Genomic DNA, 51,992 nt, shown 5'->3' on the forward strand with positions numbered 1-51,992 from the left:
AACCAGCCACCTGCCAACTTCTGTATATAAATGACATTACTTCCATTGTTCCCCCATGCTCTGATTAAGGCCACTATGTTGAAACGTTAGCAATTGTTTGTTGATTTTGCCATAATAAATAGATTACACTGAGATGAGTCAACCTTGTCCTGAATATCTCTGTGAGTCTACCTTTTTTTAAATATTTTTCCTCTTTGGGTTTTCAACATTTTATGTTTGAATGCACAGTGAAAGAAGAAAATCAAGTCTTAATGTAAGTGTGCTACATACACAACTGTGGTAATTTGCCTTTAGGCTGATGCAACAACTGTATTGTCCAAATAAAAACTCATTTGAAAATGATAAACTGTATAAGAACATTCATCAGCATTTGATGACAATACACAAACAATACATATACTGTGCAGAGTTTATTTCATCTTAGTGTTTTTCCTGTTTTCTGCAAATATACAGGTGATCTGAAGAGCTGTCCAAAGAGTACACTTTTTATTAACAATATACAAAACAACAATAATTTAATATTAACAATAATGGAGTGTTTAGACTGTTGCATTGTTAATGTATTGACCTTTGACAGGAATTTTATCAATTATTGATTTAGACCAATCATTTTACACAGGTCCTCCAACTTGAAGTAAATGAAAGCACAAACTTTCATAAAGTGTTTTCCCTTTACACTGAACATAAAGCTGTTTCTAGCCCAGAATGCATTGCAGTGATGGTGGGTGTGAACAAAAGTACAACACGGGTTAATTTTAAACCTACAAAAGTCAGTGCATGTCTGCCTTGGAAGATGGAGTGTGTAGTTACTTTTTAACTTTGCAGGGACCTTTGCTCAATTTTATGATATATATACAAGTCTGAATCAGGGCTGTGGATATCTCTTCTGTATTGTTCTGTGTTTAGTCTTTATCTAAGCATATATTTATGCATGTATCCATCTTACAGCTTTTGATGTTCCAGTTGACAGCAAATCAAGAATTGAGTTTAGAAGGCCTCAGTTATCACATCGTCTTTTGACTGTGCAGCTTTTCTGAAATTAAAAAAATAAAAACAGTTAATAGAGAGACTTTCATACAATATATCACCTCTGTCAGACTTTTTACATCCTACTGAATGATTTAATGGATTTTATAAATGCAAAAGAAAACACACCTTTTCTGTTTTCTGCTGCTGAGTACGATTGTTAATACAATTACAAACAGTGCGACAGCTCCAATGACTGAACCAGCCACAATTCCAGCAACATTACCTGAGAAATGACAAAGATGTTTTTAACCAGACGAACCTTACAGAAAACTATAAGTAGTTTTAGTTTACTGCATAGATTCAGACAGAAAGAGAGAATATGCAACAAATGTCCCCAACCAGAATCAAAGGGTTTGATTCAATTTCACAACACACCCAGAATGTTCTCACATTGAAATCTGTCTGATTAAAGGGAATAAGTCTTACTGATTTAAGATAAGCTACTCTGTTTAAAGTTCTCCTAAAGGTATTCATATTTGTATTTTAATTCAGATGTACTTTCTATTCAAATTCAGTGGCACATATTTTTTGTGTTGCTACTACTGAACTTTTGAACAGCTCATTCTAAGGTAACGAAAACACAATGATTCTTATTTTCAGGTGATTATACACTAATGAAAACATAACTAAGAATATTATATTCCATTTCTGCCAATAGATCATCCTAAATGTTACACACTGGACATTTAAACCACTGACAGTATATATAATGGACAGAGCACCTGAGTGTCTTAACTTGCATTCTATGTAATAGCCAGCAGGGGCAGCTCCATTGGCTACAATAACACTGATACCATGCAGTCTTAAAGAGAAATGACCCGACTTCTCACTTGATTTATCAGCTCAGCAAATGGTTTCCTTATGAGTTTATGATCTTAAGTAGTTTCAAATCTTCTTCCATACAACATCATGTTTATTTTGTAAATTATCGTCCCATTTAGAGTAAAATAGACAGTAAAGCAGGGTATGCTTTAGAGCGTGGCTTCCTTGTCATTGACAAGTCAGGCTTGTTTCCTGCTACTGACGAGTCAAAACCGCGCAGCCAATGAGAGCAGCTTAACCTGTATGTCACCTCTGCTGCTTATAGGTTTAAGAAAGGCCTGTGTTTTGGCTAAGGAAGAAGTCCCTCATATTAACTAGACAACCCATAGAGGTGTCCCACTGTAAACGTCTTTGTATTTCAAATGTGATATATGCATTTGTATTAGAGTTAATGGTCTTATAAGGATTTCTCACTTACACAAATATTTAGGTAAAAAGATCATGAGAGTGATTTGATTTTTTTCATTTCAACATTGAACTGATTTGATGGATCAAATGAGGCACACAAAGTCACACACACACACACACACACACACACACACACACACACACACACACATCAAATATACACACTGCTGACTGTTAAGATCAAAATAATTATATAATAATAATAAAGAGTGATTTATTCATTTATTCGTACTGGGAATCATGCAGTTGGTTTCTTCTCCAGACCACTGGCCGTTGCCCTGGCAGACGCGCTCTGCTGATCCTTTGAGAGTGTAGCCATCATCGCAGGAAAACTGCACCTTAGCTCCTTGTAAATATGTGGTCCCCTTTTTCATCCCATTTGTTGGTGGTGAAAGCCAACCACAGGATATCACTGCACAGTATAACAGTGACTTACGCTGTGAAACCAAGTAAATGTACAGTACACAATACTCACTGTAAATGTTCTTAGACAATTTCATTGACTTACCTGGCTTTAGATCCTGCACAAGAGAAATGTGACTCTGGAAAGACATTCTGGTAGCATTTCCCATTTTTGGACTACGACCTACCAGGATATCATACCTACAGGACAGAGTTACTGATCATAAAACAAGCTGCTGTAGTTAAAAAAATGTATCACAGCAATGGAAATTCCTTGCATTTACATAAAGTTAAAAACGGTACCATCAGTATTATCATTAGTAAGTTTTTCTTTTCATACCTACAAAACTGGGAGCCCTCTCCAGAGCATATCTCAGATGCCTGACTGGCTAATGGATCATCTGGACTCTCAGGGACAGAAAACACTGGAACAAAATGAAGGTCGTGTCTGGGGCCATAGTAATACTCTTCCAAAAGATATTCTGAATCATATGTGAACAAGGCAGACTCGTTGTAGACAGCCCCTGTAACACAAAAAGAAAGACACACAACTTAAAACCACAAAAGTGAAAAAGTGAAAGTGAAAAGTGAAAACTGAGCAACATTATATGCAGATATTTCACTAAATGAGAGTTCTGTATTTTCCCACCATGAAAGGGTAACATAAAGGGGACATGACCTAAAACAGGAAGCAGTATGACAAAGAAATGGGGTGGCGAAAAGACCTTAAACTTTGGTGACCTGTGTTTAATTCTTGACTAATATCCAAGAAGTGTGAGTAAGTAATACATTCATGAGTGCAGTCTTCCCTTTCAAACCTGACCAAAGTCCTGATCTTTCTCTCATAGTTGCTTAATTTTAAGTCTTGAGTAAATTTCTTATATTTGCCTAAATTCAATCATTAGCTCCAGTATGTTGGTTCTCATTATGTTGGTGATATTTAATGTTTTCGTCAAATAATCCAAGTCTTGGTGAAAGAACATAATCTTAATGTAATTCATATCCACAACTGTAGTCTATGTCCCAAAATGTCTGTGTAACTACATTTTATGATGAGTCACATCAGCACATAATCTATGTTGTGAACCATTTCTTACAGCTCGCCCCAAAACTGAATAGCTCCTCTGGATTGCTGTGGTTCTGCACAAGTTGACCATTGCTGAGAGCGAGGTCATCCATGGCGTCACCGTTCATCTTTCCCAGCAGCCCAAGAGTGGAGTCTTTGAACTCTTCTGGCAGGAGCACCGTGGTCGTCATGGTACCCTCTCTCAGTCGCACTTCCACCCCGGCTCCAGTTGGGAACATCACGGTCACATTTGTAGAGGTAGGAGAAAATACAAACACACCTAGAAGAGAGATTTAGTTTTAATAAAGGCAGTTCTTGTAGTTTTAACAAGATGATATCAAGACCTTACTTTGAAGACCCTGAAAACAGATTTTCTCAATCAGCTTTTTAATGTTCGGTATATTCCATGGTAGGGCCCATAGAAAGTATTAATGGAACGGGGTAGGGTCATAAAGTACCTATTTGGTGGGTAGCTACACTCTGCTACATTACATACACAAAGAGAAAATCCCATACTTACGGTCAAATAATATGAACAAATACTTTTTCTAAAAAAATTTTTATAAAATTTCATCAAGGGTAGTAAAATCAATCACTTCATCATAAGCAAAAAAGGTGAATCAGGGTCTCACCATGCAGGTCCATCCAGCTCTGTTCAGTAAAGGAGAGAGTTTTTTGATTCTGCAGCACTTCAAGGCCATTGTGACCGCTGACCTGCCGCACCTCAATAACATCAGAGTATGCTTCTTTCATAGCTACAGACGTCAGTTTCGTTGCTTTTATCGCCGTCCCTAAGTGTGAGAGAATCAGATCAGTGACATAGAAAAAGGACATGTTTCTTAGTTCTAGCATTTACTGTTGATTATTGACTGACAGGACATTTAAAAGCTCAGTGCCTTCAGTTGCTCACCATTCACAGGCTCTGTTCTGCCTTGGATTGTCAGCTGCTTCTTCGCTGAGGTCACCAGAGTGTATTCCCCTTTGCCATTGAAGGAGTAGCTGACACCATCAAATGTTATGAAGTGGGGATCTCCAAACACCAAAGCTGGCATTACAGACACAAAAATTAAGACTTGACAGTACAACTATAATCTTATAAATAAAAACGTAAACTGTAATACCGTGGTTGACTCACCTGAGCTGGGTGACTGATAACGCCTGCAGTCACTGGAGGGCCGGTGTTTGAAGTAGTATTGGCAGTTGTCAGACCACAGGCAGCAGTAGTAGAAGCTGAGGACGTCATACACCCAGTGGGACTGTCCAGGTATCCGAGGGGGTTTGTTGAATGGAGGTGAGCCCCAGTCGTGTGCTCGGTCTGGAGTGCTACCCCCAATCGAGTCTGCGGTCAGGACCTGAGCACCGGTGCTGTCATAGCAACACTGTTGCCCGGCTGCATACTTAGGACTGTTGATAAAGGTTTTTTTAATATTAAATTCATTGCAGTATTGCTAGTTTAACGTCAACGTTTTAATTAGCAGTGTAACTTTAATATTCCATGACCAAGTAATGGATCACAACTATTTTTCCCACTTACTTTCAGGATGTTTTGATATATTTTAAGTATGAATGTACAGTAATGGTCAGGTCTTTTTTATCTCAACAAGAGCTCAGTCAGGACACAGAGTGAGTTTTACTACTTTAGGCGCCATAATTCCAGTTGAGCATTCTGGGTAGTGCAGAATTTATGTGTTTTATTCCATGGTTAATGGATAAAAGTGTTTGTATAAATATAATTTAAATGTAATGCAACACACAAGCAAGGAGGATAAGGATATAATCCCAATCCCGAGTGTACACAGCCTGTATGCATGCTGTATCTAGAACGGGACAATAAAACAGGTCTGCTGCTTTGGATGCAGATCTGGCCCAGAGTCAGTTGTTATCTGGAGAGGGTATTTACTGTCAGGGTGACGTAGTGTGGGTCAGGTGCAGGCATGTCATTGGGTTTATAGATAAGAGTATAGATTAAAAAAACAGGAAGCCTAAAGACAAAGTGTAGTATGAGAATGAATATATTCTGTACCTTTTACCAATTTTTTATTTGTATTTTAAGTATTTGGCAAAAATGTTTCCAATTGTCAAAAATCTATGAGGTTTAACACAAGGTGCTTTAACAAAACATAAATTAAATGGTTTGTTTGACAGATTTAGAAATGCTGCATATGTAAACCACCAATACTACCTAGTATTTAAAGTTACAAAATAAAGTTGTTGTTGTATACAGCCATACCCTGCTAAATATGTTACCAATATATTGCTTATGATGTAAGTGCAGTCAACCGTGAGGACAGGATAACAAGGACTCACCTGGCTTGTATTGCCCTTACACAGTGAACACTCCCAGGGTGGTAGGTGCACACGCTCCCTTTCTCTATATCACAGCCATAGTCAGTCTGAGGAGAAATACAACGTCTGTGACCAAGCAGCCAAATTCCCCGTGTTCATTTATAAACTGCAGTTCAGTTGCACCAGCTCTTGCAATGTAACTAGAGTGTTTATTAAGTGGAGATTTAGACATCACTGAATTAAACCACACAAAATAATTCTTCTTTCTAACATCTGACACGATTAGAGGGCAGTTAATGGTCAACATACAGTTGGCCTATCTAACCTGAGACTTGATGAAAATGCTTAATAATGTTCTAAACTGGGATTTTAAATCACATTTCACAAAAAAAAACACAATACAGCTACCTTAACTTACCAATTACCAAAAAGCATCAGTTAGGTTAGCCTAATTGAAGATGTTATCACTGTTAAATGCATGAATGCTACTAACTCTAAAACACATGTATGTCTGTGTACCTGTGTGAATACATAAATTAAACAAACACCTCTAAAATCTTTTGGCAGTTATGTTACAGCTCAGCTTCTTCTTACTAAGAACTTAAGTACAACTTTTAACACAAACAGCTGGTGAAACCCAGTTCAGACGCATTATATATATATATATATTTGCTTGTCCACAGTTTTAAGTTAGTAAATGCTTCACACTGAATCCTCATCATACACATCAAGTCACTAGCTGGACACACAGAGTTTTAACATTGTGTTAGTCACTCACTTGCTATTTAAAGACAGTAATGGCTAACCCTAACTGTAAATTTGTAAGCTAAACATCAATAAGATTGATGCACAAAAGTGTTTGAATGTGTGTGCCTGCCAATAATACAATAAAGGGTGACCTCTCCTTGACTTTGAACTCATAAGCAGTGAGCATTAGTAAAAGGTTACAGGCACTGATAACCATCATAAACCCATCAAATTGTTACTTTTATCCAGCACATAAAATAAAATCCCAATACTCTGTTTAGGTCTTTATCCAGTTAATCAGTTAATAAAGACTTACTGCATTAATAAATAATTATGGTCCGTTTGCCTATCTTCAAGTAATTTGTGAACTCATGGTACAAGGTGTGTACCACTGTATACAGACGTATAAGCAATACAGACACACCTCTTCTCCAGATATAAGTAAATTCCAGCAATTTACTTATATCTTATATCTTATATCTTATAGCTCAGCTTTTGTTTGGTGCAGGCTGGCAAAGTGAGTGCTGCCAAATCTAAATCTGCTTCTCTTCACACTTACATGAAACCTCCCTGTGTCTGCTCTCGCTTGAGCCAAAGTGCAAGGACAGTCTATGATCTCACTGAGGAAGTTGGGCAGCTGATTTTCCAGCTGGTCCCATGCTAAACATTTGTCCAGGGCCCAAACCGTTGAGTTCTGCCTGAACTTCTCCTCCAAATGCCAGGCAAGAGCGTGATCCTCAGTCCACGCTGCTTGTACATTCCTAAATGAAACACATGACAAATGCAGCTGTTGACTTTGTACATACATAATGATTTTTAGAGGATATAGATCTCTGTGAAACCATAATTGAATAGCAAGACTGTTTTTTTTTTTTTTTTTTTGTATTTCAGTTATCTGTATTATAGCAGGTGTTCACACATACCACATGCCATCGGGGTAGGTGCTGGGGCTGACACGTACAGAGCCAAGCTCCCAACTAGAGAAGCTGTTCTTTGCTGGTTCGGGCAAAAAGCTAAAGGAACCATTGTTGGGCTGATCCTTTGCAAGTGAATACAGATATAGCCACTCACCCTGCCAGCTGTCTGTATACGCTTCACCTACAGAGAAACATTTTACAGAGTTCAGTGTTTTCACTCAATTAATAGTCATGTGACCTTCAAAGTGTGTGTGCGGTGTATACAGGTGTACTCACCTGTCTCCCTGTATCCCCAGAGCTCTATATTGACCCTCTCTGCTCTGACCAAAGAGGTATTCCATGTCATCTCAAGAGTGCCTCCAACGTTGGGTGTGCCATAGTACTGCCATTTTGTTGAGTTGACCAGAGTTGCCTTAAACTGAGCATCTAACTTGCCAGTGTGCACTGTAGCAACACATTTGAATCAAATAAAGCATCATGTTAATGTCATGTTTAAGGAAGAGACCTGAGGTCATCAAAAGAATATGTAGACAATTACTGTACCTGAGAGCCAGGATCCAACTCTTCTGAATGTAGTGCCATTATCTGAGGAGATGTCCAAAGGAACCCATCCTGTTTCATACAACAGTGGGGAGATACAATGGCCTCTACTGTTTTCATCCACATACCCCAGAGTGTTGGTATTATTGTTGAACCTGCCATTTTAAAAGAATGATCAGCAAGTTATACTTGAGCGTGAAACTTGATTCTCCCAGTGCTTTCAACTGTATCCTCTGCACAGAGGTGTAAAATAAAGTCTTACCTGCATATAATCTTGGAAGTCTTATTAAAATTTGCATCAAGGACCATAAAATCTGTCCCACCCAAAATGGAGCCGGAATATGGAAAGATTTCCACACAGTACTCTTTATAGTCTGTACAGCAGTTCTTCAGAGAAGTGCACGTTGAGTGACATGAACATGTGTCTAATTTTTCCCCACAGTTTCCTTCACATGTCTGTCCTGTCCAAAATAAGGAGAAAGACGTCTTTAGTATAGAGTCTGGAGGGAGCCATCAGTTTAATTTGAAACAACATTTAAAAGCAATGTATGTATCATGGAATTTAATTAGTGTTTAATGATATATTTTAACTTACCATTTTAATTTTACAAAAATTAATTAGATTTCATTATTCTGTCTTTAAACTATGAAGAGATTTTTTTTATATTTTAAAATGGATTTGCAAAATATTATAGACTTTTACATTTTACTTTTTGTTCTGTCTTTATGTTATGTTCCACTTCACAAATCAAGTTATCTCTGGCTTTAACACAATTTTAGAGACAACACTGAAAATTAAATAGGGCCCAGCAGTTCTTGTAGCTCAGCTGTTGACTTCTGTCCCCCACAAACACACAAATGCTACTGCTGCTTTAAAAGAAATGTGCCCAAATACTAAATACTTTAATCTAAAACTTAGAATGAGCTGCTTAGTTAACTTTTTAATCCTGCTTTTGAACTTTTCCCATCACTGAAATGAACAAACAAAAAAATGACTTTAACAATTAAAAAGTTTGTGGGTGCTTACCTAATGTCCTGCAGATACATGAAACCAGAAGGACAAATATTACTGCTGCGTATCTCTTCATCATGAACCGCTAGCCAAGGTTTCTGCTACTCTCTTGACAGCTTCTACAATTGTGTCCCAGGTAGATATACTCAGCATTTTTCTAAACCTTGGCCCTGCAATCACAGGCATTTACAAACACCAGCTTAATCATCAACCAGAGGTCATTGTAAATCCAGCTGCATTTATCCACCTTTGATCATCTCTCACTTCAATGCAAATTAGTTTGTAAGATTTATTATCTGCTTAATAGATTTTAAATCGTATGCCACACCTGTGGAAATTCATTTTGGCTGTTACGTTATCATTATCATGTTTAGATAAAGGTGCAGTTTATCAAGACACAATTAGTTAGATAAAAGCTAAATAAAACATGCTTTCATGCGTATAATATTGGTCTTAGATAATATCAGTCATATGAAATACTATCAAATAATAGCAGTACAATCATATAAAATACATTACATACTGTGTATTTAATTTATTATTAGTATTCTGTATCACAGCGTGCCTTTAGACTTTACAATTTGAGCTAATTGGCGAAATAGCAAGCTAGCTAAGCAGACATGTACATTAGCATATTAAAATCCTAACAATTTTTGAGCCTGTTGATATGCTGTAGCATTTCCATGGCAACAAGGCAAAATGCTGACAACATACAACTGATGAAAGCTGTACTTGTTTTGCTTCATAAACACTTTTAACATTTTCTTTAGTTCTTGTGTTGTTGTATTTGTGTTGTCCAGCAGAGTGGACTGCTTCCTCTCGCTGCCTTCACTGAGGCAACACTGAGACTATTTCATATTTTGCAGTCTGAATTAATAATTAAGAAAACAAGTTCCACTTTTACACATCATGTGCTTATTTGTTTTCTGGCCACCAAATTGGCATTAGGATGTGACTTCAAAGTTGAGGGTAGACTGAAATTTAATTCTTTACTAATCCTATGACTTTTAAGTCAAAGCACAAAGAACTTGTTGATTTCTTTCACAGGTTTCATTATGCAACCTAAAAACAATCTCTGAGGAGGGGAGCTGTAAGGCCAGCTGCAGGCCAGTAGGGGGAGCAGCTACCTCAGGAATCATCTTCCTGCCACAGTACGCATTTAAAATGTGCTGGAGTATTTTGCTCTGTACTGAATTCATTTTCACAAATAAATACAGCTGCATAAGTGTCCATTGTGGTTTAAAATGTTTTAATGTAACAGTACAACATGAGTGAGGTATTATAAACATTCATGGCTGCACACATATGTAATATTTGTATCTACTGTTATCATGTAGACAGGATTTCAAATGTGTTAAATACAAAATAAAGATTACAAGTGCTTCTATTGTTATTATGGATGGTTTATCTCCATGATTTAGATGGTTTGAACTCTAGATATTAGGAACAAGCAGACCCACTGATAGCTGGGTTCTGTTTTGAGCTTGTCGTCTGCTTTCTACTAAACTAAAATATTGGCAGTACTTGTGTAATATTTGCATAATACATAATTGAATGACATTATCATAAAGATGCAAAAAGTAAAAATCAGCTGACATAGAACACAATTGGCAACAACCATGGAGCAGTATTACTGAACAAACATGGCTGTTACAGCAACATCATCCCAAATCATCTGGCAACATCATCTGGACTTGGTTCTTGTAGATTCCTGAAGAAAACAGTGGAGAGTTTGCTCAGTTGTCTGTACATATAGTAATTTTACATTGTCTTAACATGAACCTTTGATGATTTTCACACTCACCACCATCAAATGGCCATTCTTTGCCCTGTAGACCATGGACTCCTGGCCACTTTTGAAGTCCACAAACCCCTCTCTGCCGGGCTGGATGTCAAATCGCACACTGTAAGCAACAATGACCATTACATATTGAATTAGGCCCATTCGTCCTTTTAACCATTTAGATTTCTATCTGTTAAAATAATAATAATCATCCATAAATTCCAGATTCTGTACCTGCCCTGAACCACTTTGATGTAGTTCTGCTTGTTGGCAATAACACTCAACTTAGTCAGGGCCTCAAACAGGTAGTCACACTGCAGAACCAGATCCCCCTGAAAGAAAAAATGTCATCCTCCAATTGTTAGTGATTTCACAAACCATAATCCTTGAATCAACCGATTCATTAATTAATGTGTTTGATCTGATCTGGGGTCTGCTGTGAGGGGTGCTCATGAAAGTCATGGACCCCATTTTTGAGTTAATAATTATTTACCTATAAAGATCTATGTACAAATTCCTCATCAAGCTATCCTGGCTACAAAAACACTGTTTGCTAGTAAAGGCAACAGTCCAGACTGATGTTGATTTTCGCTGCAGTGTAGAGTCATTACAGATTTCACAGATTAATTGAGCGACAGGGTTCTCTGGTGGTCTACAGGCGCTGAACATGATCCACAAAATCCCTGCTTTGCATCCAGCCAAGCATGTTGTTCCCCAGCTCTCTCTCCTCTCATTTCCTGTCATCTCTCTACTGTTGGCTGTCCAATGTGGTTTTACTGCCTTTGCAGACTCAAGTAATTGTGTAGAGAATCATGCGACACATAACCTACGGACTGTGTTATCAGGATTTCATCTGTTTGTAAAGTAAGGTAGACATTTTGAGATTTAAAAATACAGTGTTTTCGACATCTATTAAACCCGTGTAATGATCTACCTTTTGCTTGATGTCATCACATGTAACATGAAGGATCAGGAAGTTGTCACTCAGGTTGCTGACCGACACACCTATCAAAAAAAAAGAGTCACCTTTAAAAAAAATCTCACGTGTGTGTGTGTGTGTGTGTAACAGCTTCAAGTTTCAAGCATGTAGCTCTCCCTACAGATAATGATGCTTATTTAGTCTAATTGTCTCACTGGTTACCTTTCAGAGAGATGTAATCTATCCGCTGCTTGATCTTGGCCTCCTCCACAAGGTAGGCAGCTTCCTGAGTGAAGATGAGCTGCCGGAGACGAGGCCTAAATCCGTTCCTGTCATACTTCACCACTGGCACGCTGTACTGTGGGAGGGACACACACAAGGTCACCATGGGTTTAAAAGATAGGACAAGGATGCAAATTAAATTCCAATGTTAGTTTACCTTGATGTGCTCATGCTGAATCATCTGAAGCACTTTGATGTTTATATCTTCTGCACCTTAATGAAATAACAGAAACTGCTGAGAATCCATGAGAGAGGATTTCACACACAAATCAAAGACAATAATATGATACAGTCTCGATAACTTAATTATAACTTGATTATCAATGTGCAAAATAGTCCATTAACATGCTCACAAAGTATCTCAGTATGCATAATCAGATTTTGTTATGCAATTTGCTAACTGCAGCATGCATACATCTAATCTAACGTCTAATCTTCAGCCTCCACAGGCTTATAACTGTTCTGTTTTATCATGTTGCACGATATGATATGATGTACTCATGCATACAAAATCACAAAGGTAAGTAAATATTATATTCCTATAAGTAAACTCAAAGAAAAAAAATAACTCTCTTACCTATCCTGGTGTCCACAAACGGTCTGCACACACTGAAGGGGTAGTTTTCTTTCTTTCCTTTGAACATGGAGCTCGTCTGTGCTTTTAACACAAGCTGGGAACGAGGAAACAGGAAATGAATAAACAGTAAGAAAGAAGAAAGTAAGTTACTTTATTTCCTTATTTAAATTTGTCTGGGACTCAATTGTTGCCCACAAACTTATTTCCAAAATTAAGTCATTTTAAATGCAGAAGTTGTGGTTCCTACACTCAAGAAGGTGGATTGTACCTGTGCTTTCCTCTGTGGAGTGATTCCTTGTACGTACTTCCCTACCATGTGGCGAATGTAGAGCTTCTTCAAGAGCTGGGAAGCCTAGAAAATATCCAATTTTACATTAGTTGTTTGATTAGATACCTTTACAGGGTGCAACGGTTACAAACCTGTGCCCTCATGCAGACTTACGACTATAAACAGCTGGTGTCAAAAACATATCACCCACCTCCTTCATAATAGGTGGAGGGGTGAGCCAGGAGTCTTTCTCCAGGACTGTTTTGGGAAGGTTTTCCCTCAGCCGTGTGAGGTAGTTCTGCCTCACATACGCCAGGTACTCACTGTTGTCATTGCAGGCTGGCTGATTTCTGGTTATGAAACCTTTAATGAACCTAGAATAAATCAATAGAAAGGTCACAACATAGACTGTCATTCTCATCTCATTAAACCAAACAGATATCCATTGTGTTAACTTACTTCTTGATGACCTTGACAGCCCATGCCCTCTTTTCACGCTCCTTTCTGGCCATTATACCTCTCCAGCAGTTCTCAATCTTAGTGGCTATTGAGATGAGACAAGGTAACAAAAAGTATTATCTTAAATACTTAACATATTGGCCATTCGGCTACATTTAGGTAAGGAAAAACTTGTGTTTGTGAACAAATCTATGGGCATTTTAACACTCACCAGCATCTCTCTGTTTCTGGTAGTCTCCTTTCACTCTGTAGCCTTTGTACTTGGCCTGAATCCTTGTTGCTGCAACAATGACAGTTACAGTTTCACCCTCAGGATGGTTACTATGCTCAATGTAATATTACAACTTTAGAGAACAGTATCTCACCTAGCTTATGTTTGCAGACCTGAAAGGCGTCTTCTGTTGCAAACAGCGTTCTAGGGTGTCGGATGAAAATTTTTGACCTTGAGGGAAGAACATAAACAATAACAAGTACATACATATCTCATCATAGACTGTCTGGCACACATCCATTAACATCTGCCTACCTGCCCATCTTGTACTCATCAGGTTTGTAGCCCAAATGTTTGATCAAGCAGCGTACACCTTCTGCTGCTGTACCTTTCCAGTTGGGCCAGGTGTCTGGACAGAGAGGTTTATACCTGAGCACAGAAGAAGACCCCACAGTCACACACAGCTTTGTAGCTGATACCAACAATACCATGCCAAATGTCTTCTTAAAAAAAGAGTAACTTCATGTGAATTTGGATGATGAGCCGTGAAAGTGTGCTCAGCTACCTCTGGAGAAAGATGTCGTATTTGCGCCGGTAAGCAAACCCGGCACGCCTGACCCTCAGGTGCTCCATGAGCCCCAGGTACTTCACCTGATGTCTCACCAGCACATCATCAAAGCGTCCTGTAGGGGACACCAAAGGTCATCTCGCAAGTTCAGGGGTCATAACCTTGCGGTCTAACTTACATATGCTGGTTAAACATTGAGAAAAAGCCTGGCTAGGGCTCTAAGATCTTTTCAGAAGTGGAGGATTTTTGGGACACACAGCCTCACCTGGCTGCTTGGCTTCATTGGGTTTAATGCAGCGAACGTACCAGGGCTCTTTGGACATTAAGATCTCAGTCAAGCCCACCAGGCTGCTCTTGAACTGAGTCACAACCTGAGGAGTCACATGAAAAAAGTGATGATAGGTTGTTTGTAGTAGTTTTGTAAATCATGAATTCAATTGGGTCAGAGTGCCATCGTCTAAATTGTTTCGTACAGTTTCAGGCCTCCTCTTGCTGTCTGGTTCAGTCGAAGGAAAACAGTGTTTGATAATAGCATTCTTGGACTGTCGCATGACCTGACGGGGAATAGGAAAACTGTATAAGCAAAAGCTTTACTTTTATATTAATTACAGGTCTATTTTGGTATATTTGGTATTAAAGATTAAAACTCATACAGTAGATTCTAGTACTGTATTTGTGTAATACAATTAATCACATAAATTTGCATTCATTTTCAAGGAATCACTGACCAACCTGATATTGGTATCACGTGGTTATATTACAGAAGTGAAATTAAATTACCTCTTTCCCATTTCGATACAAGAGATCATTGTTTTTGTCCAAGAATCCTGAAAGTATGAAGAACAAAGAGAAACTTTATGTATATTTTTGGCAACAACACATTTCTCCTCTTACCAATGAAAAGCTGAATTCATAAGCAATAAAAATTCACTATACTTAATGCCTCACTTAATCTGGTATGAAAGGTAGTATATGGTAGCACTTTGTTGTTACATGCTAGCTTACCAATGTCAAGCTAGACTAACCTTACTGGAGCATGCAGGTGGTTTCTCATGTGCCTCCTTTATCCAGGTATGTGGGTTCTCGCATTACTTCTTTACTTCTTTGGTTATAAGTATTTGTTTTGTGTTCTTACAACACACACATTTTCTATTTAATATATTAAGCTTATTTATTGTCAAAATGAGTCAACCTTGAACTGTAACAAGACTATTAAAAAGGAATGTCTTTTATTTTATGCATATAGTAGGAACTGTGAATATAATGCATGTAATGCTACAGAGAAATATATGTAGAGCTGTGCATGTAATGTTATTAGTTTGTAACGTTAATGTGAAGCTGCTGTATTGATTATATTTAATCCAGAGGTGTCCTCGTCTCCTTCAAATGCATTCACACACAACACTAGTTTGCCTATAACCTGTTGCATTAGCTATGTGCTATATGTTGGCTAACTTTAAATATTGCTGACAGTCAGTGTTGTGATAGACCAAGACATGTACAGTAATGCAGTATTTCATCTCTTACCAACAACACAGTATGTAACCTCCCCAGCATAGTGCAAGAGGCGGAAGTCTCCTCTTTCCAGTGTTTTCCTCGTCTTTTGGTCTGCAAGTTTATGTCTGCAGGAAGGGGAAAGTTTTAGTATTTTATTTTGATGTTTATGGTTATGCCATGTGCTGGATTGGCTGCTGGGTCATGTCGCTTAACCATGTGCACTTTCTGAAAAGCGTATGTGTTGATCTTACGTGACAAAATGAGGGTGACCACCGATCGTTTCCTCCATCTTCTCCAGTAGGGTGAGATCTGTGGCCTCTCCTGGACGTAAACATTCCTCGTCCTATAGACGAGGAAAAGCATCATCATTTTAGTTTTTGGGGCATTTTTTTGTCTTTCTGTAGGGCCATAACTCAGTCATATCTTTACCAATAAAGAGATGATTCCTCTGTGTTTCTCCTCCACAAGATCACAGATGATCTTGTTGTTGAAATATGGCACTGGTTCCCACTGGGCATAAGAAAACAAGCGAGGGATTTAAAGGCAGTTTTTATCATATGTGAGTTTATTTTTGCACATTAGTATCAGTGTGAGCCACAAATGACAAGAAAATATAAGGATGGTAGCTGTTACTTCAATCCCTTCCATCTCGTACTCCTCCTGCTCTGACTTCAGGGTCAGCTGGATGAAAAGCTGCTGCAGCTTCTCGTTGCAGTAGTTGATGCAAAACTGCTCGAAGCTAAAATAAATCATAGGCACTGTCAGCATCAGATTCTTCACGTCACATGTTTGCTGTAGAAAAATCAGCTCAGCTGTGGAAGATCTCACCTGTTCACGTTGAAAACCTCGAAACCATAGATGTCCAAGAGACCAATTACTGTTTTCCTGGAGGAATCCTACAGATAATTTAGACAGATATGATTTCTGGTTTCTAACTGAAATTAAAGCTCATATGCTATTTTAAACCAATAAAATTACAATGGAAATATAATCAGCCCAAAGAAACGTTTTACAGATGTGCTGTTTTTCAGAATTGGGTGCTTTCAGTCTCACAACCAATCAAATGGCTGCCTCAGGCTTGGTAAAATCTTGTTACCCCAATTTTCTCCCCATTTCTGTGATCTTAATGAGACAGGTCTGGCTAGGCATGATTAGAAAGAGAGTAGCTTTTGTGTCTCACCTTGTTTGCTAGAGATTCATTGATCTTGTTGACTAGCCAGTTGAAAGTGCGGCCGTATATGGCTTTGGCAAGGGCATCTCTGGCATATACTGCATGGTCCACAGAGAAGGGACTGAACACCTTTAACATCAAAATTATGAGGATCATTTAAAATAAAACAAGTAAAAAGAAATGTATACTTTGAAACAAAAGAAGTCAAGTCACCTCCTCTGCTTTGGCTTCAATCTTCCTATGGGTTAGGCCTTGTTGTAGCACCTGAGCAGGAATCCCCAGCAGCTGCACAGCAAAGGCAAAGAAAAAGAAAAAAAAAAACATATAAAACCAAATAGTCTCCTCTCCATAAGAAAGTTGCATGGAAACAGATAAAGGGTTTAAACTGTGGTTTGTTTGGGGCTCACCTTTGACACCCAATGCATCTCCTGGTTGTTGTTGAGAGAGGCGTATCCTCGAACATCTGCTACAAACTTGATGTTTCCCAGATGGAGCACACTAGCAATTATTCCAAACAGGTGCTGCATTACATCCAGAGAGAAATACTTCATGAATCACCAGCAAATCAGTCATAGATTCAAATAAAGTTTTGTCCAGTTTTGATGTATAAAGATTTACCGTACTACCTCACCTCAATATCACTCTCATTGAACTCTATCACGGAGAGGGCTTTCTGCACCATCCTCCAGTCACTTTTATCATTGATAGAGCTAACTTTGGCACAACCACCCTGGAGGAGACAGAAATAAAAACAAATTTTTTGTTGCAGTAGGTAAATTAACACTTTCTGTTTTTCTTTCCACTGACCTGCACCAAGTAACTGTAGTGCTGGCAGTTTCTCTCCAGGCCGAGCCAGCGGAGCAGATCTTCCTCTCCTCCCTCCACCAGCTGATAGAAGATGTGGAAGTTTCTCTCTCCATGGTTCTGGTGGACCACACGGGACTTCTCCAGCAGGTAACTCAGGATATGACCACCAACTGCACCACCCTGATGGAGAAAGGTAATCCTTAACCCCTAGTCAGTGCTTAGTGTGAACATTGAGGTCATTACATTGCTGTGTTATATTATCTTGATTATCTGCACTGTAATGTAAAGAAGATATTTCAGTCCACCTGGTGGTCGAACTGGATGTCCATGTATTTCCCAAAGCGGCTTGAGTTGTCATTCTTCAGGGTTTTGGCATTTCCGAAAGCCTGGAAGGTATGAATTTATACACAGTGTGCAAATATACTATATATGTATAAAACAGTTTATCTAAATGTGGTCTTAGCCAGCAGAAGCCCTGACACAGATATCCATGTCACTGACCTCAAGCACTGGATTGGAAAGAAGCAGCCTGTCCCGGACATTGTTCAGGAGTTTGGTACTTGGACAGCTGACAGCGTAGAATTGCAGGATTTTCTTGGAGGCCTCAGTCTTGCCGGCCCCGCTCTCCCCTGAGATCAGGATGAAGTGGTTGTTGAACTCAGACTGCATGGTTCGGAAGACGTTGTCTGCCAGCGCGTAACTGAAAGAACAGTAATAGTGAAGTCAAAGTCAGCCCCCTTTAAAGTTCAGACTTTTTTGGCCATCATAAAACTAGAGTCTATGTTTTTATGACTTTGTCAGATAGCTAGCTGTCGAGACATTTAGCTTAAAACAAAAAATGTCAACCTCATAGGGGCACTAGAGGAAAAATCAGGATTATGAAAGTCAGAGGGATTCCTCCTCTGTGGATTACGAATGTCTGTACAAAGGTTCATGACAATCCATCCATGAAAGTCCAAAGTGGTGGACCAACTGACATTACCATCCCTGGAGCCATGCCGCTAGCATTACTAAAAAAATAAAGGTTTATCTTATTTAAGAACTTATTTATCTGGCATAGAAAAGCCCCACCTATAATACCCACTGCATGCAGTGCAAATAAATACAGAATAAAAAATATCTTACATGTGAGGTGGCAGCTCAAAAAAGTTTACACCCATGTAGGTATCCATTTGCTTCTTACTGTAGATATCTAACTCTTTGTATGGGTTGACCGACACCAAGAGAGTCCCAATGTAAGTCTGCAAAGAAAGACAGGGAAAGGAAGTCATGTTCTGCAACTCTTGCACATTTGGGATTGGGATTGTTTTTTCCAAACATTACATGACAATAAAAGAAGGCTTCCAGCACTGTGGTGTCCATGTATCACTCTGCTGATAAGTAATTTTGTACCTCTCATCAAAAGCAATAAGTTTGGCTAATCGCTTGTCATGACCTTATGAACAGAGGTGACCTTTAGATTGCTCACTCTGCAAATGAAAAGAACAGGAGGTGCTGTTTCAGCAACTCAAGGTGCCAGATTCAGCACAAGGCAACATAGCATTAGGATCTTGATGGGTTGAAGGTCGAGGGCGTGACGTTTAATTAGAGTAAGAGAAAGCCATGTAATCTAACATTACACCACACAGGAAGACTCACGTAAATGAGATTCTCATGGAAGCGTTTCCTCAGGTTGTCCAGGAAGGCACTCTCACTTGTGTAGGCGTCCAGTAGAACAAAATCCTGGATGCCCACGCGATCCCGGGCTGTCAGGGAGGCTTCCATGTTCCTCAGGATCTGGTTACACCGCTCATCCAGGCTCTGTGCCCAAACAAGAATACATCAGGACAAGGAAACAACAGAGCTAAGTAACATGACAAAACTGTACAAAATTCACATATATTATGTTATTTTTGGCATAATTCTCATCCCTTCTGTCAAGACGAGGCCCATATGTCCCATCCTTTTCCTTTGTGTCCTGTTTTCCTCAAAAGTTATCTGTTTTTGTTGAGGTTGTCACCACTCAAGAGCACATACACACACATGTTCACAATCATGGACAACCTAGAATATATCGTTCCCAGTAGGTGACTCATTTCCTGCCTATTTGTCCCTATATCTGTGACTCCTAGTCAGAGCCCTAAATGGCCTTGGCTGTATCCTCTATGCTCATGACAAATCTTAATTCAGCCTCCACTATCTAATCTGCTTCTGTGTTCTCTAAAGAGCCATCAGTCTTGTTTATGTCAAGGACTGAATAAACACAATACATTGCACAAGCTTCACTTGAAGTTTTATAATTTCCAAGTTTCTCAGTCTAACAGAAGATTAAATTATAACTGAATCCAGATTTTAATTAAGAACTAAAATCCCGAAGTAATTACATTCATTATAATATTTATAACTACAGGATATCATCTTGCACTTAAAAATACACAGCTGAAGAAGTGCCAGGTAAAATAATCAGCAAACGTGATGCACTTTAATTACGGTGCTATGAAAGAGCCACCCAGCATTATGCTTCAGTAGTTTGGCTCTCATCACTGCCGATTTGACCTGTCACCAAGTCGGAGTAACTGACACTCACAGATCAATCTCCAGTAAAACAAGCTGCTGCTCTACTGACCCAGCAGAAATCTACAGAAAAATGTCCTACTAAATCCTGTCCTGAAAACATCATGTAATCATTAAAACGTTTTTCAGGAAAAAGAGCCAAAAAGTTACCTACCCGGCAGGTTGCTGATGTATGTGCGTGTGTGCCTCTGTACCTTTTCTGAACTGAACATCTGGTTTTATTGAAGGAAAGGGGCAGCAGTGTGACAGGAAACACTGATGGATTACAGTCTCTACTTCCTTCAATAGGAAACCATCAATAATGTAATGAGTGTGCAACAAAGGAAGCAAATCTCATTCTAAATATGTATTTGTGTGGTTGTGTGTGTGTGTGTTTGTAGATAGATAAGTTACTGTAGAGCTTTACCACATAAAACGTACTTTCATTTGTATGAACCTTTTCATTAATTCACAATTTCAAATCTAAATCAGAGAGAGTTGGATGGTGGAAGGCTGCAACATGTCAGGTCATTCACCAAAAACAAGAACTTGTTGATCTTGCTAATCAAATAAAAAAAAACCTCAACTAAAGCTCATTGATCATACAGTCCTTAACAAAATATTACAGTTAGGCTTCATAACTATACAAATATTAATTTAGTTTTTTTATATTTATACATTTATATATTTTGTTCATCATATTATATTTAAGTGTTTGACGGACAAAAAAGCTGATTAAAAAATTAGATTGTATATACAGTACGTAATGTATTAAAGGACACACTCACTTTTATCATAAATTTACATAACAAAAGAGAAAAGTCCAACAACTGGTAGCAGTACCATAATATGAGATATTGAAAGTCTTTGAAAATATACGTCTAAATACCTAAAATCTACTTTAAAAAAACTTAAAGATAAGAGCAGTAATAATAAAATTAAAAACCAAATGCTAATCTCATCACAGAGGTGATCTCTCACACACTGTTCAGATTTCTTGATTGGACGATAATCTCCTCATTTGGCTGTAACTAACGCCTGAAAAAAGCCTTCTGACCTGCCTGCTGCTATTTAATGAACTGGGTTCTGTTGTCCAATTTCTACATGACTTGCATCATAGAGAAAAGCAGCAAGGTGGTCTGTCTCAGACACTCTGCTTTGTTGTTGGCACTCTGTGGACGTCTGTGAGCAGGCAGTTGGCTGGGCACCGAGCGCATAGATTTTCTGACAGTCAAAGGAAATGTTACCTCTACATGGCTGATAGTAGAACAATACTATGCTGTAAAAGGATGGACAATTTGTCTAAGTTGGCAACATTGTCATTTGATTGGACAGGATGTTTAATATTTTAAGGCAAAGATAAGAACATATATGAACAGTCACATGTAAAATGTAACACACAAACATCCAACATGAACAACTACCATAAAACATCAAATTTTGATGTCAGCCTAAAGCGGAACAGGAAAGCCTATCTGACCCAGAGACCATCACCTGAGAGGGCGCTCCATTGTCCCTGACTATCCAGTATGGTGCAGGATCCTGTTACGCAGCCACAAAGTGGCAGTTAGGCTCCTGAAAGAGATAGCGCTCCTCGTGGGCTATTGACTGACACCACACATCACCCAGGGCAACACACATTTAGGGGGCTCCAGGTGTCTAGAGAAACCTGACCATGACTGGCCTCCATCACATCAGCCAAGTACAGTACCTCCTCTGTTGCTACTGTTTCACACAAGCATATATAGCAACAACATGTTCAGCTGGATCACTGAATGGTAAAGAAGCAACTATAAGTGCGAAACTTCTGGGCAGTTTAAGATAGCATTCATTTCCATTTTTTGTCAACTTGGGGTCAATGAAACAAGCTGAATACCTAACATTCACATAGTATCACTTTAGAAAGGTGTTGTTTTTTTAATACCAACTAGCAAACAGTTTGGATTTGTGTTTCTTTCCACCTGGTAAATACCATCTCCCAATATTCATTATCCTTTTTGGTCTAATTTGGTCTCCACCAACTCCTGAGGGAAATATCTGTCTCTTGCTAAATGCTCCACTACGTTCACAAGCTATTCGCTAACTTTGTCAGTGTACTGCTTGATGCAAGGCAGGTAGTGGACATTGGGCTCCTGAGAGCAGCTAGAAAATGCAGTTGATCTGTGCGTTGAGAGAGAGAGAAGTTGCAGGCAGAACAAAACTGAGTTATAATTTTCTGTGGATTCGTTACTATGAGCGACCTCTTTTGCATTACACAGTCATCTGATTCATTGAGAATATAAAAATATTGATTAGTGCAGCTTTAAATCATTACTTCATGAGAAGAATTGTACCAGTGGTAGTCATTCTGTATCAGAAAAGACCCTCAGGCCGACGGCAATGCGCACCTATACCCCCTTGTCTGGATCAAATGAAGAATTGTGCATCAGGGTACTTTGAAAGATGCTGCAATCACTTAAAAATATCCACACACCCTACCTGCTTTACTTCCAAAACCATGTGCGTCATGGTTGAATCAGGCTTGCGCGATGAACCTGATAAATCCAAATTACTTTGAACTTCAGTCCTCAGGTGTACAACTAAGACAGATGGTAGTTTTAGTAGCCGATGATTTCTCCCATAGTTGAGCCTCTTTAGGTCAGCACATATATTTCACCAAGAATCTACTTTCACCACTGTCTCCTCTACTACTCAGGTTTACATCGGTCCTTGATTCAAATACTGGCTCGGAGCAGGCCCGGTACCACGACTTGGGACAGAGAGGCTGAGGAGGAGGAGGAGGAAGAGAAGGAGGAGTGTGGCACTGCTGCTTCCTGCTGGGCTGGTGTCCCTGCATTGTAGGTAATGAGGCAGTAATGAGCTACCTGGCTCTGGGAGCACTGGGCTGGTTAAACATTCATGGAGCCCAGGCAGCAAACGTTCATTCAGCGCTTTGCTGAGTGTTGAACAGGTACACTATGTGTTTAAGGAAGAGTGTGTGCATATATGTGTGTGTGTGTGCAGGTATGTAATACAAGGATGTAGTAACTCTATCCTCCCGAAGACCTGTCCTCACCCTCCTCCCCACAAAATTACAGCACAGGTATTCGATTACTGATCTTTGATTAGGCAGATGCATTTCAAACTAATTACTGACTGCTCATTAGAGCCACAACTTTCAGACAAGTTTGGGATTAAACCACTGATTCTGTGACACCAGCCATCAAAATCACACACATTTTTAATAATTTCAGAACTAGAAAATGTGCTGCTATAATTGCTATACATTCTGGTGGTGCCATCTTCTACATAGAGAAGCTTTTAAATGAAACCTTGAATATAAAATTGTATTCAAGTGATTATGCTGTAACATGGAACTGATTTTACCCAGTTATAGTCAGTTTTACTTTGACAAATCAATATGTTTTCATCAATAACTGCCATAAAATCTTATTCTTTTAAAAGATTTTATGGCATTTTCTGCCTTTATTTAAAAAACTAGAGCTAACAGGAAATGTAGGGAGAGACAAGATATGAACATAGAGCCAAAATTTCTAATGCTTTATGTTATTTTTTAAATGGACATGATAATAAAACAATATTGCACACTGGTGCTTTTATCTTTGTCTTGTGGTTCAGTTGTGACAGGCATGCGGGCGGCGTAACATTGCTCTCTAATTCCGTCTGTTTAAATTTTAACATTGTGCTTCCTGTAAGCATCAACAAAGGCATCTTACGTTACTGCCTGAAGATCGGCCAAAACACACGCTGACATAAGAGAGCATGTCGGAAAATACCTAATTAACATAATGCAATCCATTATGCAAATACTGGGGGATTTCTAGGATCTACTCAATCTTTAAAGAGGACCACTGCACTCCTGATAAACTCCCAATAAAACACACACACCACATGACCAACGGAGTTGTGGTGGCCACACCTATTGACAGTTAGGGCTCAGGCTCAATAATATTCTTTGATGCAAACACCTCGGGCCCTCGCAAACAATCCAATCCTAAATTTAAAACAACTTAAAACAACAATTTTAGCTTTTAATTAGATACCTACTTTTTGAAAAGTTTTATAGGATCGCAAGTATCCTAACTCAAAACTAAATCTAAACAAACAAACACTAAACAGTTAGCTAATAAGTGATGCCCATTGCCTATTATTTGACGTTTTTTTAATGTTGGTGGCGGTATTGATATCTGAGCTATGATACTGATACAAAAAAGGAAAACCATTCTATTGTTTACTATTAATAAATACAAAATAAATGCAGCATAAGAATAATAAAAACATAATTTAAAATCATATAATTCTTTAAAAAAATAAATAAAGTTTCAAGAAGATTAAGAATTTGTGCATTAACTCTCAATTTGCTGTATTTTTGATGCCCGGCACTAATGATAACACAAAAAACTGGTCCATAGAGTATCTCCTTTACTTTTGCATTAATTTTATGCATAGCCTCCCTCCTGCACTGATGGTTTACAGTGATAGTGTACCTGAGTAATTAAATAAGCTTAATATTGTAATCTTCTGACCACACGCTGTACAGTAACGACTCACACACACACACTTAAAAATCTCAACATCTAAAAAAAGAGGTAAATAATATGACTTACTACAGACTTGTTTCTGAAGAATGAAGGGCAAGTTGGATCACAACACATCTTTGATCCACCACTTATCCAAATGAATATTCACAAACCCAATTAGTCCTAAACAACTTCACTTTCAAACTAATCCTTTATTCATGTGAACAAATAGATTGCTGTCGCCGGGGCAGGACTTTGAAGGCCAGAACGAGCTGTGAGGCTATTAGTTTCAGAAATGCAGCATTCAGTGAACAAATGGTACAATAATTAAAGTCCAGCATCACAAAACCAGCTGTTTCAGTGATTTGGATTTTTTTATAGAATATCTTTAAGCAGGGTAGGTCATCCACATGTCAAAATAAAAAATAATAGTTAATAGGACTACAATATTTTAGCATTCAGCTTTTAAATATGTAGATGTCAGTTCTTACCTTTGAGTCCATGTTGCAGCTCTTTGTGCTCTGCTGAGGTTCTGTATTGCTCTGTATGAGTCTGACCGAGCAGCTGATGTGGGGACAGGGGGATATGTAGTATATTCTACCTGTATTTATGACCGTCCCATAATGCAGCAGCCTCAGCATGTCCTCAATGTCCTACTTTTCTCCAGCTTTTATTTTCAGGTTGGCCTTATTCACTCGCAAGGGTGCAGAAGACTGAGAGCCTCCAACAGTCACAGACAAACCTCTTATTTGAGAAGATGTCTTTCTGTGGTTGTAAATACTAATAAAAATATTTAACTGTTCAAGTTTAATAAATGGGATTTTTTTGTGGTATGTGCTATAGTCAACTTGGTCTCCAGAGTATCACACTGCTGGTAATTAGTTTTGAATAGACCATTTCTCCTATAATACATCTATACTTTCACTTATAATGGAGTTGTACCAATCCAACAATGTCAAAGACATTGTTGGATTGGTACTTTAACCAAGGTTAAGGATCTTCAATCTCTGTGTCTCGGGGACTGTACTAGTGTTTCTGAATGCAACTAATTTACTAGAAATCTCACTTTACTGATGAACACTTTCCTAAACATAGCATAGTAAGTATATTTTCTATGTTTTCCACTGTTCTCATTTCATTTAAGTTTGATGTAAACAGAAACTTGTTTGAGATACAGAAGATAATCCAGAGCAGCAGCAGCAGCAGCAGCCCTGAACTGCCTACTGAAGTCAAAGCCTCATAAAGTCTGAGTCTGGTGTTCTCGTGCTACAGGAGGTAATACTGCTGTTTTGACAGAATACCAGGTCTTAAATCAATTCCTTCCTCTCATTAGGCTTCTGAGAAGAGATAAAATAGTCTTTGTAAAGCGTAATTACCACTGTGATTGTTACGTGTTTGAACTCAAGAAGTGCTACCTTTGACAACAGCAGGCTTTACAAGAGAGAGCCCTCTGATTACTTGACCAACTATCACCTACAATACCAGAGGAATGAGAGCACAACCTGCTGTCAGCCGCAGGATATAACAGCTAGTTAGCTACTGAACCATAGTCCGGTAGTTGTAAGCTGCACCTCATGTCACCCTCAGCTTGGTGAATCAAATCAAATCCAAATATCTGCTCACTTTACTCCCTCTATCAACATTATTCTTCACTAATGTATAATCTTTCCGTGGTCACAGTATGGGCTCTGAGACACACACCCTCTGTGTGTTTGCTTTACGTTTTGGTGATCAATTAATTAGGCTTAAGCTTTAGCTTCCTGTTGTACTTATTGTAAGTCCCACTAGATAAGAACATAAGCCAGAGCCTTGATTAAGGGGATGAGGAGAGATTAATACAGTTTGATTTATCTCTACTGGTTGGATTTGGTGGTTTTGTAATTTAATTACCAACAATAACAATAAAGAAAATATTCAAAAACTTGCTAGGTGGTTTGTTGTTTACTGTTCGTACTTTTGACCGAGATTTCATCTTGTTTTTAATTTTTAAACCAAATCATACAGCTAAAATATATAAAATGTTGATTCACAATTTTCAATCTTATCGTTCCTACTTATTATCCTGATGAATGTTTAAATAAATATGGCTAACCTATAAACCCTCTGTCCAGTCACTCCTGAAGTAACACTGTGTTGTTTCCTTGTGTAACCCCTCCCCTTTGTTCTACTGAGGGATTGTTCTCTGATTGGGTGTCACATTGAAACCAGAAGTGCACCAGCAGGTTTGACCAAAGAACCGGTGTATTGTGTGTGGAAAGTCACAGCAATCTCAACACAAAAACACTGGCATGGACAACTGGAGGCAACCAACAAAGATTTCCTACAAGCGGTGGAGAAATCCTGAACTGAGGTAAAGCTACTAAATTATTTTATTATTTGATTTGATTATTGTACTTCCTTATATGTGTGGGAGCACACTGTCAGCGCTGCCCTGCCCTGTTGTTTACATACCAGTGTGGCCACAGTGGTGTGTCCATACTGATATATTTGTATTTAAAATTTAACCTTTTGTGCTTCATAATAAAGTTCTCCTTTTGGTGTGCTTACATTCAGGGATGAGGGAAATTTTATGGGTCAGAGCGATGAAGACCAGGGCACAGACAATGAGATCTGCACTATTGCCTCAGCAGGAGTCGACTCAGGGGGACTACAGACTGCATCCACATCTGGATTTAACAAAACTGAAGGTTTGTAGAGCACGATTAGTTGTAGTCTATACACATTTTGATCTTGTATGTCTCTGCTTGTTTTTGTAAGGAAAATGTAGGAGAGAGTAGGTCAGCTGATCCACCAACTAAGTACTGCATTCATTCTTCTAAAAAAAGTTCTTATTATGCAGCAGAATGGCCCCAGTCAGGGTTTCATTATTAAATAATTGGATTATTATTGTTGGTGCATTAACATGTGAGCAGTACTTTAATGTTGTAGTTGGTCAGGGTGGAGATCATTTGAACTGCTTTATATACTATTTGGTAGTAAAATAGAAGTATAAAGTAACATAAAATGGAATAGTGTGTGTCTTTTTATTCTTTGAAAACTTTAAAAATCAATAAAATATATTTACATTTACACATTTCTTTACAGGGGACAGTGAACTTACAGTGAATGCTTTGTCCCTTTTTACAGAAACCTTTACAGTAGACGACGCACTGGAGGCCATCGGCTTTGGAAAGTTCCAGTGGAAGATCTGTCTCCTCACCGGACTCTCATGGGTAAGGATCCTAAAACATACAGAAAGGTCTTCATTCTGATTTCTAGACACTATATGTGTCTCATGTAGCGCTCTGCCTCTCTGAGAGCAGATAGGAGACGCCATGGAGATGATGATCCTCAGTATCTTGGGCCCCCAGCTGCACTGTGAGTGGAGGCTGCCCAGCTATAAGTTGGCCATCTTAACATCGGTAAGGTCTTCTCAGAACTGTATTATTCTACAGCTTGTTGATTTTGAAATGTGTCAAAGTGTTTACTCTTTTTTTGCCTCAGGTGGTGTTTGTCGGGATGGGGATTAGCTCACCTGTATGGGGGAATATGTCCGACAAGTACGGCAGAAGAGTAGTGAGTCTCATATGTGGGTTTTTCATATATGATTTAGGGATGTTTGTACATATATTTGTACATTATTTGATGTTTAACTCGTGTTTTCTGTACATGTCTGTGTGGTAAACAGGGTCTGACGATTTGTATGTGCTGGACTCTGTACTACGGCCTGTTGAGTGCCTTTGCTCCGGTGTACGGCTGGCTCTTGGTCCTGCGGGGCCTTGTAGGTTTTGGCATTGGAGGAGCTCCTCAGTCGTAAGTTCAGTGTTTCCTCTGCATGCACCGAGATGAAGTTTGAACTGAGTCGACCGACACATTTTAGCCATGAAGTGATTTGCAGCATACGTTCGCTCTCTTTTAAGGGTGACACTTTACTCAGAAGTCCTCCCAGTGAAAGCAAGAGGCACCTGCATCATGCTGATTGCGGTACTGTGGTGCTTTTTTAATTAATCATGACTTTAACTGTGTTCCAGTGTTGAATCTTTGATCTGATTAATTCTACTGTTTATTGATTGCCTCCTGTTTGTTGGCATCAGGCTTTCTGGGCATTTGGTGCTGTGTTCGAGGTCTTGCTGGCATTGTGGGTAATGCCCACTCTCGGCTGGAGGTGGCTTATCGGCCTGTCCACTATACCAATGGCAATCTTTGTTTGCTTCTGCTTTGTAAGTATGTTGGTTATTGATAGAGAGCCATTAAATGAAAACCAGCTGGGGTCAAACTCTCAACTGAACTGTCTGTGTTCCACAGTGGCTGCCTGAAAGTCCTCGCTTTGATGTGCTGACGGGAAAAACAGACAAAGCTTTGATAACTTTAACACGTATCGCCAAAGAGAATGGCAAGGCCATGCCTCAAGGGAAGTTGACCATCTATCAGAAGGTGAGGGTACAGATTGATGGGTCACAAAAAGGAGATGTGTGTCAAATATTAATGAATGCGCCTTCTATTTTTGTTGTCTAAATTTCACAGAATGAACGCGGGCGCATCAAAGATCTCTTCGTTCCTCAGTATAGGAGAACAACTCTTCTTTTGTGGTTTATATGGTAAGCTTGAGTAACACATTTTCTACTTTGTCCTTTCTATCAACTTTCCTTAATTAGATATTTTGATCTAAGGTAATTATTTAATCAAGGCTGGATTAGCAACCGGGCAAAGATGGCAACTGCTTGGGAAACCTCCAGGTTCACTGTGTGTCAGTTGGTTTGTGGTCATTTGGCTAAGTGCAAATCTGTTTTGGGAGTATGCAATTAAATATAACATGCACTGAACTGATATGAGCCATGTGTCAAAATATAGCCTACTTTTTGTTTTGATTTTAGTGGATATTGGGCTTAAATTGTTTATATTCTTCTTCTATCCGTCAGGTCAAATTACCTTACCGTAAATTCAATGTAGCAAACATTGGGCCAGATACTATTATGGAAGAAGCAGCTGTTATTTAGGGCACCAGGAAAAGTAATGCTGAGATTGGCTTGTGTATCTATTTCATGCTTTACTTTAAACTACTTGTCCACAACTTACCTTGTTGAACATTGTATTGTTATTTTATTCAAAGGTTTGCATATGCCTTCTCGTATTACGGGATAGTCCTGTTGACAACTGAGCTGTTCCAAGCTGGAGATTCATGTGAGGGTAAGTAACAGCTACTTCGTGTGGATCAGGTTTTAACATTTGTCATATTGTTTCTTAAATTTAAACACCAAAACCAAACTGTCCTTCCTTATAGCGACCCAAGGGGCCAAGATTGAGCCAAGCTGTAGTCTGGAATGCAAATATTTGACATCAGCTGACTACAGAGACCTTTTATGGACAACCTTGGCTGAATTCCCAGGTAAAATTGCTCCTTTTAGCTCCTATTAGCATTTTCTCATAGTTGTGGTGTGTAATTGAAGCTGTAAGGTGAAGACCTTCATGATGCTGGTGCCAAGAACAGTGTTAATCCCATATTTAGGCCGTTCTTCTTTTCGTTGTCCAGCCTGTCTATATTTATAAAGTTACCAAGGAACCATAAGCTCAGGTTAAACTTCACATCTCTAATGCCATGATATTTGGTGCACATATAAAGCTAGATTTTTTTTATTTAAAAGGTATATTTACATACTTTTACATACACATTTACATAATTTTTTTTATTTAAAAGGTGTATTTACATACTTTATTTACAACAGGTTTGAAGTCGTTTAGGCTTGTTGATATAAGCTCACCTTTGTCACCACCCAGGTCTGCAGTAGTAGAGTGAGATACAGCAATGTGTTGTTTAAGGGAGTGGCTTAGGCTGTATAAGTGTAATTTATTCTCACTGTGTCTTTTCAGCTCTTGGCTGCAGCATTTTAAATGATTGCTGTTTGCTCTTCATGTTGGTTTCAGGTCTTTTTGTTATCCTTCTGGCAGTTGATCATATTGGCAGGAAGAAGAGCATGGCACTGTGTTTCTTCATGTTTTCTTTGTGCATCCTGCCCTTATATGCTTGTATTGGGAGGTAAGTTTGTCTCTGTGTCTTATGTTTTATTTATTTTTGTCACATTGGAACAGCAGCAATACATTAAAAAATCAGGGCTGATCTGTGTCTTTCTTTCTTTCTGTTCATACAGGATTGCTCTTACAATCTTCATCTTTATTGCTAGAGCCTTCATCTCGGGAGGATACCAAGTTGCTTTTGTTTACACACCAGAGGTAGGTCTACATGCCATTTTAAGATTAACCATACTTGTTTTTGGATCATTGGAACTGGACAAAATGCTCTCTCCTCTCTCCCATTAGGTGTTCCCTACAGAAAACAGAGCCTTAGCAATGGGGACTTGCAGTGCGATGGCCAGGGTGGGTGCCCTGATTACACCCTTTGTGGCACAGGTATGCAGTGACAGCTCTGTTGGTACTTTACAAAGAAACTCTTTCAAAATGAGTCTGATGTGAGACCCCTTCACATTAGGCTCTATGTTTCCTCACCCGGCTCCTCGGTTTTTGTGTTTTGGTTCTAGGTGTTGCTCAGGACATCAGTGTATTTGACTTTGTCACTGTATTGTGGCTGTTGTCTGCTGGCCGGCGTTGCATCCTTGATCCTGCCCATTGAGACGATGGGCAGGGGTCTGCAGGAGTCCAATCTTGACCAGGAGGCCGGAGGGCAGATGAGCAGCAGAACCAGCCATTCAAATAGTACAACACACGCAGGGTAGATCAGCCAGGAGGGGGAATGAAAAAAACTGGAAAATAAAGGATATTTTGTCGACTCCCAGGCTGCTGTAGACGCCACTGTTGCCTGGTTTAGCTGTGGCTTGAATCCTCTGAGCGATGATGGGTGAAGAACAACAGGGGACAATCTCATTACAGGCAGGGAGTGATAATTAAGGGAAGGCCTACTTCCCATGTCTAATGAGAGCGGAAGCACTCTTGTGCTTGGACCAGTTTGTTTACCTCTCTTCCATCTAGGCCATAGAAGCAACACAGGTCCTCTCCGAAAATGATGATCCACTACATATTTTACAAGAGACTGACGTTTATTTTTGATAAATTCTGAATAAAAAATGTTTTTTGTATTTATTTATATTTGAAGCCATGTGCCTTTTGCGAATTAAAGTTATTTAATGTGCTTTAAACTCTGCTTTGTTTTGTCAGTGAATCTCAGTATTATAAGTATTGATTGATAATAATCATTAATTGATGCCTTCCTCAACATCATGTCAACCTCGCTGCGTTTCATAACACGAGCAAATTATATTATTCCATCAACATTTGTATTTGGGAGTTCCTAGTCTGGCCAGTCACCTTGACAACATTGGCCCAATGACAGCGCGCACGCGAACTAGGCCAGCCAATCACAGGCATCCGGCAAAGCTGCATGTCATTTCTGCCCCACTCGCAACCTGCACCGTGTTTTGTTTGTCTGTCTGCGCACCAGTGATGAAATCTCGGGCTCTGCTGCTGGCTCGGTACAAACGGAGGAAATCTGTCATGACTTCCCGCTCATGAGGACTCCGGTAAGCGCAGAGGACGCACGGAGCAGGACCGAAAGGGAGCAGCGCCGGGGCTCTGGAGTCAGGTGCTGCTGGATGAGAGTCTGACTAGGCATTTTCTCCCCGGTGACAGAGACAGTATCTCAGCGGCGCATCTTCCCACATCCTCCTCCCCTCCCTTCTCTCCTCCTCTGCTGCCCTCCAAGGCTGCAGCCCACCGACCATGGCCCTGGTGACTCTGCAGCGCTCTCCCACCCCCAGTGCAGCATCCTCGGCCAGCACGACCAACAGCAGTGCGGGGGAGGTAGGTGGAAAAGCCGGGGTTCGGTCTTTGTGTACGCGGGAATGAGGAAACGCCGTGAATGCGCCTGCAGGAGCCCGTATCAATACAGGCTGTTTAATGTCTCTGCAGGAAGGACTAACCTTCATACCTCTCATTGGTGTGTGTGTGTGTGTGTGTGTGTGTGTGTGTGTGTGTGTGTGTGTGTTATAAACTTGATATATTGTTGCATTGTTACCAGCAGAGAGTTGTTTGTGGCTGCTGTGGCAGCGGATTTGTAAACAAAATCCTGCAGAGGGGGAGGGGGAGGCTGCTGGGTTTAGCTGTCAGAACAAAGTGCTCATTTTGCTGCTGCACAAACATTTGCTGCGTTGCACTCAGGTTGTTCTTCCTCCTTGTTATTGGGCTTTTTTATTTTGCAGTAATGCAGCCTCAAAGTTGGGGGGGGGGGCTTTAAAGGGGAATCGCATCAATTTTTAGATTTATGCTCAGTGTGTGTGCCCCAGGACAGTTCAGTGAGGTGTTCACGAACTTGCAGGAATCTGAGGGGGGAAAAAAACATTGATTGTGAGATGTTGTCACTAAGCTCCTTGACAGGATTTAAACCCCATTTGTATGCAAGACCTCACTCTTAAAATCTTATCAGTCTGTGTTCAGTATTTTACATTAAAAGAGTTATTTTCTAGCTTTAGAAAACTGCAGCCAGGTTCAACTCCTGACAATGAGAAGAAACATTGGCTTTGGAGTTTGAGGCTGTGATTGCAGTCAGCATTTAAATACAGCGCAGGGCCAGATTTGACATCCCAGTGAAATCATAACATCAGGGTTAGTGCTCCAGTTTCTAGGTTTAGGAAAGTAGATTACATGCTCTGAAGTAGGCTGAATAAAATAAAAAAAAACATAAGTAGTGCCATTTTTCCTCTGATGAGATGTTTTTAATGTCACTTCCTGCATCACAGCTCACTATTCTGCAAGAGTCAGCCAGCAGGAGGGGAAAAGCGTATGGGTGTGATGACTGGATGTGTTTTTGCTGAACTTAAGTGTCCGAACAATTCAACTGTCAGCTAGGACACTCATAGCAGATGAGATCGTAACACTGACCAGGGAGGACCAGCAGTTGGCGCTGACACCCTTTAGTCCAATTGCATGGTCCTCAATACCCATTGGCACTACTGTACACGTCTTAAAGATTCAACTAAGCATAGACATTTCGAGGTCCAGTTAGTCCCTGAATGTATCAGACTTACAAATGCAGACACAAATGTTTTTGCCATAGTGATGATGCATCGTGCCTGTAATGAACATCGGCCTCCAGATGATCCAAACAACAGTTCAATGTGCACGGTGCAGTCGCCTCTGTTCACTAATCCAGTCTCAGCTCTGGGCTGCAACTACAGATATTAGGTTCATTAAGATGTGTGTTGTTATTATTATTATTATTATTATTATTATTATTATTATTATTATTATTTCCTCAACATTTATTTTAACACTAAAGGAACATCTATTCTCTGCCTTGTTTCTGTCTTTCAGGATTTTGGAAGTGACGATGACCGGAAAAATAATCAGAGGTAAGCTCTTTTGTATTTTAAAAAAGTATGTGTATTTGATGTTTTGTATTTCTGACTGTGAGATGTGTTTTTATCCTGTTTTTGTCCCAGCCTTCTGTTTCTGGTATGAGCCGACCGACTCTGTTGTAGCGAGAAGGAGAAATACCAGCAGTCAGCAATGTCTCAAGCTGTTTGAGCCTCTGAAACAGTTGATTGTCTAAGTGAACTGTTTAGGTTGTAGCAGTTAAAGCAGATTCATATTTACATATTAATCTGGTGTTTAATTATGTATAAAACTCTTTTGAGAGTGTTTTTTAAAATGTTATGCAAAATAAGATTTTTTTGGATGGGGAAACTGGAAGTAAAGTTGACTTGAGAAGGACGGCATCATGAAATACAGTTAGTTTTAATTTTCACTTCTACATTAGAATTGATTATATTTATTATTTGATCGTGTCTCTGCCAAATGCTTGTTGCACAACTGATTCTATAATGGATGGAATGTCTCGCAAGGACAGTATACAGTGAATTAGACTGTCAAAGCAGCATACTTCCTTGATTATCAAAAACAATTTTGGCTCGTGCTGCTCGTCTTGTCCACCGTCCTGACCATTTGGTGATGTGAGTAAATCTGGCTCTCTTACAGGACCGGTTAGGCAGTTTATTTTCTCTAATGTCCCGTAGTTTCTCACTGTTGTCAAGGAGAACAAGCGTTTAAATGTTTCCTCTACTCAGTTATATAACAGAGAGTACATAAACTGTTGTTCCTGCTCGGTCACAAAGCTTTTCTTTAATTAACCAGACGTCACAAAAAGTCATGATTTGTGTCAGCAAAGCTTTGGCACAGACTCTGTCTTTGTGCTCCCTGTGTGTGTGTGTGTGTGTGTATGTGTGGGGGGGGTCATTCACAGTTGAAACAGTAATGTCATGCCTTGTCTGGAGTGTCTGAATGAGTAACATGTTTCTGTGGCTCAGTAATTCATCATCAGCGTGGAGTCTTAATTTAGGATTCTGCATGTCAGACTTGAGATTGACGCCAAGTAACATTTCCACCGCCTCCCAGCGCTTGCATGAATGATGGTATTGTGGCAGAGCATTGCATAGGGAGAGCTGATTGCCGCTGTGTAGAGGAGATAGGGAGCAGAAAGTGAGAGGACAGTGCAGCACGGGCGAGGAGACTTCAGGGCTGGGATGGAAAAAAAAAAAGCTGCTGGAGGAAAAGAGGAAGGACTCAGCCAGACCGGGACCACAACGAGAAAAGTGAAACACGCTGCTCGGAGAGGCTGCAGTCCCCTGACCGTGGACAGGAATATGCAGGTGTAGAAGATGGATGGAAAGATGATAATGAGAGGAGAGAGAAACTGGAGTTTTTCTGAGGAGACTGGTAGAATAGTTAACTTCTCGCAGGATGCATCTGGTTGTGAAACCTTCACATAAAGCCATGTTCACCGTGCTGCCTCACTTTGTGGAGGAAGCTGCTGTGACTCGGAGGGAGATCTGTCGCATGTAAGTTCTCAAAGAGGCACAGACAAAAAGTTAATCATAGACTGATGAGAGACAGTTTTTAGAGCATGAAATCTTAAATTTTTTTGGACAGTCAGACACATTTTAAGGCTTTAATTCTGGGAGCTTCGATCTACATCAATCACTCTTTAAGCTTTAAGAGTAATGATTTATTATTTATTTCAATCATCACTGTTCTCATAAGAAAAGTACTGATTGAGCTTTGTCAAGACTTTGTATAGCGTAAATTCGTTTAAGGAGAGTTAATATTTCACCTCAAGCATCGTCTCCAAATCATAGGTCTTCTACTTAAATGTGAAAAGGAATAATACCACGTAGCAGTGGAGCTGAAACAAAAGGCCTTGTGATCGTCCCACTCAGTCATACCAGGCTTTGTGTGTGTGTGTGTGTGTGTGTGTGTGTGTGTGTGTGTGTGTGTGTGTGTGTGTGTGTGTGTGTGTGTGTGTGTGTGTGTGTGTGTGTGTGTGTGTGTGTGTCGGTTGAGTGGGGGAATGAGAGTGCGGTTAAACAAAGCTGCACTCTGTTCTGTGTGAGAAAAGACGCTAAAGCTCTCCTCCTGCCCGCTGCAGCCTTCGCAACAAAGTCATGACCCAGAAGTGCTGCGTCCAACGCGGGTCGGACAGGAGAGGAAGTTTTAAAGCCCGAGCACATATGGATAGTCGCGGTGTAACGCTCGATTCACCACAGGTCAGCCAACCCAATCAAGAAGAGTCTGTAAATCATGCTGTAAAAACACAGGGCTGTAAAAGTCACTGCATCAGGACTCTGCTGACTTTCAGTCTCTGATGAGCCTCCTGTCCTGCTCAATGAACCAATGAGGACTTAATAAGTATGCAGCTTACACCTGGCTACTGTACCTACAGTATCAGCCATTTCGTGTCCCTGTCTCAATTCTGTTCTCTAACACGTGATTTTAAATAGCAAGATTTCAACTCAAGTTTGATGTTCAAGGTTAATTTATTTATCATTTTTGCAGCACAGTGTTGTAAAATGAAATTCAGGTTGTAGGCTTTATACTACTCACAAAAACCAAACAAAAACTGTTTTACAGTGGAGTGTGGAGGATGGATTGAGGAGTCTCACAGCCTGATGAAAGAAGCTGCTACTGTAGTCTGGTGGTACAGTGGCAAATACTTCTGTATCTCTTGCCAGATAGCAGCAGGGTGAACAAGCTGTGGCTGGTATGGGTATTGACTTTTAGTACCTTTTGGGCTCTGCGCATGCACCTCACTGATATCACTGATGCTGGGTAGATGGGAATCGGTCTTCTTCTGAGCAGTTTTAAAGGTCCAGTGTGTAACATTTAGGAGGATTTATTAGCAGTGGAATATAATATTCATAGGTATTTTTTCATTAGCGTATAATAAGAATTGTTGTGCTCTTGTTACCCTAGAATGGGATGTTTTTATCTACAGAGGGAGCTGGTCCCCTCCCATGGAGGCCACCATGTTGAACCACCATGTTCCTACAGTAGCCCAGAACGGACAAACCCAACATGAGTTTCACGACCACCGTAGTTTCCTCTACAGGCTTGGTTGGGCCAGGGGGTTTCAATTGGTTGCAATCTGCCACTTCACCACTAGATGCCACTAAATCCTACACACTGGTCGTTTAATTAGTCGCTGCCTCCTGTCCTGGGCCAGTTTGTGATGTTTCCAATCAGGATGCTCTCTATTGCTGCTCTGTGAAGGTTAACAAGAACTTGGCACAGGTTATTTACTTTCTTAAGTTAGTTTCTAAACTTTCTTAACCAGGGTGGAGAAGTGTGATGACCATGACAGGTTCTCTGTGATTCCCAGAAACTGTTCACCTGCTCCACTTCAGCTCCACTGATGTAGAGACGGACGTGTGTCAGTGGTTTTGCTGTTTTTCTTTGTCTTATGTGATAGTAAATTGAACATGTTTGGCATTTTTCACTAGTTTCAGACAATATATAAACCCAACAATAAGTCAATTAATCAAGAAATATTTATAAGGTCACATACCAGTAATGATTCAGTTGTTGCTCTGTTCAACACTTATAACGCCAAAGGATGTGTTAAACAAGTATCCACTTCACATTCAGTGAAAAGGCATAGGCATAGTACAACAAGATGAACTCTTTAAGAGGGAAAAGGGGCTTAAGTAATCCGACAATATCCACCTAACCCACCCAAAACCTCCTGTGTGTGCTTTACTCATACTGTTAGGACAACACTATTTCGTTTGAAATAGTGGCGTCTGTGTAGCATTTTGACTTGAATTGATCAGGCCAAAATGATCAAGTGTCCAGCCTTGTTTGAGCTTGTGTCTTTCATCTTCCCAGCAAAAATAAGATGGGTTGTAAAGATACGGAAGAGGTCGGCTGTGTTAGGCACATATGGATGAGTGAAATAATGTGTGAGAGCTGTTTAAGGCATATAAATATGGTAAAACTAAACGGTTGTGACCAGGAATATGAGTTCGAGACAAAACATTCTCCTTTTTGCACTTGTGTTTTATTCTAAGGTTCGAATGAAGAATAAGGCAGAATGAACTGGTGTAGAGCAGAGTGCAGTTACAGTACTACACTGCACTGTAAAAAGACTTCTTTGGTGGCATTTGTTAACCCTGAATTTTTTTTCCACTTCTTTTCAGCCTCAGTGAGAGCTTCTTCATGGTCAAAGGAGCCGCCCTCTTCCTCCAGCAGGGTGGCAACGCACAAGGACCAAAGACCCCGACCCACCACAAACATGCAGGTAGGAACACACACTCACACACACAGACATAAGAAGCTTTGTTTCTTGTTCCTTTTTTCCCCATATTCTCTGCACAAATAAGCCCCAGACAAAAGGAAGTATTGTATTTGCTGAGGTGGCTTTTCTCTCTGTGGGTTTGTCTGTGTTTATTCTAAACTGTGTTGGGAACTGTTACCTAGCTGGGTCTGACCTGAATCAACCTGCAGCTGAACATGAGGGATGCTCACAAATAATTTCAAACAAGATCAAGTCCTAAACCTAAAGACTGTATCTTTGGTTTAGCTATTTGAGTACTGGGCACTTGATGAGCGGATGATAACCTTTGTAAGTTTAAACAAAGATGTCCGTAGAAAACAGAAGTACGACAATCGTTTACTCAGACAAAAATAGGGAGAGGCAAATATCAATGAAAGCTCTGGTACATTTACTCAAGTACAAATTTGAGGTACTTGTATTTTACTTCTTAAATACTTCTACTCAAATACATTTCAGGGGGCAAATCTTGTTCCTTTTATTTCACTGCATTTATCTGACAGCCTTAGCTTCTTTACAAATTAAAACTACTGCATTCAAACCCTATCAAGAGCTTATAAAATATGATTTATGTTATAAATTAAATCACCAAACTGTACAGTTTAAGTAAATTAAACAGTCAGTTGACAGAAAATTAATTAGCAACTAGTTTCAGTCATTTTTCGTGAGAAATATTTCATGGTTTCGGCTTCACAGATGTGAGGATTTGCTGTTGTTCCTATTTAATTATTTTCATAATTTAATTTATTTTAAATAAATTTGAATTTTGTACTATTGGTTGGAGGAAAAAAAGTTGCAGTTTAAAATGAGCTCCACCTAAAGCAACTAAAACAGTAAAATTCTGCTTTTACATTAATGCATTAGTAATAATAATCTACTGATATAATACAGTAACAGTCACAGGGGACATTTTTCTGCATTGGGTACTTTTACTTTTAGTACTTTAAGAACATTTTCATTGTTGTACTCGTAACAGAGTATTTTTCTTTTAAGTAAAGGATCTGCCCACCATTGGCTCCAACAGATTTAGTGTTATTGCACAATCATCGTGGTGCTGCTGCTGATGTTCGTCTGCACATCAAAGTGGCGTTAAAATGTGGCCTAATCTAAAAATAAAAATGTTCTGTAAGTCTTTTGATGTCCATCAATGGGTTTCTTTTATAGACGGCTGCTGTTTACAAGTTTCTAATCTGACGTCCATGTTGAGTCTGGAGTCATTTGAGGAGAAATGTGGGACCAGACAGAAGTCAGTTTGCACGTGACTCATGTGTTACTTGCTAACATTTTAGCTTAGCACAGCTGGCAGGCTGGAGGGTTTAGATTTGTCTTCATTGAGAGAAATCTGCAAAGATATTTCCTCCCAGTGGAAAAGAGCAATGAATGAACAATAGAAGAAGCTGAATGATCAGTTTGTAGTTGACCTTTAATTTTTTTGTAAGGAATTCCAGAAAGATTCTTTGTATTGAAGCCTGTCGGTGATTCAAGTGTGCATTATTTTCTCTGTATTGTTAAGTCTGAATTTGGAAGCAATATTATCAGCCTATTAAAGGCAGTTTTAGTTACTTACTGCAATGGCCATTAAAGGACCAGTGTGTAGGATTTAGTGGTATCTAGCGGTAAAGTTGCAGACTGCAACTAACACCACTCGTGTCTGTATTTGACAACCTGGGGATGAGATCAGGCTGTAAAGTGTGTAGGAGAAACAATGGGGACTGTGTTCCCTCTGTAGATAAAAACTTCTCATTCTAAGCTAACGAAAACACAAAGACTCCTATATTCAGGTGATTATTAATTTGTATTATTTATTATTGATAATTAATGAAAACATAACTGTGAATATTATATATTTATGGATCCTCCTAAATGTTACACACTGGACCGTTTAAAGCTTTGGTAGCAAGAAGATTTTCTCTATCTGATCTTTGTGAGCTGAACAAAATGTCGACGTCCAGTTTAGACATCCAGACTTTGTTGATGAAGTCTCAATGCGTGTTTGACTTTCAGGTGATTTACCTCAACACCTGCAGGTCATGTTTAAGATCCTCCGGTCTGAAGATCGCATTAAGCTGGTCAGTATAATTCTTATAATAATGCTTATACATCCTTTTATTTATTTATTTATTTTTATATATATATATATATATATATATATATATATATATATATATATATATATATATTGGATAGTAGGTTTTTATGTATTGCTTCTGTTGGTGTTAAGGCCTTAATTTCATTCAATATATAAAACATTACAGCACAAGTGTTGATTCTCTCTCTCATTTTCAAAGTGCTGTTTACTGAGAGTCTGTTTGAGCTCTGGTTTGTAGGTTATCATGCAGTCACATATGTTTTTGTACAATAATTGCATGACATCACCAGGAAATACTGGTTATTTTTCTCCTAAATGCATGTATCTTGCTTCATGTTGTACAGGCAGTACGGTTAGAGAGCGGATGGTCAGAACGGGTGCGCTATATGATCGTTATCTACACCAATGGCCATCAAGATACAGAGGAAAATATTGTCCTAGGAATGGACTTCACAGACAAGGACTGGTAATTAATTTCTCTGTGGTCTTACATTTAGTACAGTTTAATCTGATTATTATATTTGTTAAAATGTTATTCCTAAATGTTTGTGATCCACAGTAAAGATTGCTCTATTGGGATGGTGCTACCACTGTGGAGTGATACCAACATACATTTAGATGGAGATGGGTAAGTTTCAGTTTGTCCTTTAAGAAAAAATCCTACTTATATCAGCTGGCTGAATATAAGACACACATGTACATGTAAGAAAGCTTTCTAGGGTATACTTCCTGCTCAGATTCAGGCAGGCCTCCAGCTGTGTGTTTTGGTTGTTCTCTGCCTTTTGGGTTTTACTGCCCACCAGTGGCAGAGACGTGAATTACAAGCATTTTTGCTCTGTGTGTGAGAGCCATTCTTGCTGACCTGTTAACATTGTCTCTGTCTCTGTATGCTGGAGGAATGTTCCACTGGTCGGTGTCCCGAATAGTCCCATGAACGAGCTGTGTCCAGTCTGTGTTTACATCCCTCCGATCACTCTTCATCTCCATCCAGACTCAAACTGACCTTCCTTCTCCTCCTCTTACTCACCAGAGGCTTCAGTGTGAACACAGCAGGACGGTCGCATGTCTTCAAGCCTGTATCTGTGCAGGCCATGTGGTGAGTGAAGTCTTCGTGTTTATCTGGGATTACTGTGTGTGTGTGTGTGTGTGTGTGTGTGTGTGTGTGTGTGTGTGTGTGTGTGTGTGTGTGTTGTTTGTGGACAGGGAGGAAAATGCATTATCCATGCTAGATAAATTCTCTGAGACTTAGTCTTAGGTAGAGCAACTAGTCCATTTGAGGCGTTGTACCTGTAAATCTAGTGTAAACACTTTTCTTAACAAACATACAAACAAAATACCACCAATTATTTGTCATTCCAATCATATCCACATAAAAAAAATACACACAGCACAATGAGATCTCATATTATTGTTTGGAACTATCTGTCACATGTGAATAAGAGGGTTAGAAACGAACCAGGGAAATCTGTAACTGAATTAAACTGTTGCATCTCACAAATCTACTAAATTAAAATGTATTTAAAATACTCAAAATGTTCATTTTCTTGGTTACACAAACTATAGAACATTTGGTTATAATTTTCCACTATGATCATCATTGTAATGACGTTCCTAGTCTGTTTGGGCCTCTCTTCACTACTGTCACCACTTCTGATAGTCTTGCTCTATCCACACACCACCTGCTGGTCACTTATCAGAATTACCAATAAACAAGTCTATCTTTTTTTTCTTAAGTAGGTTTCTTAGTGGCCCTGCTCCTTTCAGCATGCATCCATCTTTTCGATAGGGATGGGAATGGAGAACTGGTCCCAAATTGTCTGATCCATCAGAATTCCTTTTATCAATGCCAGCATGTTTTTTTTTTTTTTTGACAGTTGTGCATTGCAAAACATTGATGTCAAGCTCATGTGTCTGCACTGCTGGAAGCATTTCACTAAGAAACTCAAACTTGTTCTCTCTTTCTACACTGTGTTCGGACTCAGATAATAAAACAGTTGTGTTGACGCTGAAAACTTTTTTCCCACACTGAAATTAGGAATCAGTATGGGAATGGACAAAGACTGAAGAGCAGAATCGATAACGGTATTGCTATCAATAAAATCCCTACTTTTCGATGGTAAAGCCTTCACTCTGTGCCTCTGCAGGTCTGCCCTGCAGGTCCTCCACAAGGCATGCGAGGTTTCACGCCGGTTCAACTACTTCCCAGGGGGCATTGCTCTCACGTGGATGGCCTTCTATGAGAGCTGCATCACCTCAGAGCAGAGCTGCATCAATGAGTGGAACACTATGACCAACCTGGAGACCACCCGGCCTGACTCACCCACCATGTTTGTCGACAGGTGAGACAGTTTTAGTTATGAGGTTAAGTTTAGCATGTAGGAAAATCCAGGCTGCAGTGTTTTGAGGCATTCACAATACACTGATGTTATTATCCTGTGTGCCCAAAGAGGGTTTCAAACAATGTCAGCCTCACGTGGCCAAATAGACCAATTGCTGCTGAGTTCCAACATTCCTGGTGTGTGTACGTCCTCAGTCATGGAAGAGTTTTCAATGTTTTGGACACCAGCTGTTCTCCTTTTGTCGCTGTCCTTTGTTTTCAGCTGTGGAAATGTGTTACAGTGTTATGCTAATTTTGCTTCAGACAGCAGCACTGATGTATTGACTCATTATGTGCAGGCCAACAGAACGAGAGAGAACAGAGTGTCTCATTAGAGCCAAGTTACGCAACATCATGACGTTTCAAGACCTGGAGAACATCACCTCGAAAGAGGTATGTGCCAAATCAACACCTCAACCAAAATCCGATTTTCAGGGTTTATTATTTATGTGCACTTAGAATCCTGTAAGACTATTTTGTTCTTTGGTTTTTTATGTAGATATCTTGACTACAGTGTTTGTAAAAGAGTGGTTTTTGAGGTAGTTTGGCACATAAGTATACCATGGAAATGATTCAAAGTCCCCATTGTATTTTGCATAGATTAATAAAGAATTAATAAAATGTTGAAACGTAAAGTATTAATCAAAAATCCTAATTTACCACCACGCATTGGAATCACTTTACTGTAATTTATTAGGAGCAAACAACCACAGTATTAATATTTAACTGGAAGTACGCTGAAGTTTTGTTTAGTAAATAGAATCAGGGAGTAGAGATTTGTTCTGCAATAAAGCTTCGATGTGTTGTAATGTTTTTTTTGTTGTTAGAAAGTAAATAATTAAATAAATAAATATGTGTTCTGTCCTCGTTCTCAGATCCGTAACGAGCTGGAGCAGCATATGAGCTGTAACCTCAAAGAGTACAAAGAGTTCATAGACAACGAGATGCTTCTGATCCTGGGTCAGATGGACAAGGCCACACTTATCTTTGACCACGTGTACTTGGTGAGAATGTTGTTGTTTTTTTACCTTTGTTTTTAATATCATTTTATTTGCTCCTACAATAGTTTCTTCTTTTTCCTCCACGCAGACACACAAGTACTGTGTCCTCTGTGGTTTATACTTACCTCAGTAAAATACAGTTTACTGAACAGTAATTCTTTTATTATGAATAAGTTTCTGTCTTTTTGCCTCTGCAGGGCTCTGAGTGGAACGCATCCAACCTGGAAGAACTACGTGACTGCGGGTGAGCAGATATGCACACACCATGTTTTCCTAACTTAAACCTAAATGTTTTATTCTTACACAGAACAAAATACAAGATGTACTGTACATGTATATTGTTACCTGAAAGCTGACTACTTATCTGTAAATAAGGTATATTTATCTGCCCTATATTAGCATATTGACATACATGTTTTAGTTTAAAAAGCAAAAGCACTGTGTGCAGGAGTATCCTGCATTGAAAAGTGAGATATGCAATGTGTCAATGACATGTGAACCACAGTGTGTTGTGGTTGATCTACATACTGTGATAGCACCCAATAAATTGAATAAAGCAATATTTCAATCTTGCATCTCAAGCTTTGGCAAGAGAAGAATACAATTATATCAAGTTAACCTGTTAAAAACGTACGCACATGTCTCTGTATTGCTTTCAGTCTGTAATTTAATCAGTGCAGCAGTGTTGGTAGATATTTAGTCTGATTCTCCATGTGAAACAGATTTATTTTTATATGTGTTGAGTAACAGTTAAACTAATAATCAGCGGAGGAAAGAATATCATGTTGTTATTGTTTTGCAGAGTGGGTTACATCCTGAATGTTACCAGAGAGATTGACAACTTCTTCCCAGGGATGTTCTCCTATCACAACATCCGCGTGTACGATGAGGAGGCCACCGACCTGCTGGCCCACTGGAACGACACCTACAACTTCATTGTCAAAGCCAAGTAAGACGCTACATGTACAAATAAACCAGTGAGCTGGAGCTTTTTAGGTTGGGGGGGGCTGTAGCTGTGGCTGTAATGCAGGATTTGAGGGATAAATTATATACTGTAACACCAGGCTGTTATCTAAGAAACAGCTGTCAACAGAACTGCTCTCCCACAACACTTTGGTATTAATAGACATTGGCATTTTTAGTCATCATTCCTCAAAGTCTTCAAAGCTTGAATGGCTCACATCAAGCATTCTCCCAGAGTACTGGGGCCGTGATCACACAGGACACATTTTTCTCCCACCCAAAGGCAAGACGCAGCTGTGAGTTGTGCCAGTAACACAGGGAGAGAGAACAGAAATGGTGCAATCAGACCGGTTGCTATGCAACTGTCTAAGCATGCTAACCGGAGTAAAATAAAAATGGAAAAGCTAAAGTTGAGACATGTAGAGGTCATAGCAGAATCCTGAAACTAGCACCAACTAGGTCCATACGATTGGATGTAAATTATTTTTCCTCTGTCCAATAGGAAGAACAATTCCAAGTGCCTGGTGCACTGTAAGATGGGGGTGAGCCGGTCTGCCTCTACAGTTATTGCCTATGCAATGAAGGAGTATGGCTGGTCCCTGGAGAAAGCCTATAACTTTGTCAAGCAGAAACGGAGTATAGCTCAGCCAAACACTGCTTTCATGAGACAGCTGGCAGAATACGAGGGGATCCTGGATGCAAGGTAAGGCTCTGGTTTCACTCAGGTTTGCACTTTGCTCGGCTACCTGCAGTCACACTTACAGCCACGAGGTTTCATTTTGGGGGCTGATACTAATTACACATACTGCTGGCATTAAAATTGCAATGGTGCTTTGTGAAGCTTTCTGTGTCTCTTTGTGTTCTCTCTCTGCTACTTGTAAACAAAAGTCCCCTTTGCCTTCACAGTAAACATCGCCACAACAAGCTATGGAGGCCTGAGGCAGATGAGGAGGGATCAGACGATTTGCAAGCCTCTGGCCACAGTACTGGTGGGGAGGAGACACCAGTGCTCAGAGAGGAGGAGGCATGGGGAGGCTGCGGGGCGTCTCCCTGCAGGGGTATGGGTCTAGAGATGGAGCCCCTTGACTCTCTTAACTATAATTATTACTTCAGACGTTTGTCAGATTCTGCACTAGACAGCGAGCCCTCCACCCCAGTAAGGGGTCCCCCTCTGCTGGGTATGGAAAGGGTTTTCATTGAGATTGAAGACGTGGAGAGGGATGCCCTTCTGGAGGACGAGGGTTTCCCCATGGCCCATTTAGCCCTGCCTGGCGAGGGCACGGCAGCTCAGACGTGTGGGCGCCTTGACCCCCTGGAGGACATGAGACTGAGGCTCGAGTTTAGCACTTTGGAGGAAGAGGATGAGGAGGAGGCCAAGAAAGAGGAAGCTGAGATGGCGGCGCTGGCTCAAACACCTGGAAATTCAGATGGGAAGAAGGCCGGGGAGGAAGGCGAGAGGACGGAGGAAAGCCGGCTAGGCCTAGCCAACCTGAACACCAACAACAGCAACCGCTTAGCTGCCAAGCGCAGCTGCCCTGCAGCTTTTGACGTGAGTTGAGAAAATATGGCTTTAAACTGTGGTTAAGTCAACTTTTTATCCTTGTGAACATTTTAAAATATCATGTCAGAAGCATATGTACTGTTAACTTAGCATTTTACATATACTGCATGCTACTGACCATATACTGTGTTCTGTTCCAACGTTACTCCATTTAGGACAGTGCTAGCACAGGAAACCCTTTAAAAGTGAAGCCTTCCTATCAGTCCTGTAAAGACTGCCTGCGTCTACCACAAGGGCGGCGCTGTGATCGTCCAGCAGGAGGCCGTTCTCACCGCCTCAACCCTTCCCGCCACTGCACTGTCCCCACCATATGCATAGATCCGCCCGGGACCAATTTTGCCCCCACAGCAGTTCTGCAATCGCTGCAGGCCCCTGCAGTTGTCCCTCTTAACTTGGTCCAGCCCTGTAGTCCTCTCTACCGCTGCGCCACATGCGGCCCTGGTGTCCCAGCTGTCCCACTAACCACCCGCCAGAAACTGGTCTCACCCATGAGCTGTGAGGAGACACCTACTGACCGCAGCTCAGTGGAGACAGAGGACATGGACGAACCACAGGGGGACGACGTTGGAGAACAAATATCACGGGAGGGGGCAGGGGCCATTGCTGCAGCCACAGCTGAAGGTTTAAAATTACAACCCGGTGGTGCAGTGGAGCTCCAGCTGCAAATGCCAGGACTGGGGATAGAATTTGGTCTGGAACTAATGCGACAGAGGGCAGAGCGGCTTGAGAAGCTACCAAGTCTGGCCATGGAGGGCCAGCTCCCTGTGGGGCCTCTGCCTTAATACAGTGGCCCTAGCATGGATGAGATGGAGGAGGAGGCTTACCACTGCCTCCACCAGGTACTCTATGATGGCTGTGGGCCTTTAGATGACTGTGGTGTTGTACCAGAAACGAAGCTCTGCTCTGACCTGTACTGTCATGTCCTGGCCTCATAGCTGCACTGTAACAAGCTGCAACAGCAGCTCTCGTCCTGTCATCGTCTACTGGCATTAAGATCCAGATGAGGCTGTTTTGACCACATGCTAAAGGCTTGAATGCTTCTGACCAGATAAGGACTGAAGACTGTCCAGTGTCCCCCCCACTTGTCCCTCAGACCTGACTGATCGGGTCTCTTCTGAGCCTGCCAGCCACACACCACATACTGGATCACTGCTCTTACCCACAGCTCGGTGGCGATGAGTGTTATGCTGACATTTTACTCGCAACAGACAGGTTTGGCATATTCCTAAAACAGGAGACGGAGGTGGTTTCTAACTTTTGAGAAAGGTATAGCTAGCTCTTTGATATTGATGGAAAGAAAAAAAAAACATGCTTCTGTCAGTGTACTGTATGTTTCTCAATCCAACTCATCAACAGTATTCATGAAGGAGCTCAATGAATGTTTGCAGTTGAGCCTGTTTGATTGCATTCAGTATCTCCTCATGTTACCGCTGATGACTGAATCCTCACTCATACCTTCACTTATATTTTCCCTGCTGCAGCTGCTTTTGCATCGCCAGAGGGCATTTCACGTGAAAGCATAATATTTTTTAAAAGGATGTGAGCATATGTGAGCCTTTTTATGCCTCTTTGTAAAGCATCGTACCTCAGACCACAAGCATCTCGGGACTGTTTTGGTCAAAGACTGTTTTGTTGTCTGCTCAGTGGCTGGTTCACCCCGACCTCCTCCATTAATGCAATCATGTACTTAAAGCGCTCACTTTAACCCACACATGACTTTGCAGTATTAGGCAACATATCCTACACATGCTTAAACAGAAAACATGAGTTTTGAAAAACTGAAAAAGCTTAAGTAGTTTAAATGACAACAAAAGGCAAAATCGTTCATCAGGTGGATGATAAATTGATTGAATTGAACGTAACCCCTCGTCTTTTGCTTAAAAGAATGACAAAAGAAAAGAAAAAAACACTTTGAGTTGCTGGAAGACATTACATTCGTTCATTCAGATGTTAAGAAATATTCATAAGCCTAAATGTAAATTTATTTTTGATTCCTGATGTAACCAAAGCCATATCATGTTGCCAGGGCCAGTTAATCACCTTCATGATTTTAAACGGCAAAGAAGCTCAAAACAGTTCCCTTTGATATACTGTACATACTTTTCATATGATCTTACCCAGCCTGCATCTGGGTAGTCATTTATCATAGAGGCTCCCGTGGTAAATGTGGCTGACTCGGTTAACTTTTTTGGATACACGTTGAAAAAATAGAAAACCATAGGCTACCTTTCCCTAAACACACAAACATTTGCAAAGGCACACTGATCATGTATAAATTTAGCACTTCAGCACAACTCTAGTATCCATTTACACAGACATATTTCAGGTATGTAGCTACGTTTAATCAAATTAATTTGAGAACACTAAAGAAGAATAAATTATGAATGAAATCTGCGGTATGCTTCAAAGAAGTAGTCAACTGACCAAATAATTTATTAATAATACTTTATTTGATCTTATAATCATCAGACGGTTGCAGTCAACAGCAGATGCTGCTGTAAAATGTTTTGATAATTTACAGTTTATGTGAAATAAAACTCCAGGTGTTATTATTCTTTCAAATGACCATATTAAATATTTCTATTTACAGTGTGAAAATTTGAAATTATATTCCCAATTTCTCATACTAGATTCCCTTTGTTTAAATATAGAATAAGTATCCTATCAAGAAAAACTCAGCTCTTATTCCAACAAACCTTTTTTATTTCCCTCATTTGTTTTTTAGACTTTTCATTTCGTACATGTTCAGAGAGCTTGAGGCATGTTTTGTTTAAATTGTGCCACCAATCCAAAGTCGCTGTGCCCCAAGGTGTCACTCTGCAAGTTCTTCTGTTTGGTTGATGTTGTGTACTTACTGTTTTTGGCACGCTGGGTGTGCTAGAATGGTACTGAATGAAGCCTGTTTGTATGCAGGAAAAGCACATGCAAATGTTATTACTGTGTTTAAAGATCTGAGTGCTTCAGAAGAAATGAAAAACTGTGCAAGGAATGAATGCAAATTATTTAATCATCTTTAACCATCAGGTTATTGTATATTTTTTTGTAGATTTTGCTTTTCTTTAGTTAGATCAGTAGTAACAAACAAACAAACAACAATGCATCCTCTGTTCCTCCTCCTCCTCCCTTAACTGGACCCTGGAGAGCTGCAGGTTTGCTCCACTAGTTAGATTTTAAATAATTTGGTTTTGCCTTTAACCTGTTCTTCCCCTCACGTGGCCATATGGAGCATGATGTAACATAAGGCACTTACACAAGCATCTGATACCGCACACATTCAAAATAGAAGCAGTTCAAAGTCAAAAAGGGTACAATTATGATAAAGTTGTCATTAATAATAAACATAGCAGCTCTAAGAATTAAGAACTGTTACAAAGTAGCAAGCTAGCTAAAGGCTGTGAAAGACAGATTTAAGTAATAGTTTAAACTTTTGGGAAACATACATATGCTTTGTTGCGGAGGGTGAGAAGATCTCAGGAGTTGGTTAAGTTAGCTCTGAAACTGAAACAGCTGGTCTGGCTCTTTCCCAAAGGTAACAAAATCCCCCTACCAGCCCCTCTAAATCTCTTTCTATAACTATTAACACTTTATATCTTATTTGTTTGATTTGCATTTGGCGAAAAGGGTATCCAAAAAACGTCATTTTTAACTGATCATTGGAGGTGCTATAAGGCGGACTTCCTTTCACCTTCGGACAGGCTAGCTGTCTTTATACAAGTCTTTATGCTACACTAAGCTAAATGTCTGCTGGCTGTAGCTTCATATTTACTGACAGACATGAGAAGTGGTATCGATCTTCTAATCTAACTCTCACCAAGGAAGCAAATAAGCGTATTTCCCAAAAGTGTTGAACTCTTCCTTTAATATATTATTAATATGACTCCAATTGAAGCCAGTTGTTCTCAGTATGATCTCATGGGCCTGATCGGTGTGTGATGTTACAAGCACTAAATCCTTCTATTTGTGTTCCCAGACCATAGCACTACGTTCGGTTGTTTCCTTCATTGTTTTGAATTAGTTTTTGTATTTAAGTGCCTTAACCTTGGCCTTAGCTCTATCATAAAGCATCACAGGCATTGCAAAGTTTCTGTGAGTGTGTTGATGGTCTGGCGTTTTTTGTACATTACTCACCCTCACTCCCAATAATAACCATGCTCCTTGCAATGTATAACTCGGCACATAATATAATGTATGCAAACACACACACACACACACACACACACACACACACACACACACACACACACACAAGCTCATGCACAGCAGCCTCCTCCACCCCAATACACACATACTTGATGGACTTCCATTTATTAATAGCCTATAATAATATTGTATTTGTTTGATATTGTTGAAACTTGTGGTACACTGTATTGGTTCAATAGCTGGCTGAAGAACCTTACCTGCTGGAATGAGAACTATCATTTACATTAAAACATTAGATAGGATTAATTTAAGTCTTTGAAAATTTACCGGTCTGTATATATTTTTCTCTACAATTTGCTATCGAGTACATAAGCTTGCAAATGTGGCCAATATTAAGAAAAGAACTGATAATGCTACTGTGTATTGAGAAGTACTCATAATTAAGTTCTCGTGTTTGTACCACAGCAAAAAAAATGACTTTGGGCCGCATCTCTAATTTAGGCAAATGTCTTCAGGCTCTATTAAAAAATGGCAATGACTGAATTTTTTTATTGCATTATTCCCAGGCAGCAGGCATCAAACTGACAATCCTACTTAAGAGCCAGACTTTGCGAGAAAGGATATTAAGACATATTGTAAGTTAAAAGGGGGATCCAGGCATTTATAGAGTGTATTTATAGAGCACAAGTCTGCCCCAAAGCATGCGAGGTTGAGACAAGTGGAAAAATGTAGAACATGAAAAACCTACCTGGGAGTAAGATTTTGTTACGTTCATTGTTTTTTGTTAACTTTTGTGTACTGTACTGTACATTGCCAATGTTCATGTGTAATGCACTTTTTTTTACATTTTGTTAAGATGATGTCCAGTCTAATGTTTATCATGGAAATAAACCATTTCCGCTGCATAATCTGTTTATTCAGTTAAGTCGTTGCGGTGGCATCCAGCTCTGCAATTATCACACACTGTTTTCATTGTATTAACACATTTTTACACATTAAGATTCCCTGTTATATCTTTACTGTGTCTGAAAAAAAACTGTACTTTTTAAACAAACCTTTATTGCAATGTACTGCACACCTTTGATCACCACTTGCTCTTTAAGTCAAATGAACAGGGCAGGGAGCACTCTTATTGAGTTAGTCAAATGAAGTCAGTCTGACATCATGGGGCAGGTGACGGCTGAAGGAGAAGATCTCCCAGAAAGACCAAAGTCCAACAGGACGACGGGCAGGCAGAGCATCAGTTTTAAACATCAGCCTCGGTAAGTATCTACCTTTATATCTGTGATGATGTTATATGATTTTATACAGTTTATTAGATCACTTCCAAAACTGCAGACAATGAAATCATTTGAGGGGAAGTATTAATAAGAATAGGACTGATTGTAATGGTAAATGCTACATTAACAACAGGAAGAGTTAAGTGTTAAATACACTTAACAGTTTCTAC

The 51,992-nt window shown here is 39.8% G+C and overlaps 4 protein-coding genes across 7 annotated transcripts; 2 read left to right on the plus strand and 2 right to left on the minus strand.

The window, feature by feature from the left end:
- Positions 1–397: 397 nt before the first annotated feature.
- LOC127370783 (sushi domain-containing protein 2-like) lies at positions 398–9,372 on the minus strand. The gene is made up of 16 exons (XM_051413148.1): positions 9,245–9,372; positions 8,480–8,678; positions 8,221–8,372; positions 7,954–8,121; positions 7,684–7,858; positions 7,320–7,521; positions 6,035–6,120; positions 4,863–5,131; positions 4,638–4,772; positions 4,360–4,518; positions 3,759–4,007; positions 3,002–3,185; positions 2,768–2,862; positions 2,492–2,671; positions 1,156–1,252; positions 398–1,033 (listed from the first exon to the last, which is right to left on the minus strand). Exons 1-16 carry the CDS (start codon positions 9,306–9,308, stop codon positions 988–990), a joined length of 2,460 nt encoding a protein of 819 aa, XP_051269108.1. The 5' UTR covers positions 9,309–9,372; the 3' UTR covers positions 398–987.
- Positions 9,373–10,461: 1,089 nt separating this feature from the next.
- myo1hb (myosin IHb) lies at positions 10,462–25,418 on the minus strand. 3 transcript variants are annotated; one of them, XM_051413164.1, is made up of 32 exons: positions 25,315–25,418; positions 19,410–19,571; positions 18,897–19,012; positions 18,273–18,471; positions 18,077–18,157; positions 17,772–17,951; positions 17,596–17,694; positions 17,372–17,485; positions 17,178–17,249; positions 16,974–17,093; positions 16,622–16,689; positions 16,427–16,532; positions 16,223–16,303; positions 16,045–16,136; positions 15,824–15,918; positions 15,077–15,123; positions 14,770–14,850; positions 14,562–14,667; positions 14,294–14,411; positions 14,044–14,157; positions 13,883–13,959; positions 13,729–13,797; positions 13,518–13,602; positions 13,270–13,432; positions 13,059–13,142; positions 12,791–12,884; positions 12,371–12,426; positions 12,154–12,289; positions 11,947–12,017; positions 11,247–11,344; positions 11,034–11,133; positions 10,462–10,940 (listed from the first exon to the last, which is right to left on the minus strand). In XM_051413164.1, exons 1-32 carry the CDS (start codon positions 25,324–25,326, stop codon positions 10,914–10,916), a joined length of 3,123 nt encoding a protein of 1,040 aa, XP_051269124.1. In that variant the 5' UTR covers positions 25,327–25,418; the 3' UTR covers positions 10,462–10,913. The 3 variants fall into 3 exon arrangements, with proteins under 3 accessions (XP_051269124.1, XP_051269126.1, XP_051269125.1); XM_051413166.1 differs by lacking the exon at positions 25,315–25,418 and adding an exon at positions 22,782–23,072; XM_051413165.1 differs by lacking the exon at positions 25,315–25,418 and adding an exon at positions 20,479–20,537.
- Positions 25,419–27,028: 1,610 nt separating this feature from the next.
- Positions 27,029–31,950, plus strand: svopb (SV2 related protein b). The gene is made up of 16 exons (XM_051411759.1): positions 27,029–27,173; positions 27,377–27,510; positions 27,950–28,035; positions 28,126–28,224; positions 28,307–28,378; positions 28,491–28,615; positions 28,723–28,786; positions 28,897–29,022; positions 29,108–29,236; positions 29,327–29,400; positions 29,913–29,989; positions 30,084–30,188; positions 30,725–30,836; positions 30,949–31,030; positions 31,118–31,207; positions 31,336–31,950. Exons 1-16 carry the CDS (start codon positions 27,112–27,114, stop codon positions 31,528–31,530), a joined length of 1,632 nt encoding a protein of 543 aa, XP_051267719.1. The 5' UTR covers positions 27,029–27,111; the 3' UTR covers positions 31,531–31,950.
- An 87-nt stretch (positions 31,951–32,037) lies between these two features.
- ssh1b (slingshot protein phosphatase 1b) lies at positions 32,038–51,450 on the plus strand. 2 transcript variants are annotated; one of them, XM_051411757.1, is made up of 15 exons: positions 32,038–32,611; positions 34,121–34,158; positions 38,278–38,378; positions 40,416–40,480; positions 40,845–40,966; positions 41,060–41,128; positions 41,531–41,596; positions 42,645–42,839; positions 43,177–43,270; positions 43,753–43,881; positions 44,076–44,122; positions 44,681–44,827; positions 45,344–45,544; positions 45,748–46,390; positions 46,558–51,450. In XM_051411757.1, the coding sequence occupies exons 1-15, from the start codon at positions 32,531–32,533 to the stop codon at positions 47,182–47,184; spliced, it is 2,625 nt and encodes an 874-aa protein (XP_051267717.1). In that variant the 5' UTR covers positions 32,038–32,530; the 3' UTR covers positions 47,185–51,450. The 2 variants fall into 2 exon arrangements, with proteins under 2 accessions (XP_051267717.1, XP_051267718.1); XM_051411758.1 differs by lacking the exons at positions 32,038–32,611; positions 34,121–34,158 and adding an exon at positions 34,372–35,643.
- Positions 51,451–51,992: the final 542 nt, after the last annotated feature.

Source organism: Dicentrarchus labrax, unplaced genomic scaffold, assembly GCF_905237075.1.
Source record: "Dicentrarchus labrax unplaced genomic scaffold, dlabrax2021, whole genome shotgun sequence".
Taxonomy (NCBI): domain Eukaryota; kingdom Metazoa; phylum Chordata; class Actinopteri; family Moronidae; genus Dicentrarchus; species Dicentrarchus labrax.

Coding starts and splice junctions, on each gene's coding strand:
- myo1hb (XM_051413166.1), bottom strand. CDS start 22,811: ATGACGCACATGGTTTTGGAAGTAAAGCAG. Junction 17,486..17,595: donor TCAATGAGAGTGATATTGAG/GTGAGGTAGTAC, acceptor GATGTAATGCAG/CACCTGTTTGGAATAATTGC. Junction 15,124..15,823: donor GGTTACATACTGTGTTGTTG/GTAAGAGATGAA, acceptor TCATACTTTCAG/GATTCTTGGACAAAAACAAT.
- svopb (XM_051411759.1), top strand. CDS start 27,112: ATGGACAACTGGAGGCAACCAACAAAGATTTCCTACAAGCGGTGGAGA. Junction 29,990..30,083: donor AGCTGGAGATTCATGTGAGG/GTAAGTAACAGC, acceptor CCTTCCTTATAG/CGACCCAAGGGGCCAAGATT. Junction 31,208..31,335: donor TTACACCCTTTGTGGCACAG/GTATGCAGTGAC, acceptor TTTTGGTTCTAG/GTGTTGCTCAGGACATCAGT.
- ssh1b (XM_051411757.1), top strand. CDS start 32,531: ATGGCCCTGGTGACTCTGCAGCGCTCTCCCACCCCCAGTGCAGCATCC. Junction 43,271..43,752: donor AGAACATCACCTCGAAAGAG/GTATGTGCCAAA, acceptor CCTCGTTCTCAG/ATCCGTAACGAGCTGGAGCA. Junction 45,545..45,747: donor GAGGGGATCCTGGATGCAAG/GTAAGGCTCTGG, acceptor TTGCCTTCACAG/TAAACATCGCCACAACAAGC.
- LOC127370783 (XM_051413148.1), bottom strand. CDS start 9,308: ATGATGAAGAGATACGCAGCAGTAATATTTGTCCTTCTGGTTTCATGT. Junction 7,522..7,683: donor ACCTACCCCGATGGCATGTG/GTATGTGTGAAC, acceptor TGTTTCATTTAG/GAATGTACAAGCAGCGTGGA. Junction 2,672..2,767: donor TGTGCAGGATCTAAAGCCAG/GTAAGTCAATGA, acceptor TATACTGTGCAG/TGATATCCTGTGGTTGGCTT.